Source organism: Eulemur rufifrons, chromosome 29 (genome assembly GCF_041146395.1).
Source record: "Eulemur rufifrons isolate Redbay chromosome 29, OSU_ERuf_1, whole genome shotgun sequence".
Lineage (NCBI taxonomy): Eukaryota > Metazoa > Chordata > Mammalia > Primates > Lemuridae > Eulemur > Eulemur rufifrons.
In genome coordinates, this window is record NC_091011.1 from 44,421,636 (window position 1) to 44,491,505 (window position 69,870).

The 69,870-nt window shown below is 38.5% G+C and overlaps 1 protein-coding gene across 2 annotated transcripts; it reads left to right on the forward strand.

Moving 5' to 3' along the window:
* Positions 1–32,798: 32,798 nt before the first annotated feature.
* PON2 (paraoxonase 2) lies at positions 32,799–60,748 on the forward strand. 2 transcript variants are annotated; one of them, XM_069461590.1, is made up of 9 exons: positions 32,799–32,943; positions 41,380–41,450; positions 47,734–47,789; positions 52,567–52,732; positions 53,270–53,387; positions 55,206–55,406; positions 57,938–58,019; positions 58,761–58,889; positions 59,517–60,748. In XM_069461590.1, exons 1-9 carry the CDS (start codon positions 32,870–32,872, stop codon positions 59,673–59,675), a joined length of 1,056 nt encoding a protein of 351 aa, XP_069317691.1. In that variant the 5' UTR covers positions 32,799–32,869; the 3' UTR covers positions 59,676–60,748. The 2 variants fall into 2 exon arrangements, with proteins under 2 accessions (XP_069317691.1, XP_069317692.1); XM_069461591.1 differs by having other exon boundaries at positions 53,261–53,387; positions 59,517–60,747.
* The last annotated feature ends 9,122 nt before the right edge of the window (positions 60,749–69,870 follow it).

Genomic DNA, 69,870 nt, shown 5'->3' on the forward strand with positions numbered 1-69,870 from the left:
TTTCTGTAGCCAGAGGATGAGGAAAAGGGTGGCCTAAAAGACAGAAACCTTTATCTGCCTGTTCCTAGGTGAACACCAAGAAAAACACTACACCTCTCCCCCACCACAGTGACACTGTGGTGGCAGAACCAGTGGGTAGAGCCTTGTCTTCCACCCTCCCCTCCATGGTAACAAGAAGGTGTTTCTTCCCACAAACCCTGGGGGCAGAACTCTGACTTTCACATGCCCCTTCAAGCAATATGCAGCATTCCTCCCTGCAGAGATTATGCGCAGAACTTTGATTTTCACTGTTTCCCTGCAGTAACAGGAAAATGTTCCTTGCCCAAAGATCCTGAGTATAGAACTCTAACTTATAATTCCCCCTTCAGTAATGCAGAGGTGACCCCCCCACCAGGATCTTAAAACAATATTCAAAATGTTCAGAATACAGTACAAAATTATTGGTCATTCCAAGAAACTAGGAAAATCTAAATTCAAAAGAGAAAAGATGATCAACAGATGATAATGCCAAGATGACACAATGTAATTGTCTGAAAGTGATTTTCAAGAAGCCAGAAAATGTTTTAATGAGGAATTATGAACAAATAAAAAATATAGAAAATATTAGCAAAGAAATAGAATATGTAAAGGAGGTCAAAATAAAAATTCTAGAATTGAAAAATACAGAACCTAAATTAAAAAATACTCACTGTATGGGCTCAATAGCAGAATAGAGATGGCAAGGAAAAAGTCAGGGAATTTTAAGTTATGTTAATAGAAATTTATCTAAAAAACAGAAAGAAAATAACTTTTTTAAAATAAATTGAGACTGGGCACAGTGGCTCATACCTGTAGTCCTAGCACTCTGGGAGGCCAAGGTGGGAGGATTGCTTGAGCTCAGGAGTTCGAGACTAGCCTGAGCAAGAGCAAGACCCCGTCTCTACTAAAAAGAGAAAAATTTAGCCAGGCATGGTGGCAGGAACCTGTAGTCCCAGCTATTCAGGAGACTGAGGCAGGAGGATCACTTGAGCCCAGGAGTTTGAGGTTGCTGTGAGCGAGGCTGACACCACAGCACTTTATGTAGGGCGACTCTGTCTCAAAAACATAAATAAGTAAATAAATATAAATAAAAATAAATCGAGCCCTAGGCAACAGTAGGATAATAACAAAAGATCTAAAATCTGTGTCATCAAAGTTCTAGAGGAGAAAAAAGAACGCAGGACTGAAAAATATTTGACAAAACAATGGCTAAGAACTTCCCAAATTTGATGAATGACACAAAACCTACAAATTCAAGAAGCTGAGAAAACCCCAAAAACAATAAAGTCAAAGAAATCAACACCCAAATACATCATGGTAAAAATTCAATATAACATTTTGAATTACCAGTTACATTTTTTTAAGTGATGAAAAAAAAGAATTTTCAGCCCAGAATTCTATATCCGGTGAAAATATCCTTCAGGAATAAGAAGAATCAATACATTTGAACATTAAAAAAAATACCTCGGAGAGTTTATCACTGGTAGAATAAGAGAATAACTGAAGGAAATTCTTCCTACAGAAAATAAATGATAACAGAAGGCAACTAAGAACATTGGAAATGAAGAAAGAACAATTTAAAGGGTAAATATAAAGGTAAGTCTAATAGACTATTTTTCCCTTGTGATTTTTAAAAATTGTTAATAGTTAAAAGAAAAACTTATAACAATGCTGATATGATTCTCAATGTATGTATAAGTAATATTTTATTTATTTTATTTTATTTTTTTGAGGTAAGATTTCATTCTGTGGACCAGGCTAGGGTGCAATGTCATGATCATAACTCACCACAGCCTCAAATTCCTGTGTTCAAGTGATCTTCCTGCATCAGCCTCGTGAGTAGCTGAGAATATAAGTGTGTGCCACCATACCTGCCTAATATTTTTCTTACTTTTTGTAGAGATGGGATCTCACTATGGTGTCCAGACTGGTCTTGAACTCTCAGCTTCAAGCAATCCTCCCATTTTGGTCTCCCAAAGTGCTGGGATTATAGGTGTGAGCCAATGCACCCAGCCAGAAGTAATATTTTAAGACAACTATGTTACAAAGAGAGAGACTAAAGTGTCCTAAATTGTGGTGATGTATCCATAGTCCACTTGAAGTGGTAAAATCCTGGTAATAGTGGACTACAATAAGCTACATATACTTATGGTAACCCCTAGAACAATCACTTTTTAAAAAAACTGTGTGAAGAGACACACTCAAGAGTTATGCTGTAGATAAATCAAAATAGAATACTAAAATAAACGTTCAAGTAGCTCACGGGAAGACAGGAAATGATAAACAGAGAAATAAAAAACAGAGGAAACAAGCAAAACAATTAAGAAAATCACAGACATAAATTCTCAAATATCAATAATTACCTTAAATCTAAGTGGTCCAAGCACACCAATGGAAAGCCAATAATTGACAGAAAGGATTTAAAAAAAAAAAAAAAACCACATGACCAATGAAATGGTGGCTACCAAACTCACTTCAAATGTAGTGATATATAGGTAAGTTAAAGGTAAACTAAAGGTAAGAGGATAGAAAAAGATATGCCATGCAAAGACTAATCAAAAGAAAGTTGGAGAGACTGTGTTAATGCTAGATGAAGTAGACTTCAGAACAAGGGAAAACTATAAGGAACAAAATGTGACATTATATAATGATAAAAGAATCAACTCACCAAGAAGATATTACAATCTTAAACACGTATGTATGAAACAACAGGGCTGCAAAAATATTACTATATGAATCAAAAGCTGACATAAATGAAAGAAGAAATAGACAAATCCATAATTAAATTATAGTTGAGGATTTCAACACTCCTTTACTAGAAATTGATAGAAACTAGACAAAATATCAGCAAGGACTTAAAAGAATTGAACAATAACATCAATCAACGAAATGTAATTGATATTCATAAGAACGCTTCACCCACCAATAGCAGAATACACGTTCTTTGGAAGTGTGCATGAGACATTCACAAGAGACCATATCATAGGTTGTAAAATAAACCTTAACAAATGTAAAAGAATTGAGATCATAAAAAGCATGTTCTCTAATCATAGTCAAATCAAACTAGAATTCAACAACAGAAATTCTATTCAAAGGAAAGTTTGGATAGAAAAATATCCAAATGTTTGGATATCAAACAACCCACTTCTAAATGGTTCATGTGTCCCAGAGAAAGAGGTTAGGGAGAAAGAGGATGAGAGGAAAGTAGGTGTGGTTACAAAAGGGCAACTTGAGGGATATTTGTAGTGTGGATATTCTATATCTTGACTGTGGTGGTGGATACATGAACCTACAAAGACAATAAAATCATTTTTAGTACTTAATACACACATGCACATACAAGCCCACATACAAATGAATATAAGTAAAACTAGGAAAATCTGAATAAAATCAATGTTTTTTATGTCAATATCCTGGTTGTGATATTATACTATACTTTGTAAAATATTATCATCGAGGGAAATGGGGCAAAGTGTACAAAGGATCTCTCTGTATTATTTCTTACCACTGCATCTAAATCTGTGGGATATAGCTAAAATGGTGCTTAGGGGAAATTTTTAGCAATAAAAAACTCATCCTTCAGCCCAAGTTGCCAGTAATTTTTGCTCAGAAAGCCCTGATTGTGCAAAAGCATGGAAAATATTAGTTGCATGCTAGCCAAATAGACAATTGATTTAAATGCAACATGTAAAACTATAAAATTTTAGAATTAGGAAACATAGGAGACATAGGAGAAAATCTTTGCCATCTTGGGTTAGGTGGAGAGTTAGCTATGACACCAAAAGCATGAGTCATAAAAACAATACTCAATGAATTGTAGTCCATCAAAATTTAAAATGTTTGCCCTGCAAATATGCTATTAAAAGGATGAAAAGACAAGCCAAAAAGACTGGAAGAAAATCTTTGCAAATCATGTATCTAATAAAACACTCAAATCCAGAATATATAAAGAAATTTCTAAACTCAGCAGTGACCCAATCAAGTCAATCAGTAATGGGTAAAGGCTTTGAATGGACACTTTACTATGGGTGGCAAATAAGTACATTAAAAGATAATCAAGAGCATTGGTGTGGTAGCCAGAACAATGTGCCCCAAAAGACATCCACCTTCTGATCTCTGGGCTCTGTGAATATGTTATCTTACTTGGCAAAAGGGACTTTGCAGATGCTTAAGGTTAAGGACCTTGCGATGGGGAGATTATCCTGGATTAATCAGGTGGGCTCAGCCTAATCATGAGTCCTTAAAAGGTGAAACCTTTGTACCCCCACAATATGCTGAAATAAGAATAAAAAAAAATTTTTTTTAAAAGGTGATAACTTTTCTTGGCTACAGTCAGAGATATGTGACAATAGAGGAGTCAGAGAGATGTGATGTTACTGGCTTTAAAGGTGCAAGAAGGGGGCCAGCAAGCAAGGAACGCTTATAGATTCTAGAAGCTAAAAAAGGCAAAGAAACATTTTCCTATAGATCATCGAGACAGAAACATAACCTTGCCTGCACCATGATTGCAGCCCAGTGTGACCTATGTCAGACTTTTGACCTATAGAACTGTGAAATAATAAATCTGCCTTGTTTTAAGCTGCCACAGTCGTAGTAATTTGTTATGGTAGCAACCAAAAAGTATATAATTAGTCCTTACAGAAATGCACATAAAACAACGATGAGATACCTCTACCTGCCATTAGAATAGTTAAAATAAAAATTAATGACAGTACCAAACACTGGTAGAGGATGCAGAGGAACTGGATCTTCATAAATTGCTAGTGAGAATGTAAAATGATGGGGTTATAGGAAACAGTTTTTCAGTTTCTTAAAAAACTAAACATGCAATAATCACATAACCCAGCAATTACACTTGGCATTTATGCCAGAGAAATGAAAACTAATGTTTACACAAACACCTGTAAAAGAATGTTTATAGCAGCTTCATTTGTAATAGCCCCAAACTGAAAAACAATCCAAATGTCCTTCAGTGGATAAATAAACTGTGGTACATGCATACTATGAACTACTTCTCAGCAGTAAATAGAAACAAAATATAGATAACATGCAACAATTTGCGTAGATCTCAAGAGCATGATTCTGAATGAAAAAAGGCAATCTCAAAGAAATTAAAGACTGTACAATTCCATTTTCATAATATTCTCAATGTGACAAACTATACTGATGGAGAACAGATCAGTGGGTGCCAGGGTTGAGTGCAGAAAAGTGTGTGACTATTAAGGGATAGCATGAGGGACTTTGTTATGATGAAACAGCTCTGTATCCTAGTTGTGGTGATAGTTCTTTTAATCTATATGATAAAATTCTATGGACCTTCCCCCTGATAAAAGTATATCCAGCATATACATAGAAGCCAAAAGGTGGAAATAATCCAAATGTCCATGAACTGATAAATGGTTACCCAAAGTGTGGTGTATCAATGCAACGAGATCTTATTTGGCAATAAAAAGGAATGAAGGACCTGGCACGGTGGCTCATGCCTGTAATCCTAGCATGCTGGGAGGCCGAGGCGGGAGGATTGCTTGAGGTCAGGAGTTCGAGACCAGCCTGAGCAAGAGTGAGACCCCGTCTCTACTAAAAATAGAAAGAAATAATCTGGACAACTAAAAATCTATATAGATAAAAATTAGCCGGGCATGGTGGCACATGCCTGTAGTCCCAGCTACTTGGGAGGCTGAGGCAAAGAATTGCTTAAGCCCAGGAGTCTGAGGTTGCTGTGAGCTAGGCTGACGCCACAGCACTCTAGCCTAGGCAACAGAGTGGTACAAAAAAACAAAATCAAAGGTACAAAAAAAACAAAATCAAGGAATGAAGTATTGATACATACTACAACATACAGAAAAGTATCAGGCAAATCTATAGAGACGCAAGGGAAACTAGCAATTGCCTAGGGCTGGATGGAGGATAATCAAGACTAACCACTAATGAGTACTAGTCTTTTCTGAGCTGATGAAAATATTCTAAGATCAAATAGTATTGACGGTTGCACAACTCTGTGAATATACTAAATATTATTGAATTGTACACTTGAAATGGGTGAATTCTGTGGTATATGGATTGCATGCCATGTGGCATGTGAGTCACATCTCAGTAAAGCTGAACTTTTAAAAAAAGGAGTGTATATAAAAACTGGCAGAAGCTGAATAAGGTCTGTACCTGAGGTAATAGTATTGTACCAACGTGACTTTCCTGGAGAGTACGTGGGCGGGCATTCTCTGTACTATTTTGAACATTCTCGTGACTCTTAAATTATGTCAAAATGAAAATGTTATCTTTAAGAAAAGTGTGATGCTCCATGCACACAAATGAAAGACACATGAAGTAGGAGGGTGCCCGAGGGCAAGGAACAGAAAGATAACATGGTTCTACAAAAGGAACAGCGAAGGAGGTCAAACATGTCACACTCCCCTCTGTGCACAGCGACAAGCAAGAGTGGTACCTGCCTACATGTGGCAATAAATGTAGGGACCTTGATTGGAAAGGAAGAGTGACGGCCTTAGAATAATGGTCCGAGTTAGGACAAATGAGAAGTGTCCAGCCCAGAGACTTACCACAGGAACACCACAACCAGCAGCCTATTCTGCCTCTCCCCCAAAGTGCCAGGAGGCACTCTGCTAGCAGGTCCACTCCCAGCCTCACTTGAAGACTTTCCTCCGTAAGCAGACTGGAATAAACAGGTCGAGCTTTCACAGGATGGCCTGACAAAGCATCACACGTATAAAAATGCACATACATCCTATCGAGGTAAGCCAGCATCATGACAGGGGGACACCAACTATGAAAGAATGCACAGATAGAGGAATAGTTAATAGAGGAGGTAGAACTGGACTTTTAAAACACCACCATTACTCCATTTAACAAATATTTCTTGCACTTCTCCGGTATGTACCAGCTACTCCTTTAACTTTTGGAGGTATTGCTTCGGATGAGGTGGTTAAAGAATATCTCTAATGAGGAGATGACCATTGAACAGGGGCCTGAATAACATGCAGGGACAAGGCTTCTACCACCCAGGGGAAGAACAGGGCAAGCAAGGGCGGGGAACAAGTGTATGTGCTTGAAGGGTCTGAAATGTTGACAATAGCAGAGAGACCAGATGGGCTTGGGAAGGGAGCGCAGGGTTCAGAGAATCCACAGGGGGCCTGGTCGTATAGGGCATTCTAGGCCATTATGGAGACTTTGGGTTTTATTCTACGTTTAATTAATACAAGAAAAGCAAGAGAATAGTCTCACCAGCAATTCTTTTAAACGAATCAACCAGCGATCACGTAAATTAAAGGTTTCATTTTTGAAATGAATCATTCAATAGATGAATAGAATAGCAGATAGCACACAAAAAAGAACAAATTAGTGAGCTGGAGGAGAAAACAAATATTTTTTCCCAGAATTCAGGGCACACACAATAAAAAGATGTGAAGTAAAGAAAAAAAAAAAAAGAAGACAATGATCCATCCAGAGGATCCAAATTTTCTGTAATACAAGTGTTAAAAGAGACTCCTAGAAAAGTCCTTTTAGAAAAAAAGAAGACGTGGGAACAGTCTTCATTTAAATACAAATATATACTTCAATATAAATCAAATATATACTTGAATAATTCCATTTAAAATCTTCAATTTATAAGAAACAGAAAACTCTATACCTAATGAAGATATAAATACTTATCAGATAACCATAGACCATAACAAAATTTGATCATATACGATACTACAAAAGAAGTCTCAAAAATTCCAAAGAATAGCCATGATACAGATCATGTTCTCTGCTCATATTGCAATAATATTTAAAAAATTAAATCAATTGCTTTGTAAAATTCCATGAATCCATAAATTTTAAAAAATTCCAAATAGTTTATGAGTTAGCAAAATCAGATACTGTTTCATATCCACCAAACTGCAAGAGGAAAAAATATAAGACAATACCAAGTATTAAGGTGTGTGGAAGGCAACGTGAATTCCCATAAGCTGCTAATGGGACTGTAAATTGGCACAGCCATTTTGGAGTGCAAGTTAAGTTTATCTAGTAAAATTAGAGATGACTACACCCTTATGTTACCAGTGGTTGATGTGACCACTTTGGTTCTTGTTTCCTCACGATTGAAGAATAAAAGCAAGGGACACAAAACTTTAAATCAGAGAGCAAAGAAGTTTATTAGTAAGCAATAGCATACTCCTAAGGGGGTAGGAATGGGCACACATTCAAACAAACAGTGGCCCCGGGATTTCTGTGTCATGCCTTTTTCTCCTGTCTGGCCTTTCCTCTTTTGTGAGAATGTCTCTTTCCCCTTTTTTCTTGACCAATGGGCATGTTGTCACCTCCCTGCTGCCAGGCGCAGGATGGAGCAAGACAGTGAGAGATTTCATCACCTGCTCAGCACAGCACTCAATTTAAAACTTCTAAGTTATTTCTGGAATTTTCCATTTAATGCTTTTGGACTTTGGCTGACCATGGGTAACTGAAATCATGGGAAGTGAAACTGTGGATAAGGGGAGACTGTTGTAATCACCACCATTACCATGCAACTGGTCTCCTCTCTGCCTGGGACATGGACAAAACAAAAAACATAAAAACACAAATGTCTTGAAGGACATTTAGCCCAGTTTGTATGCCTAAAATTAGTTTTAAATCTTCATAGGTTAAAATGAAGATCACAGGAGAAATTATAAAATGTTTAGAATTATAGGACATCTGAAGCAATTATATATCAAAATTTCAAGGATGCAGCTAAAGCCATGTTTATAAAATTTAAAACATAAGAAACTGAAAATTTCTGAAATTAATTAATTTCATTCATGAATAAAGGTTCAATTCAAAAAATAGAGAAAAGAGCAGAATAAAGCCAAAGAAAATAGAAGGGACTATTAAAGCTAACAGGAAAATTTAATGACATAATAAAAGAGAGCAAGATATGATCAACAAGGAAAAGTTGATTATTTGAAAAATCTTTTTTTTTTTTTTTTTTTTTTTTTTGAGACAGAGTCTCACTCTGTTGGCCAGGCTAGAGTGAGTGCCGTGGCACTAGCCTAGCTCACAGCAACCTCAAACTCCTGAGCTCAAGCGATCCTCCTGTCTCAGCCTCCCGAGTAGCTGGGACTACAGGCATGCACCACCATGCCCGGCTAATTTTTTCTATATATATATTTTTAGCTGTCCATATAATTTCTTTCTATTTTTAGTAGAGATGGGGTCTCGCTCTTGCTCAGGCTGGTCTCGAACTTCTGAGCTCAAACGATCCGCCCACCTCGGCCTCCCAGAGTGCTAGGATTACAGGCGTGAGCCACCGCGCCCGGCCTAAAAAAATCTTTTAAAATACATAAATCTTTGGTCAGACTGGTGAAGAGAGAAGACAAAAGTAAATAGTATCAGCCAAAAAATGGAATAAAACTGTAGACACAGTGAGCAGTTTTAAAAATTAGAAAATAACATAAGCAATTTCAAACCAATAAACTTTAAAACCTAGACAAAATTTGACAATTTTCCAGAAAATATATTATTGTTGTTTTCCAAAAAAGAAGTAAAAACCAGGATAAATAAGTAACCATTAAAGAAAATCAAGCCATGACCAAATCCCCATCTAACACAATATCAGGTTCAGATATGCAAAGAACATTACATGCAAATTTTCCCACAAATTTAAAAGAGAAGGAAGATACACAGTTATTTTATAAAACCAATATAATCTCAAAAGAGAAACAAGGCAAATACTGCCCACGAAATAAAATTAAGAGGTCAATATCACTTAAGAACATAAAGGTAGATTTTTAAATAAATATTAGCAAATAAAATCTAGCAGTGTATTTTAAAAAAATACATGACCAAGTAGAGTTTATCTCTGCTGTTAAGATTGTTCACTATTTTAAGAGTCTGTGTGTGTAATTTACCATGTTAGGTTAAAGACGAAGCAATATGATCATGCCAAAAAATATAACTAAAGCTTTGGGTAGAATTCAATATTCATTTATATTTTTAAAATTTTTTTAGGTAAAATAAAGACATTTATTAAGGAAGGGCACCCAGGAGATGCCAGCAAGTGAATGGGAGAAGGAAAAGGGAAGAAGGTGAGCAAGTGTGTGATTTCATGGAAAGTCCCAGCTCAGCCTGATCCTAGCAGGCTCTGGAGCATAAACTACTCCTAAGAGCATCTTCTTCCTTGAGGTAAGGAAGCTGGGCCTTTGGACACCTAGTAAGTCTCTGGCCTCAGACATTGCAGGGTGAGTTGGAGGTGGGGTGGCCACAGGGGACGAAGAACTCCCAGACCCTGCTGGCTCTCCACAGGGGCTGGATTGGCTTCAGCACCAGGACAGATGCCATCTTTTAACTGCAAAGCACTTGGCTGGGGGCTGGGCACAGACAGCTGGCAGAAGGGACCTGTAGGGATCTGGGTGGCCCACCAACAGCTTCAACCACAAGTGGCTCCTCCAATATTCCCTGCTCTCACCGCTAGGCATGAGTTTTGGGTCTTTTGTCATGTTCTGTTGCAAGAGGAAATGAATAATATCTTATGAAGTTCTGAAGATAGCTTTCCATTGAGAGACACACTTTTTTCTCCCAGTGGGTAGAGGTGGGTGTTCCTGGAATGCCTCTGTAAGACTGGCAATCGTCCTGCTGGAAGAAGACTGGTGCCCGCTTGAAAGCTGCACAGGGCCTACTTTGGGCTTCCCTGGCTCTTTAATTCAGTGATTTCCTGAGACAAGCACCAGCTGACAGATGCAGAGAGCAGATTTCTAGAGGCTGCCTATAGATGGCCAAACATTTCATAGAATCTATCTATGGATTTCTTTCTTTTTTTTTTTATTTTATTTTATTAGTCCAACACCCAGACTACAGTACAGTGGAAAGATCATAGCTTACTGTAGCCCCAAACTTCTAGGCTCAAGCCATCCTCCTGCCTCAGCCTTCCTAGTAGCTACAGGTATACACCAACACACCTAGATGATTTTTCCATTTTTTGTAGAGACAGGGTCCCACTATGTTGCCCAGTCTGGTCTCGAGCTCCTGGCCTCAAGCAACCCTCCGGCCTCAGCTTCCCAAAGTGCTGGATTACAGACGTGAGCCACCAAGCTCGGCCTATCTAGGGATTTCTGAAGTCCATCATCCTCTTCCTTGGTTTCTAGCTGGCTTTTCACAGAAAGGTTAAGCCAGAAGTTCTCAAGAAGTCCAGAAATCATTTTGTCCAGTATTTGGCTTACTGGTGTCTTCATTTATTTAAACTCTAATGCTCTTGGTTTCTTTATGTAGATCTAAGTTTCTGACCTATTGCATTTTTCTTCTCTCTAAGGTACATCTTTTAACATTTCCTACAAGGTAGGTCTACTGGCAACAAATTCCCTCATTTTTATCTGAGAAAGTCTTTATTTCTTCTTCACTTTTGAAGGATAATTTTGCAAGGTACAGAATTCTAGGTTGGTGAATACTTTAAATATTTCACTCCACTCTATTCTTGCTTGCATGCTTTCTGAGGAAAAGTCAGAAGTTATTCTTATTTCTGTTCTTCTATAGTTAAGGTATTTTTGTTCCCCTAGCTTCTCTCACGATTCTTTTTATCTTTGATTTTCTCAAGTTTACTTATGACATGCCTAGGTGTATTTTGAGGGTTGTTTATCCTGCTTGGTGTTCTCTGAGCTTCCTGAATCTGTGGTTTGGTGTCTGACATTAATTTGGTGAAATTCTCAGTCATTATTGCTTCAAATATTGCTTCTGTACCTTTCTCTCTTCTGATATTACCATTATGCATATGTTACATCTTTTGTAGTTGTACCACAATTCTTGGATATTCTATTCTGAGTCTTTGCCAGTTTTGTTTTTCTCTTTGCATTTTCAGTTTTGATAGTTTTTACTGTCATGTCCTCATGCTCAGAGATTTTTTTTCCTTAGCTGTGTCCAGGCTACTAATGAGCTCATCAAAGGCATTCTTCATTTCTGTTGCAGTGTTTTTGATCTCTGGCATTTCTTTTTGGTCCTTTCTTACCATTTCTGTCTCTCTGCTTACATTACCCATCTGTTCTTGTGTGTGTTCTACTTTTCCCACTAAAGCCCTTAGTGTATTAATCATAGTTTTAAAAAATTCCTGGCCTGATAATTCCAACATTCCTGCCATATCTGACTTCAGTTCTGATGCTTGTTCAGTCCCTCCAAACTGTGTTTTCTGCCTTTTTGTGTGCCTTGTAATTTTTTGTTGAAAGGTATACATGATGTACTGGTAAAAGGAATGGTGGCAATTTGGCTATTAGTGAACTAATGGTAAGGTGTAGGGGGAGGGGGAGAGTTCTCTAGTTCTGTGATTAAGCTCTGTCTTTTGGAGAGCCTGGCCCTCTAGACTGTGAACTTCACCAGTGCTTCTCAGCTTTTCCCCCACTTACGTGGGACAGGATGGCTAGAGTGGGCTGTAGTTGTATACTTCGCTTCCCTCAAGTAGGTTAAGCTCTAATGAAACCCCAGCAGGTGAGCTTTGGATAAATAGTTTCTCCTGAGGGCAGGCCTTGGTAAGACTAGAATGCAATGAAGTATTTCAAAATAGTTTCTTTCTCCCTCTCCCTGCCAGAAGCATGAGGGGATTTTTCTCTTATATTCACTGTGAGGACGTGTCATATCTCCTGGAGGTAAAATTCACAAAAAAGTGTGGGGGTCCCCCCTATAGCTGGCTTCCCCCAGAATTTTTAACTACCAGACTTTTCCACTTTGAGCCTCCAGCAATTACAATTCAGGTTTTCTTACCCTGGCACTGGATCCCATGGAGATTTCTGCTCTTGGGTCTCTGGTCTAGTAAGTTGTGATGGTCTATATTCTCCTGTCTGTCTCTCCAATTTTGGAGGTGTTGGGTTGGCCTGTGACCTCACTTCTCTGAAGGACCTAAGAAGAGTGGTTGATTTTTCAGGTTCTGTAGATTTTTGCTTGTTGTTAAGATAGAGTGGTGACTTCTAAGCTTACATGCCCTACACTTTGTTTTTTTAATGGTCTTTGCATATTAGGTATATAAGGGAGCCTCTTTCATTTGCAAAAAGGTGCCTATCAAAAATCTAAACTATATTTAATGATAGAATTTCAGAAACATTCCAGTTAAAGTCATTTCTTCTCTTTTTACTAATATTCAATGTATCTTGCAGGGCTTAGATAATGCTAAAAAAGGGCATATAGATATAAATACTGGAAAAGGAGAGAGAAAACTCTATTTATAGAAAATAATTATTTTCTACTAGAACATCCAAAGCAATAAACTAACAACAAACTCTTAGAAGTACAAAGAGAGTTCAGTTCAGTAAGGCAGTTTTAATAATACTATTTTTATATATTAGCAAAAACACAGATGTTATTCCCAAATGTGTTATTCCCAAATGTGCACTCAGGGAAACCAGTTTGGGAATAACACCAATTTGGTATCGGACAGAGGTGGGGGCTGGAGGGAAGGGATGGGTGTATACCTACTTGATGAGTGCGATGCGCACTGCCTGGGGAATGGACACGCTTGAAGTTCTGAGTGGGGGGGATGGGGTGGGGGAGGGGAGGGGTGCACACCTACATGATGAGTGCGATGTGCACTGTCTAGGGAATGGACACAATTGAAGCTCAGACTCGGGGGGATGGGGAGGCATGGGCAATATATATAGCCTGAACTTTTGTACCCCCATAATGAGCTGAAAAACAAAAACAAAAACAAACAAAAAAAAAAAAACACAAAGAAGAAAATACAAAATTTCCCTTTCATATAAGCAACACAATCATAAAGTATTTAGAAATAAATTGATTTAAAATATATGTGTAAGACCTTTGTGGAGAAACTATGAAACTCTATTGAAAGACATACAAGAAGACTTGAATATGGGGTTGTTTACAAAATTTTATTAGAAGTCCTAACCAATGAAAAGAAATAGAGAAAACAAAGTGTAAATGGTGGAAAGAAAGATGTAAAATTGGTCTTTTACAGTCAATAATATTGATTGCTTGGAAAATTAAATTGAATCCAAGAACACACTGGTAAGACGTTTTCTTAGATTTCCAGCAAGAGAGCCTAGATATATAGTTTACATGCAAAAGTTAATCTTTTCTATATCCAGTTAGTAACCAATTATTAATAGAATATGTGTGTTGATTAGTACCCCCCTAAAAGTCACATCTCCCTGGAACTTCAAAATGTAACTTTGCTGGGAAGGAGAGTTTTTGTGGATATGTTAGTTAAAGATCTCCAGATGAAATCATCCTGGATTTAGGAGGAGTCCTAAATTCAATGACTGGTATCTTTTAGGAGAAAGGAGAGGGAGATTTTGGAGGCACAGGGAAGAAGGCCATGCATGTGAAGATGGAGCAGAGGTTGGACTGGTGCTGCCACAAGCCAAGGGCTGCAAGGAGCCACCAGAAGCTGGAAAAGTCAGGGCAGGACACTTTCCTAGAGCCTTCAGAGGGAGCATGGCCCTACGCACAGCTTGATATCAAACTTCCAGCATCCCAAACTATGACAGAATAAATTTCTGTTTTTTTAAGTCACTGAGTTTGTGTTAATTTTCTGTGGCAGCCCTAGGAAACTAGTTTACCATGATATCACAAAAAAAAAAACACAAAACAAAAAACAAAAAACAAAACAAAACAAAACAAAAAACCTATAAATTACCTAGGAATAAATCCAATTATAAATATGCACAATCCACATTAAAAAATCATATATTTTTACAGAAAGACAAAAAAAAGACCTAAATAAATGGGTAAATAACAAGTTGATGGACAAGAAGATTCACCACTTTAAAGATGTCAATTCTCGAAGAATTAGTCTATAAATTCAGTGTACCCCATGTCTAAGATCAAAGTGATTTTTCACACTTTTCCATGCTGATTATAAAATTTATATGGAAGTATAAATTTTCAAGAATAACTAAGAGACTTTGTTATCACACGTTCAGAGATATAACTTAAATATTTAGAAGAGTTTCTGAGGGTGGAATAAACATAAACAGGATTTTTCCTTTGCTCTCACACCACACTACAATCAACACAGAAGACTTCTGTGACCAAACGTGCAGGGAGTTTTCCCCACACACCAAGCAATGGACACCAGCTGGGTGTCCTCTAATTCAATTCAATTCTGATGCTATCTACCTGGAGATAGTGACAGGTCACCGGTTTGGGGCTCCCCGGCTTGCACACACCAGTCTCAAGCCTAGGCCTCTGAAACTTCTGACCCACTGGCTTCAAGGTCTTAATTTGCTAGAGCAGCTCACAGAACTCTGGAAAACACTTATGTTTACCAGTTTATTATAAGGGATATTACCAGGGTTCAGATGAAGAGATATGCAGGGCGAGGCATGGGGGAAGGGGCGCAGAGCTTCCATGCCCTCCCCGGGCCCCCCCACCCTCCACGAACTGTGTGTGTGGCTAGCCCACTCCTGAGATCAGTGCAAAATCATCATTGTCACAGTGATTCAATCATTTAACAGTCTCTATCTGTTTGTTAGGAAATATCAAGCAAAGAAAGCAACCCCAAAATTATATAGCAAAATAATCTCAAAAATTATATGAGATCACATAATTTTCTTTAGTAAATATCTTTCAACTCCAAGAAAATTTGAAATTAAGTATATAGATATCAAGACAAACAAATCTATTTTATTAACAAGTTAGTGTTGAGAATTTTGCACATATTTATAGTCTAGGTACCTGTGATAATTAGTAGAATAATAGCTTATTTGAACAAGTCTTGTGATTCCAATTTTAAATGTATTATTAAGTTATTTATTTAGACTTGTCATTTTAATTTAATATCTTTGCTTGATAAACATTAATGGAACATTAAGAAAACTTAGGAATCACCTATTTGTAAGTATAATTGATTTGCTATATGAGTTATTTGCATACTCAGGATAATCTTGTTAAATCAGACAATATAGAATTTAAAAAGGAAATAGAATATATTAGCTTTGTGAGTACAGCTTGACATAATGAAGTCTAGATAACTATGTTTATAAATTAGGCTTAACATAATCAAAAACCTCTTACAAGTGATTGTTAAAATCTGGTTTCATAGCATGTAACTTTAATAAAGTATTAATTTTTAAAACCAAATATAATCTATGAAGAGTATTTTTCTACGGCAAAAAGTATCATGCTCAAAGCACTAAAAAGATTAATTGACTACATATTTTTATATATATATATATTTTTTTTTTTGAGACCCTGTCAGCTAGTTGACAATGTTGTTTGGCAAACATACACACACAATAATACCATATGTTTCTACAGGTACAGATATAAGAAAATAATAGCTATGAAAATAAAATAATAGGCCAGACACGGTGGCTCATGCCTTTAATCCCAACACTTGGGAGGGAGGATGAGGTGGGAGGATCACTTGAGTCCAGAAGTTTGAGATCAGCCTGGGCAACATAGCAAGACCCCCATCTCTACCAAAAAAGAATTTAAAAAAGAAATATAAAAAGAAAATAAGATAAGAAAATGGTAATAAGGAAGAAAACAAGGTGATAAGTTAAAAAAAAAATAGGTAAAAAAAGAATACATATGAAACTAAGAATAGTGTTTTCCCCTGGAAAAAAGTCAAGGAGACTTTAATTTTATCAGTAATCTTTGGATATTTTACAATGTGAAAGCATTTATGTATTGCTCATGTAAGGAAAAATAAAGAAAATCCTTTGTCAAGTTATGTGTACCCATTTTGGGTTCAATAATCAGGGTCAACATACTTCCAACTATCTTGTCTGAGACCAAGTCTGTGTCCAGGGAGTTAACCTTGCTTGTTTTAATGGAAAGCCATTCTCCTAGTACTATCATTTCCAACCACGTTTGGGGTGGAGGGGCTTTATATAATGGGTAAAACTAAAAAAATCCAAACAAGATTCAGATGTATTAATAATTTGGGCACTACTCTTGAGAGTTTAGTTTAGTTTAGTTTTATTTGACAATATGACTGTGGCAAGGGGTCAAATATAATGACTTAAGGCTGCAGTCAACTCCCCAGGCAGACTGGTTGCAGGCTCTGCCACGTCCCCCCCTCCCGTCAGTGGAAAATTACCTTCTGTGAACCTTAGGAAGGTGGCGGGGGGGGGGGGTCACAGTAGGAGGTGAGCAATGGGCTAGTGAGCTTCATCTGTATTTATAGCCACTCCCCATCACTCACATCACCTCCCCCCACCCCAACCCCTGTCCGTGGAAAAATTGTCTTCCGTGAAACTGGTCCCTGGTGCCAAAAAGGTTGAGGATCGCTGGTTTAGGGAATATCAATGAGAGAAGAAAGCATGCTTGAAAAGAGACACTGGGGTGGGGACCTACTGTCATTGGAGAGCAAGACCATGTTTTCCAAGTATGGCCAGGAAAAGACAACTTGGTATTTTCAAAGAACTAAAGGTAGAATTCTTTTTGAGGAGTTAAGACTCTTGTTTGTTTACTAGCAAAAGAACCTGCAGCCAGGTTGGGTGTTCAGTGATAGGTTTTGAGCATAGTCTAGAACAGAAAGCAGGCCAAAGGGAAGGCTGAAATACTTATCATAAAGATTTCCCAGGGCAAAATTGGGAGGATCCTGATATTGAAGCTGAATGTTCTTGGATCAAGATACATTTAAACTTATACTCGGCCTGGTGTGGTGGTTCACTCCTGTAATCCTAACACTCTGAAAGGTCAAGGTGGGAGAATCATTTGAGGTTAGGAGTTCCAGACCAGCCTGACCAAGAGTGAGATCTGGTCTCTACTAAAAAGAGAAAAATTGTCCAGGCATTATGTAGTCCCAGCCACTAAGGAGGCTGAGGCAGGAGGATGGCTTAAGCCCAGGAATTTGAGGTAGCAGTGAGCTATGATGATGCCACTGCAGTCTAGCTGGGGACAGAGCGAGACTCCGTCTCCAAAAATAAAAATAAAAAAAAGAAAAAAAAACGAAGAACATTTAAACTTATCTTCTTTGATTCTGTCTTGAAGAATTAAGTAGGCAAATTAAAGTGCACTACTGGGCTTGTATACAAAGGTTTGTGGAAGATGGGATATTTAATTAAAACTACTGCTACCTGTTGAAAGTTTGTGCTTAGAAAATTTTATTAGGTTATGAAACTTTTTTGTCTTGTATTCTTATTTTATTTCAGAGTATTACTGGAGTACAAATGTTTTGGTTACATAAACTGCTTTTGTGCGGTTTCAGTCAGATAATGTGCCTTGTACCTACTGCATGTGAATTTACCCATCCTCATCACCTGCTTCGTAGAACGAGTCGGGGAGGATTCCTTCCTTGGGGTTTTTCTTAAAAAATGGATTAGTGATGTACATTGTCTTCCTGATAAGGCTTTAGCAATATCTGATAGGATTATGAAACTCCTTGCTGAAACTCTGTGGAAAACTTGCCCAGCATGGGACACAGCCCACTCTGACAGGAAACCAGAGCCTGCAGTCTGAGTGGCTGTTGCTGTCCCCCTCGCCCACTGTCCCCCTCATCTCCTTCTCCTGTGTGCTCCCCACTGTTTCCTCCATCCAGTTTCCTCCACCTGGAACTTTCCATCATCCCCCTGGCCTCCCTGGACATACTGCTGTGGTTTCACATGGCTTATGGGCCACCATGCAGTGCCCCATGTTGCTAGAACTGGCCTCATTTTCCACTCTCAAGACACTCAAATAACTTCAATTTCTTCTTATAGCTAAGGAGTCATAAGACTTACTTTTTTTTTTTTTTTTTTTGAGACAGAGTCTCACTCTGTTGCCTGGGCTCGAGTGCCATGGCGTCAACCTAACTCACAGCAACCTCAAACTCCTGGGCTTAAGCGATCCTACTGCCTCAGCCTCCCAAGTAGCTGGGACTACAGTCATGCGCCACCAGGCCCGGCTAATTTTTTCAATATATATTTTTAGTTGGCCAGATCATTTCTTTCTATTTTTAGTAGAGACGGGGGTCCCGCTCTTGCTCAGGCTGGTCTCGAACTCCTGACATTGAGCAATCCACCCGCCTCGGCCTCCCACAGTGCTAGGATTACAGACGTGAGCCACCGCGCCCGGCCAAGACTTACTTTTTAAGATAGTTTTTTTTTAATATATATCAGTGTCAAGGAATGTAAAAGATTTTATTGAAAATGAAACATAAAGCAACAGAATACTGAGGGCTTAATTTAGCATCCTTTCATCTCTGCAATTAATCATACTTCCTGTAAACAGCCATTATGTTTTTAAATTATAAAGTATCAAGTCAACCTAGCTGAAAAGCACTATCTGTGTTTGGAATAAGAAATAGGCCTGCACCTAACTGTCATTCCGAAAATGAGCTCACCTCCCCCCTAAGGCACCTGGGCAAATTCAAGCTCTATAGCTTCTGTGAAATATAAGATAGTGAAAAAAAAAATGGGTGCAATTTTAAAAAGAAATAATAACAATAAAACACTGCTTTCAGGAAAAATATATGAAAGGTAGAAAATGAAATAGGTCTCCAAAAGTAATTTCTTAAAGGTTCTCATGACTATTCTCTTAAAATAATGCATAATAATGCATATAAAATAACATCTAAACTCCTCCTGCTTCTCTGTGCTGTACATACACAGCTCATTAGCAAAGGGGGTGGGTTACTGGAAAGGGGAGCATTAACTGAATGAGAAGTTTCCAGGTCTTTAGAATGTCTTCCCTACAGAGATAGTTCCTGACCTCTCCCACTGGCCATCACTGGCTCTTCTCTGACCTTAGCACTCGTGAAAATGCTGGCCTGTCTTCCCCGGCTGCAGCCAGGCTCAGACTGTCCCTGTCAATGTCAAGGACTAGCTCTGGTCCCTGCCAATCTGCCGGTCTTTACCTCTGTTCCTCAGTTGTTTTCCTGAATGGGTTTTGAGCCTCTCCTCTAAACTTGCAATCCACGGTGATGCTCTTCCTTTGTTTCCTGCGGCAGGCCCAGCTCTATCCCTTGCACTCCTTTTGCCTCTAAGAGCCAAAGCTCTTCATCAGAACAAAGATTAAATGGCAGGAAAGGGTACTCAAAGGAGGAAATAATGCATTTTTCAGAACACTTACCTACTTGAAGAAATTACCAGAATAGTTTCTCACTAACTTTTACTAGATAAGAGTACATGGTAGCCCTCAGAACTTACGAAAGATATATATACTTAGAGTGTACTATGCTGGATATAAAATCTCCAGCTTTTACCATTTCAGTGAAAACCCACATTATAAAGAATCAGCACTGTACAAAGTGGGATAAAATGGAGCGTGTGTGTAGTGAGAGGAAATAGTTCTTAAAAGAAGTCAGCTATCAAAGCAGGGTCAAAGAATTTCAAAAGTGGAGTCCCAGAGGGAATAGCTAAAGAGATAAGAGGTGAAGATGGGAAAATGGGATCTTAAAATTGAGATTTTGGGGGGCATTATCATTACTGGTAATGGCAAAGTCTTAAAGTATAACCACAGAAGTAGGCAGCAAAGGAGGCTAGAGACAAGGTCATTGGAGGAAAGGAAGTCCTGGAACCGAAAAGTTAGCACAGAAAGGTTACATAGCGGGATACTAAAATCACCAGGAATTTTGACAGAGTGGTATAAAAGGAAATGACTGTGAACCAGGAGCTCGAACCTTCTTGAACAGGTGGAAAAGCATCCCAGCATTGGGGGTCAGTAGATATCACAAAAAACTGAAGAGCCTGTTTAGAGAGGTTGACAATATAGGAGATTTTGTTAATGATTATCAGTTCCTGAGGACACAAGGAAAGAGTTTGGGGAAGTGGGGGTGAATTGGGAGGCAGGGAAAAGTACCCAACTATATGCGGAAGAGAGTCTAGAGGGTGAGGGGAACCTGGGTGTCTTTTGGTGGCTGCAGAAATAGGGATAAAGGGGCAAATGAGGTGCCACAGATATCGGACGTGAGACAGTAAGTGTTGAAGAAGAGAGAAGTCTTGCCAGAAGCATGCTCCAGGGCTCTCTTGCCACTCCTGCTGCTGGAGTATAGAGGCCACAAGAGGGGGTGTCCTGTGCCAAGCACGAGTAACTGGAGCTTTCTCTCCAACCCTCCCCCCCCCACTCTCCCCTTCCATATGGTTCCCAGTCTTAGCAGAGAATAGCAAACAAGTTTATTCTCCATGGACAGGGAGTGACTGCTTGTGCACCTTGGTATGAAGAATTTTAAGGCCACACATCCAGGTTCAGGGTAGAGGAAAAAGCGTAGCTCCATGCCAGCGTCTGCTTTCCCTGGTTTAAGATGATCCCTAAAGCTCAATTCAATTCCTAATTCTCCATTCCACGTCCCACCTTTCACCCTGCCTCCTAGCCACTTACACACCTATAAAAGACTTTTGTAAATACCACTTCACTTTAGGCTCTAACATCAAACTTTCCTGAAGGTTGTCTCAGCTTGCTGCACTCTGTGGGTTAATGATTCCCAAGTCTCCAGATAAGAGCTCACTTCTGAGTGCCAGAAACTTGTCTGCAATTATCTCCTGAGCTTAGGGCACATCAAATGTGCTGTGTTGCAAGCTGTACTCATTACCTTGCCCTGTCCCTGCCACCCCAATCTATTCCTCTCCCATCCCAGTTAATGTGCCCCATTCACCCATTCGAGCAACCCAAGGCATCATTATCTCCTCCTTTCCCCTGTATTTCGTTGGTCACCCATTTCTATCGATTCAATCTCTGCAATTCCTTCAATCTGCTCCTCTCCTCCGACCCCAGCCTCAGCCTTGTCCGCATCTGTGTCTTCTCTCAAACAGGCTTGGGAGGTAGGCTCTAGCCCACCTTCCCCACAGCCACCAGAGTCAAACACAAATGTGTCCCCCTGCCTTAAAAGTCTTCAGTGGCTTTACATCACATACAGGATAGAGGTCGAAGTTCCTAGCCCCTGACACACGACACTGCATGTTTGTTCAGCTGCGTCTCCCTCTCACTAGACTCTGACCGCCACCGAGGCAGGCAATGTCTGCTTCTTTTATCTTTGAAGTCCCAGTGACTGCTTGGAAATACAGAACATAAGAAATGGCAAGTGGATTAAGGCAAGTAGGCAGAGGAAAAGTATAAAAAGGCACTTGGTTTTAAACTTTCTGTCATGCAAGTTTACATGGGATCATTTTCTACAATTCTCACTACCAGCTCATTCATCTCTGCCCTTACCATGGATTGTGAAGAAACGGAAATGTTTTCATTTGACACTTAGCAAAGACATATCAAGGATGGGAAGGGGGTGTGAGAATAAATTCTCTTATATTGGGTCCTGCCTTAACATTTCCAGGTGTGTAACCCTCCCTGGGCAAGATACTTAAGTTCTGGCCTTAGTATCATCACTCACAAATTGGGGAAAGTAATAGTACGTATTGAAATGGTTGTTAAAATAGGTAGCGTGTGGTATAGGAGGTGCTCGGTCAATAATAGCTGTGCTTGTTACTTCAGCTGACACCCCCACCAAGCTTTCTTCATTACGGCTTCTCAAAGGAGTCGTACATATGTTTCATTATTAGATAACTACTTTCAATCTAAAGGAAAAAACTGAGGCAAACTCAATGTAAGTAGAAAGTTTAATTAGGCCAAGTTTAAGGACTGCAACCTGAAAGCTTAGATTCGAGTTGCGCAGAACATATCTGAACATACACTCTGATTACCAACAGTTACAAGTAAGTTTATAAAAGGAAAAGAAGAGGCAATTCCTAAACTGTTTACCAAGAATCTACGTTCAAATAACATAAGTTATTGATTGGCTATATGCTGTTCTTTGTATCCCAAATTCCAGGAACGTGAAGATAACGGATAAGGCAGCTAGTCAGGGACAAAATGCCTTTAGACAATTGCCCACAGGCGTGGGTTGGGGTAGGCCTGACTGAAGTCCGTACTCACCTCTCCCAGGGCCTAGTAAATTTTGCATATCTCACATATGAGATATTTTTCTTTTCTCACTACAATTTGCTTTAGACAATGAAAAACATGCATACATTTTCTAGATGAGGATGAAATATATCTTTACTTTTTCCATAGAGTTCAGGCCATCCCAAGTCAGCCTTAGATGGAGGTTGGGGTATTTTTGTCTCTTTCTCTCCCACCCTCCCTTTTCTCCTCTCAGTGTTTTCTACCCCTCTGTCCTCTCCCCTAGGATCCAGTGGATCCCAGAAGAGAGGCAGCAAAGCCTATAGCTTTCTGTAGACATAGACTTGAGTCTCGTGGGCACAGCAGGCCATTTGGCCTAGACTTCAAGTTCACAAAGAGCCCTAACAACTGACTTTCAACATTATCTCAGAATTCATTTATTCATACATCATAAAGATGCATTGACACAACTGAAAAAAAAAAACTCATTCATTTTAAATCTGAGTTCTATGACTGGAATAAATACAAATATTTTTTTATGGATGGCATAATTACTTTGCGACTAGTATACTACATTGTATTTTATATTTGTGTATGATTTTAACCTCTAGATATAAGTTCATATCATTCAACCTAATATTTGGAGATATTGATTTGTTGAATATAAATATTTTAAAATATATACAACCATCTTTATGTTTTTTGTTATGGCATATCTTCACTTTTTAATATATTGGAATTCTCATGTTAACCAAAAAAGTATAAAGAGGTTCACAATTTGGAAAGGCAAATTTTATTTCTCATAAAGGGTTTCAGCCTGTGGGTGGCCACTCCAGCAAGCTGGAAAGCAGGGTCCCAGGCCACAAGCCAGGAACACGTGCTGGAGGCAGGGACAATGGGAACAGGAATTTATACTGAGCAGCATGGCCAAATGTACATATTTGACAAGCTATAGAAGTTATGAATGTTTATGAAAGGAGAAACATGCACCTGTGCAATGGAACTTTCTCCCCTTTTATGGGGTCCATGTTCAGAAATGGCTGCCCTCTATGTCAAAAGTCTGGAGAGTCCGGAGGCTGTAAATCTAACTCTGACCACAGACAGTTGTGGAACCAACCAGTTATTGTTCAGAAAAAATGGTCCCTCCCCAAACTTCCATCCAAATCTCCTATGAAACCCACCGCTCTCCCCTTCCTGGTGTGGACTTTCTTTCCAGAGAGATTTTTATTGGCCTTATAAAGTTAACCCTATTTCTTGAAGCAGTCTGGGCATATCTGAAAATATGCCATTCTAGTCAAAGCCTCGGTAAAATAACCAGTGTCTTCCATTGTGTCCTGTAACAAAAGAAAACAGATGCTTATTGAACTTATGCAAATAACTATATTGCCATAAAATAAGAATACTTACAAATAGTTTCCAAGTTCTCAAGAAATTCAGCAGAGGGAAGAATAAATGTTTTCAAATTGCTCACAAAAATATACTTTACCAATTTGTTGTAGGCTGTAAATCCCTCAAAAGAAAGGAAAAAAGTTTTCTTGACTTTTGGAAAACATAATACAAAAAGAAACAGTAATGTTTTAAACGAAAGTCATAAAAGAAATTAGTTTAGTCTCATGGAATTAATTTTTGTTTTGTTTGAGATTGACTTAGCAATCCTTATGAATGCATCAGCTTTTTAATTAGAGTCTTGGAAGTTTTCTAAGTTCAAATATTTGATCTCCAAATTTATCAGCTGCACTTTTATATAAAAGTTAACTGTCAAAGTCTTTTTACAAGTTTTCTCAAATAAGCAAATTTTGGACTATAATCAGTTAAAAACTATTTTTTGATAAGAATCAAAGTACAACAATAATTGTGGATGACAAAAGTCTTAGAATAGTCATGATTAAGGAGACAATTGACAAAGAAATTTGGTTAACTTTTTTGGCACACAACAACTTAACATAATCATAATTATTACTGATAACATACACCAAGACATATCAGAATTTTAGGAATCTCATACAATTTTGGAATACATAATTAAAAACATTTTTTTTAATTTTTTTTTTTTTTTTTCCTGAGACAGAGTCTGGCTCTGTTGTCTGGGCTAGAGTGCCATCAGCCTATCTCACAGCAACCTCAAACTCCTGGGCTCAAGCAATCCTTCTGCCTCAGCCTCTCGAGTAGCTAGGACTACAGGCATGCGCCACCATGCCTGGCTAATTTTTTCTATATATTTTTAGTTGTCCGGTTAATCGCTTTCTATTTTTTAGTGGAGATGGGGTCTCACTCTTGCTCAGGCTGGTCTCAAACTCCTGACCTGCAGCCATCCTCCTGCCTTGGCCTCCCAGACTGGTAGGATTACAGGCGTGAGCCATCGCCCGGTCCTAATGACATGTTTATACAAACATAATGCCAAGAAAGTTAAACACCATTTTTTATTTGACAATGCTTCCTGTATAGTGTTAACACACCAAATAAGCCAAATGTGTTTCGCTTGGACTTTCAGTGGCTCTAACATTTAAAAAAAAAAAAAAAGAAAAGAAAAGAAAAAACTGGTTTGAGATTAAAAAGACTGAATTTAGATTTTTGATTTTGGAAAGTTTGTCAAATATAGAAGGTCTAAAACACTTGTTCTCATAAAACGGGATCACAGATTACTATGAAATAATAGTCATTTATTTAGCCAAAATGATAATTCAAAGATTTTTAAGGATGTAAACTTTACTCTTTAATAAAGAGGAGACTCAGATTCCCAAATAGTAAGACCTAATAAAGACAAACAAGAAAAAAACAAGCTAGTAAAGAGGCAAAACAAATCTGTCTTTCTCTCCTCCAACCTCTTTTTTTTTTTTTTTGCTGTGTAATCAAAAGGTGAAAAAAATCTTTTACTATCTTTATTTATATTACATGAAATCTTGTTTAGAAGAGAAAACCAAGTTTTATCTTTACATTAGTATATTAAATGTTAAAGTTAATTTTAATAAAACTTTATAAACAAATCTATCTAATCTTAATCGATTTGCCCATAAGGTGAAATTTCTATAAATCTTTTAAAAAATTTTACCGTTTAGAAAAATTTTTGTATCTGAAGTTTTATGTATCATTTTTACTCATTTAATTTAAAACAATTTTTAAAACCTTTAAATTGGACAAAAATTTTTTTTAACAAAAACCACTTTTTTTATGCCTTTTCATAACCCTTTTTAGTAAAAACAAATCTTATTTTCCTTATATACTTTGTATATACAATTGTTTCATTTATATCTAGTAGGTTTTTCTTTATGTTTTGTTTTGAAACAGGGCTCTGTCATCCAGGCTGGAGTGTAATGGTGTCATCATAGCTGCATCTAGTAGGTTTAATTACATGTATTAACTACAATGTTAACTCTTAGTAACTCTAATTTTAGTGAAAAACCTAGGAAATAAGTAATTTGACCTTAAAATATGAAGCAGAGATTCCTGACCAACAGGTTCATGGGAAAATATCTAAATTACATTTTGGAGATATTTTTATTTAATTTTATGAATGATTTTAAAATTACCTTTATTCATTAAAGATTACTAAAGTCATGTGAACTTCAACAGCCTTGGGCTAGTTTTTTTTCATTTATAAGCACTCCTTATACGTTAATTTGGTACCATAGACAATAGACAAATACACATGTACATGTAAAGATACAAATAAACATAAATGAAGATTTTATAGTTATGATTTTAAAACTCTAGCCATGAGCTTAGCAAAACTCACCAATCCAAAAGGATAGATGGATTTAAACCATGTGTTTGAAGACAGAACGAGTTAGAATTTACTTATTTTACATATGGCCCAAGCCCTTACTGGGCTTCAGAGAAAACTGGGTAGCAGTCTATGTTTCAAAGCACAGAGAAAGAGAGAGAGAAAAATTCAAGCTCTTTTAAAAAGGAGTTTGGGTGTGTTAGAAGGAAGACCAAAATGGATGTTAAGGCAACATGAAATCATGGGATTTATCATAGGATAAATATAAGGAGCCCGACTTCATTTAGATAGGTAACACTGAATTTGGGGCCCCCAAAGAGACACAGATCTTGGGACTGCCATGGGACTGGCAGAACAATGCCTCTATAGTGTACTCTGTCTCAAAGATATTTCTCTAATAATTTTTTTCTTTCTGACTACACATAACTCAGACATATTTCTTAAGTGTTTAAACAGCACCCTTCCTATCTAGATGCGAATAGAAAACAAGCAGTCCTCTGTAGTAACAACTATCCATCTTAAATAACCATCGTTAATTACCTCTAAAGCTGTGCAGCCTTATTGGCGACAGTCATCTCCAGCTCTCCCAGTGGACCAGACTTGAGTATAAGAAATGTTCCCAAAATGTCCCTGGAGCAGCTACACTGCAACTCCAAAGGTCCAGCAGACAAGTCTTGTTGGAGTTTAATCGTTCATGGTAGTTCCCTTTAACATGCCCGGAGCACCCACAAAAGAAGCAGATGTCCTTGACTCTCCTGGACTAAGGAGCTGGTTGGCTTCAAGGGGTTCTAGAGGCCTGTCCAAAGCTGCGGAAACGATAGCACCAGCATGCGGGCAGCCCCTTCCCCCAGCCATCCAGCCCAGTGGCCAGCCGATCCCGCAACCTGGCAAAGGGTTTCTGTGGCCCAGTTGGGGCCATGTTGCCTGACCAAGGCACCAACAGTTTTATGTAATCCCAGATGATAGAGATCCAGGCTTGTAGGTGGTAATTAGGTTAGACTGGCTGGCAAAGTTGGTTTAATCAAGGACTGGGAAAGTTCTTTGTGAAAGCCAGAAATTCATATTTCCACCCAGGTAACAAACTCTGACCTTGTAGCACTGAATCTACAAAAGGGAATAGAGTTTTATACCTGAGAGGAATCTGTTTATGACTTTTAGACTCTGTAAGGAAAACAGAAGACCCCCAAAAGCAGTGAGCGGTGCCTTTTTTCTGAGTTCCTTGACGGGTCCAAGTCGTTAGGTATTTCCTCTAGGTTTTTTTTTTTTTTTTTTTTTTTTTCATGTGGTACCAAAGACCAAAAAAATGAAGGAGTAGGGGGAAGCAATTGGAGCAGACTTAGTGCAACAAACAGCTGATATTTTTGGCTTTTGAACTTTTTAAGCACAGGTACCCTTTTTAGAAAAACTAATAAGCCTTAACGAAGGTTATTACTTAACCAAGGATGCACATAGTATCAGTTTTTACAAGATCTAGAAATGCCACACACACACACACACACACACACACACACAAACTCGCTCAAAGAAAAGAAAGTCTCATCAGCTATAAACCAGGTGTAACTCACATTTTTGTCTGGCCATATTCTCTAGGGTTTCTGCTTCTTAGCGGGCCATTTTCCTACAAAAGCCCAAAAGCCACATGTGCCCCTTATAGGCAGAAGAAAACAGGACATTAAATATTGTTTATGGCTTGAAAGCAGAAAAATAGATCTTGGAAGGGAGAGAGAAAGAAACTTGACTAGTTATCAAAAGGTGATCTTATTATGTAAATGAAGCTCTAGAGAGAATAGATGATAAATGTTTCTTTTCAGACCTTTAAAGGTGTCAGATTCTTAAAAAGTTAATCTTTTTTAGATCAGGAAAGGATAGACCTAGCTGCATTTTCTATAGATGTAGAAACAGATGTCTCAGGTTACCTTTATTCAGTATTCCAAATATTTACGAGAATCTTTCCATAGTTCTTAAACATGGTTAGCCACTGAAGTCCCTGATGATAGTGGATCAGAGACTATATCCTTAGAATGAAGTTTTTTTCATATCATCCCTTAGTTTTCAACACTATCCGATTAGAACTAAGGTTTTCCATAACTAGTTACCTTGTGAAAGTGTCCCTTCAATACTCTTAACATAAGTCTCCTCACAAAACTTCATGGACAAGCTGAGTCTACCTTGGTCCCCCGCAAACCCAGGACCAGCAAAGATATTCCCTCTGGAGTCTGGATGGAGGGAACTGGAACTGGGGAGAAATGAAGGGAAGGGGTGGAGAGAAATAAAGTCTCTAAGATCTTCATCCTAAAAGTGAGAGAGAGATCTTATTAGATCCAGGGGAGCTTCCCATAATTTCTCCCAGCCAGGTTAGGAAGACAAGTGAGCTATCAATGGGCTCCTGAAGACATCGGTGCATTGACTTCCGACCACACTGAGGGAAACTGGGGGTCTCCCTGGGTCCCTTCATGGTCACAAACTTGTTAACTGAAAGACTATAATGAGATTCATAATTTGGAAAGGGGAGATTTATTTCTCATAAAGAGTTGCAGCCTGTGGATGGGCATTCTGGCAAGCTGGAAAGCAGGGCCGCAGGCCACAAGCCAGGACATCGTGCCTCGAGGCAGGGACAATGGGAATATGGTTTTATACTGAGCAGGGTGGCCAAATATATGTATTTAACAAGCTATAGCAGAAGTCATGAATATTTATGAAAGGAGAAACCTGCACCTGTGCAATGCAACTTTCTGCGCTTTTATGGGGTCCATGTTCAGAAATGGCCAGCCTCTACGTCAACAAGATGAAACAAGGACACAAAAACCCTCTCTGGCATGCTCTGTAGACTGTTTAAAACCACTTCATGGTTGGTTGTGTTTTATCAGGAAAGAATGCTGGTCTGGCCCTTAGGAAAAAGCCTGATGGCCATTAGCAAGGTGTGGGGTAAAATGATGTGTGTCTGACCTCCCATCCTCTTATGGCTAGGAACTCAGTTTTGAGGTTCCCCTGGGCTCCCCTTGGCCGAGAGGGGGTCTGTTCAGTTAGTGGGAGCTGGGGGGGGTGTTAGGATTTTATTTTAGTTCATGCTCACAAAATGACCTGGCTAGAAGGAAGTCTCCTTTATCCTCCAAGAAGCCCTGGAGTGAAATATCTACAAGGCAAATCTTTCTCTTGCTGATAATAACCATCTTTGATAACATCTGTTCAATGCATTTTTGTGTTAAAAGATCTGCCCCCTTTTTCAAACGGAGGTAAGAAGGGGAAGGAATAAAAGGGATATGGAGGACCCAACTCCTGTCACATATTATGTAAAATTATAATAATCATGAGTAACCTATTTCAGAAATTACCATGAACATTACACGTGATAATATACTGCAAAGAAACTGTAAAGAGCTAAAAGTCCAATCACGAAAGGCAGTGTGCTCCAAGGACCGTTCCTAATCTGTGAACTCTTTGTTTCTGGTCCATGGTGACATAAGTATGAAAAATTGAGAGTCAGCATTTAGAAACTGTTATAGAAATTTGACAAAGTAATTTTATGTCTGTTGAATCAAAAAATAAAAGATTTGGGCTTGTATTTTGTATGTCTGATTTTTTTATTTCATCTTCCCGTAATTCATTTTCATTGTGTTTTACAAAGGCAGAGAAAAACCTGTCCTTCACTGCTCATAGTTGGAGAAGGCTTAATAAAAAGGTTTTATTATTTCTGAAATTTTGCTAAGGAACCACTAAATGTCTAATTACAAACTAGTCACAAGTCATTATTTAAGAAACACTATTTCGTACGTATGAGGAGTTGACAGCATACAAGTAAGTTCCAGAACAAGTTTGTTTTGTATAGAGTAACTCACTTATTTGGTTGGTAGTCAGAAACCACTTTTCCCATGAAACAACATAAACCGGGATGTTACATTCTTGGTGTAGCTTATAAATCTTAGATATCTCAAAAGATAGCTAAACTATACTATAAAATGTAATAACCAGTGTGATATTCTTACAATGGAGAAGATAGGTTTCTGACTTTCAAATCAGAAAATATCTCTCATCCCCATCCCCACCTAGCTTGGTGCTGGGGATGGGGTAACAATGGGGCTATTTCTGCAGAAGGTGCTTCAACAGCAACATTCAGAGGAAGAGGAAGAGTACGGAGGTACAGTGTTCTTCACAGAGTAACGCGGGAACTCTCTCGTGGTGTTAACAAAATTAAAATGAGGTTTCTGTTTGTCTAAGACTCTCTGAGAGTGCATTAGGAAGGTTTTGTTGGACGTGAAAGCCCTGGTTCTTTACAGCAAATGCTTCCATGCTAAGCCCCAGAAGTTTGTTTCCCTTGACCACTGGGCATCAGGATAAGTGGCCTTCATCCTGGACTGAAATCTGTCGGTGGCTGGTGCTAGAATTCTTATTTTCCTTTTGTTGTTATTGTCGTTGTTTGAAAAGATTGCAAGGACAAGTCTGGGCTTGGTGACAAACGTTGCCAAAATCAATTAATGACATCTGCCATGGGCAAGGAAAGAAAGGTAAGTCAGCACAAGAGCTATTTTTTTTTTTTTTTTTTGCTATCCTGAGTCCAGCCTAAAAGATGCAGACCTCCAACCCTTTAATTTCAGCTGAGACCAGGCTGAATTATTTACAGCATGACTTTTTTTTTTAAAGCTTAGGAATAGCAAAAGTGAAACAGCTGTAGAGAATGGCACTCAGCTAGGAAACCTTATTTGCCATCTGTGTTTTCCTTATGTTTTTGACACCTGTGGCAAAGCACTGTAGCCTGGCTCCTGACTAAGAGTCCATGAGCATAGTTTTATGGATTTCTCACTACCCAGGAATCCTTGGAACAAGACTCAGACCTAAGAGAGAAGCCCAGGCAATAGTTTCACACTCTCTCTTTCAGGTCCTCCTTCCAATTCTGATTTTATATGTGAGGCTCTTCTCTTCTGCCACGATTGACACAAAGAATGTCCCTTTATGAGAAAGAGGATATCCCACCCTCATCTACACGGTCATAGCCTGACTCTATGTTGGCGAGTTCTTAACCCAAGTGGTCCATTGATAACTTAAGGTGATTAATGATCTTGGATGATAAAAATAAACATTGATTTCAAATAGAATTTAGTATTTTCTTCAATTACAAAAGTAGGAAACAAACCTCAGATGCGTTCACGGTACTTTAGAGTTTGTTATTAACGGAAGTAACAGTTATTTTTATTACTTCATTATAATTGTTGGAGGTATCTTGAAATAACACTTACATTCATCATTATTTGAAAGAATGTTGCTAGGTTTTGATATTCAATGTGTTAAATAATGTTGCACATATTACATTACTATATTACTACAGCATGAACATTTTAATATATTTTTGGAATTGCATTTCAAAGTTATTGGTTTCCTTTGCATTCCTATGCATTTGATTGTGCCCACTTATAAACATTCTGAGAAGGTATTTATAGAGTCACCACTGCCAGATCAGGACACAAAAAAGGCAAGGCCTCTGCCCTTTCATAGGACAAGTATTTGGCTCTCTACCTACCATCCGGTATCCGTTGGTACTGAAACAGAGATACACACAGACACACAGGGGTCTCTCCCAGCCTTTTTGGTGAGGGTGTGTGTGTGTGTGAAAAATTGGTATCTGCTGTTATTTACTGGTTGTTTATAAAACTGATGTTTGTTGAAAACTGGCAGTTGTAACCATTTCTGCCTACATATTGTAGAGTGGCAGTTAAACACTGAAAACCATTAGAAGGTTATTTCAGATGTACTCATTTATTGCAACAGTCCCAATTTTAATGGGTACATTTCTCTCTTATACTTTTTTTATAGTTTTTTTGGAGGGCGGAAGGAAATGTACTCTTATTCCCATAAATTGAGGAGCTTGGATCAAAGAGAAGTGTCTATGTCCTCAGGTCTCTATTCTAGATGAAGTATTACTAGAAACAGGACATTTCATTTCTCCTCTTATAAAAAGTAGTGATTCCAACGTGAAAAGTTTACAAGACACATCCCAGTACCTTTACCCCCAATAAAAAAGAATCTGTAACACTTCACTCTAGAAGATTCTTACTGGGTTAGCGAATAGGAATGTCTGTGAAGACTAGTGAAACGAGAAGGGTACGCAAGTTGCTCGAGGTATTTGTGGGGGTTGTTTTGGCAAGGAGGTAAAGGAATGCAAAGTTTCGCGCCCTTAGTCTAAACTGGGGCGTGGGAGTGGGAGGACGGGTGCCGGTCCCAGGAAGGCCACTCGGAAAGAAGGATTGTGGGGACGAAGGTCAGGCCCAGGCCCAGGGCGGAGCCTCGGCGCCCGGCGCAGCGGCCCTGCCCAGGGAGGACGGGGCGGGGCGCGGCCCGCTAAGCCGGGAAGCCGGCACCGCCCAGGGCGCAGCCGGCCAGGCCCGAGCGAGGCGGCGGTCCGGCTCCCGCGCCATGGGGCGGCTGGTGGGTCTGAGCGTGCTGGGCATAGCGCTGGCGCTGCTGGGCGAGAGGTTCCTGGCGCTCAGGTAGGTGCGGCTCCCGCGCGCCCCTGCTCGCCTGTCCGCGGGCGGAGGGTGGCCGCGGGCTGCGGGCGAGGGCGCAGGCCGGTGGAGGGCTTCTCGGGGGCCGGGGACCGCGGCCGGGGATGAAGGACTTTCGATTGCTCTCTGTTCCCCAGCTGCTTGAACCCCCATCACCTCCACCCTCGGCTTCTAGTAAAAACCAGCAACGTTTGCAGTGAATCGTGACACTTTCTTGAAAGTTTGTAAGGAGCAAAAGCTGATAAAGAGAACTTTGCTGCTGACAAAGTTCTCTTCTGCCTAGGTTGACAAGCAAGTGGACGAGCGCGTGCTTTGCAATGACTCACTCAAGGGGCCAGCCCAACGCTTTAACTCGAAAACGAAAACAAGACTATTACTCATGCATCAAAAGTTTAATTATAAAGATTTATTTCAGGTCATTGGTGCTGCTTCTCTTTGTTGGCCAAACCAGCTCTTCGCCCTGCCCTAATAAAGTTCTTTCCTTCCTTCCCATCCTTCCTGCATAGTTAGAAAATCTCTTCAGCTTTCTAATCTTGGCGCTGTAGATCAAAGACAATTGAAATATTCAGCGTCTGTGCTTACATCACGTCCTTATTTATTTGTTCACCAGGGAACCCTGAAGCCAGAATACCAAACAGTACAGCAGTACTCCATCTCACAGTTTAGTTATAATGAAAAATCGCTGGTGGGTTGACATCGGAGTTTTTAAATTACCAACTCCAATTTTATAAGCCTCATGCAAAAGAGTTCAGAAATAATTGAGCACCTACTATGTATGATGTGCTCTCTTAGGCTTTTGTAGTAGAGTAAGACACTTATAGAGTTTACCCTATTATAAGAGAGGAGAGAAGTAAAATAACAGTATATGTATGAATTAGGGTGTTCTAAGGACAGGTACAAAGGAACCCCTATAGGCTTCAAGAGGAAAGATTACATCCCGGAAGGTGAAGTTCCAGAGGGAGGACAAGACGTTTGACATTGGCCTGGAAGCCGGGGGTGCAGCATGTGGAGACGAAGGAGCTATCCCAGGTAGAGCATGAGTAGCGTCAGCAAAGGGGCCAAGGTGGGGCAGTTTGGAGACTGGCAAATGGACCAATCTGCGGGAAACATAAAGTCAAGCGATGAGAATAGTAGGGTTGGAGGAAGGATAGGTTTTGAGACTGTTAAATATAGATTGAAAAATTGAACCCTACTTTCATAGGCCTAATACTTCCCCCAAAGCAATGTATTGCTGGTTTTTTGTTTTGTTTTTTCAACAAGAACCTGATATAACTGGTTCTGCTCTACAGAGATGAACCTGGAAGAGTGGACTGAAGTAGAGTAATGGTTCTCTGCACATTAGGATATCCTGAAGGGCCAATGTCTGGTGGCACCCCCAGCAATCCTGATTCAGTTGGTCTGGGTGGCCCCAGGCATTGGCATTTTTTATTTTTAAAACTTTTCCTGATAATTCTAATGTGCAGTCAGGGTTGAGAACTATTAGAATAGAGAGTAGATGCGGGGAAACTAGTTAAGGTAATCCAGTAGTTTGGAAAGGATAACAGGAACCCAAACTCTGGAACTCCAGGGACAAGAGGGAAGTTAAAGGTGATACCAGAGTTTGCATGACAGCTCCCCTGTCCCATACCTGTAGCTTCATCTGCCCATAAAGCAATGCAAGGAGGAACAGTGTGGTGGTGGTGGTGGGGACAGAGTTGAGGAAAGAACACTTATGGGTAGGAAATGGACATTGACTTAATCTTCATATTATGTAAATGCCCATCCTGCTGTGTAGAACATTCATGAGTTGGATGATTTTGTATGATCTATCCAGCTCTCAGTTTCAAAGGCAAGACCACCAAAATTCACAAATTCATTACGTTGTCACTAATGTTTAAACCACCAGTGTTTCCACAAGTTGAAGTTTTCTCAATTAACAACCAATTTTTTTCCTCTTCTTACTAATCATAAGGTTTTATATTTAAGTCTCTTTGAATGGTAAAGGTTATAGATGCAAACCTAAGAAAAAGTAAATAAGACTTAATGACATAGGATGCAACCAATAGTTAACTTACAGTTAGGTGCAACGTTTCTTTACAAAGACTTGATTGTGATAAACTCCGTTGGGCAGTGACTTTATAGGGTAGTACTTTATTGGATAATTGAAGCCCCCAATGGGTTGATGTGAGAATGTTGGGGTAGGTGGTGGGTGGCTAGACTTAGCAAATAAAAATGCAGGCTGCCCAGTGAAGTTTGAATTTCAGATAGACAATGAGTCATTTTTTCATATAAGCATGGAATATTTATACTATACTTTTGGTGTAAGTATGGAAAGTGAAAAAAATTATACTAAAATACCATTCATTGTTTATCTGAAATTAAAATTTAACTGGGCACCCTGTATTTTATCTGGTGATCATATGAGTGAAGAATACGAGTGCCTTCCATTTACAGAGTTTGTAGAGTACTCAAATGTATAACTTTTCTTTCAGACCCTTAGAGTCTATTTCAAAAGCAGTATGTTCTCACCTTTTCAGAGGAAGGTGAAGGGACACAGGCTTTATGTTAGATTTCTGCTTAACTTGATGCCTGCTATTTAATTATTCATTTTTTAGAGATGGTACTTTGGCAATCAAGTTATTTCTCTCCCCCAAGATTCCCACTTAAATTTCAACTTGATTTTCAGGTAAACAATGGATAATTTTTAGTGTAAGTATATCCCAGATGGATAAATGTCCAGATAGACATCTTTGATATGTCTTTTTTTCTTCTGAACTGTGCCTGGCTAAGGTTCCCAGAGGAGGATGGCATTCTACAGCTAACTTTTCCACACTTCCCTAGTTGAGCAATGAAAGAGAAAATAGAAATATACAAACGTTCCCAGGCCATTTGTTCCCTGTTGCAAGGAACACAGCCTTGGATGAATCGTGAGACTCGAGTGCATCAGAGACCTAAGAGCAGGATCCCCCAAAGCATCTTCATGTTCTGCTTGATGCTGACACCTGTTATGACAGCTCCAACAAGTAGCTATACAGTCTGTCTTGGAACACCTCTGGAGGTGCAGTCTTTTTTTTTTTTTTTTTTACCACCATCTTCCTTACCATGTATTGTGTGACTAGTGCGTGCTGATCACTGTGTCAAAAGTGTGAAAAGTTCTTTATATTAAACCAAAATGCACATTTACTGACATTTGGAAAGAAAGCCCTTTTACTTTTATGCCTTCATTCAGTCTTCGTATATATCTTCCTTTCTGTATTATACATGTAAATACAGAGGTTTGAGAGGTTAACTAATTAGGTCAGCAGGTAATTAATTAGTGCTGAGCCTGCACAGTCAGCCAGGTCTTCTGATTCCAAATACCCTTGTTTCTCTGCAGGTGGAGCAAATTTTCCCCAGGTTTATATGCCTAAGCACAAATTCTTAGTTACTGAGTGCAAGCATGGCAGGGGCCTAAGGGGTGAATTCCAAAGGGCTTTTACATTTCTGTATATAAAAGATAAAGTCCCTATTTGTATCTAAGTCTGAACATAGACGATAAAGCCCTATCAGTTGTTCACAAACTGAAAGGCAGTGAGATGTGGCACAAAGTAACTCCTGAGAGTAACACTGTGCCTCCCTTGCTCAGGACACGTTGGCACCATAGCATGGTGCACCGTTATGCTACTCACCATGAGGCAAGATAGTAGCTAACAGCCCCCTGCTTCACTCCACTCTGGATGGGTACTGCTGTTTCCTGAATGGAAGAAATTGAGACTGACTTTATGCTAATGATTGTTGGTTAAAAGTTCATGTTTTGTGGCCCGAATTCACAAATAGCTCCACTATTTACCTGAGACCTTGTACTAGTTATTTCACGTTTTCTGTGCCTCAGTGTCCTAATCTGTAAGATGGGCACTGCCTGCTTCCTAGTGGGACTATGAGAAATAAATGAATTCATTCGTGTAAGGCAGCAGTCCTCACCCTTTTTAGCACCAGGGACCGCTTTCACGGAAGACAGTTTTTTCATGGATGGGATCTTGGGGCGGGGGCGGGCAGAACTCAGGCAGTGACTCGAGCAAGGGGGAGTAGTAAAGCTTCCTCACCTCCTGCTGTGTGCGCCTCTGCCCCTTCCTAAGTTTCGTGGAAGACAATTTTTCACAGACGGGGTGGGGTGGGGCTGGCAGAGCTTTCCAAACCAGCCTGGGGGTTGCGGACCACAGGAAGTGCTAGAATAATGCCAGACACATAGTTAGCTCAGTAAAAGTTATTGATAGTAACAGTGATGCTCCAACAAGTTCTCTCAGGCTTTTGTGCTGTAAATTTCCTGGCAATTTGGTAAAGCCTTGATTGCTTCTCACCGTTATGTTTTTATCATTTTTTATTAAATATTTTTAGTTATGATGAGTACATAATAGTTGTATATCTTTATAGGGTACCTGTGATGTTCTGATGCAGGCATACAGTGCGAATTAATCAAATCAGGGTAATTGGGGTATCCATAACCTCAAGGATTTAACATTTCTTTATGTTAGGAACGTTCTAGTTCTACTCTTTTAGTTGTTTTTAAAGTATACATTAACTTATTGCTGACTGTAGTCACTTAGTTGTCCTATCAAATATTGTTCATTCTAACTATAGGCTGTAGCAAAAGTAAAATGATTTTCCTCCTTTCATATCGTAACTTATTTGCATTTATACCATTTATCTTATACTTTTTTTTGCATGAATACTTTTAGGCTAATTGATCTGCTAATCCAAAAGTGTTGGTGTAGCTTTCTCTTGTAAATTTCTCAAAGTTTTAGAATCTGTTATCAGTTAGGAATGCTTTCAGCTGCAAGTAACATGTCAAATTAATGGTAGTTTATTTAAATAGGGATTTATATTTCTCAGATGATGAAAACTCTGTAGGTGAGCCAGTCAAGAACTTGTTCATTGAATCAGTGATCTTATCAAGGAACTGGATTCTTCCTATATTTTCATTCTTTGATCCTTCACTATTGATTTTACAGTCTCATTCTTATCAAGGATGCAGAATGGCTACTGCAGTTTCACGTACTGTATGTGTTCAAATCGTGAAGAAGAGAGAATCAGTGATGCCAGCTAGCTCTCTTCTTGTGTCTGCCCTTTCTCTCAGGAATAAAAATATCTCTCCCCAAAACCTGGGTCATGTGATTACATCTCAATGCAAAGGAGGCTGGGAAAGCAAATATTTGCCTTGCCCCCACCTCTGCAATGGGAGGAACAAGGGAGAAAGGGGTGAGAATGCCTTCTGCTGCCTGGAATATAGAAGTCCACTAATGAGGAGTGAACTGATAGTTCTGCCAGGGAAGAAGTCTAGCAGTTTTCCACTGAGGGAATTTGGAAGTCTTGATGGGCCACAAAGGATTGAAGGAAAATTCCTCTTTTTCTTTTATCCTGAAGGAAAGCCAAGAAAAAATTATTTGAATAAGTAGAAGTCATGCACAGCCCTTATGTAACTCTTCAGTTTTAATAGCAGGTAGTCTGCATATCTAAAAGGTGATATTGTTCATCTAAACTAGTTAATGAAAATTGCTCTATTTAGCAAAATGTAATCATTAATCATTTATGCAAACCCAAGTTGACTTTGAAACAAATACCCTATATCAAACTTTTCAAACACATTGAATGTGTTACTTTGAACAGATTCTATTTAATCTATGTGATTTATCTTTGAATAAGATAGATGGTAATTATCATTATCCCTATTTTTGTATAGTCAAATAGGCATAACAGTAGATTGTATAAAATCAACACTCAAACCAATGTATGACACAGCAACTTGCTGTAGAAACTGCAGCTGTGACCTACTGCTTTGTATTTTGAACTAAAATAAAAATATTTTGAACTAAAATTTTAAGGCTCACCCCCCCCACCACCGGTTGACTAAATGGACCCCCTCATGGCCAAAAGGAATATCCTAAAACTAAATTGCCTGCCAGGAGGAAGGAGGTCAGACATATCATGCCCCCTCCCTTCTTGGGGACATCCTGAGACAAACCTACAGGTCCTCAATTTACACAACAAATATATGTCCGAAGGTGAATCTCTGATGAACAGCAACTATGTTAAAACATTCCAAGCCGTTAGACAAAACTTCATGTCTTTAGCCAATTACAAGCCAGAAAATCTTTAAACCCACCTATAACCTGTAAGCCTCCCCCCCCCCCCCCCGCCTCCAGATGGCCCACCTCTTTGGCCCAAACCAATATATGCCTCCCACGTATTGATTTATGACTTTGCCTATAACCCCTGTCTCCCTGAAATGTATAAAACCAAACTGTAACCCAGCCACAGTGAGTCCACTTGCTCAAGGCCCCTTGGACGTGACCCCGGGTCATGATCCTCAAATTTGGCTCAAAATAAATGTCTTTAAATTATTTTACAGAGTTTGACTTTTTTTCCGTTGACAGTATCTGTATCTGTTTCTGGAGTCATATAACATTGGTAGAATCTTGAAGGTCTACTAGGTTCATCTTTATTTTATCCATAAAGAAGACTGAGGCCTATAGAGATTAACCGACCTGCCAAGGTCGTGGCAGTCTTACTGGTAAGACAAGAACACAACACTCTTCACTCCTTTCTGAGAGGAGTACAGTGAATGAGAGCAAACCTCTGGGGAGTACCTAGTTCCAGCACTTGCTTGCTAAATTGAACCTTGGGAAAATCACTTTGTCTTTGTCTCTCCAAATCAGTTTCCTCATCTTTAAAATAGGGATAATGGTACCTTATTCATAGGATTTTTTAAAAAAGAATTAAATGAATTCATTGAGCTACATCACTTAGAAGAGTGGTTTTATTATTTATTTCCTTTGACCACCTATTATTTTCATCAGCATCATCCTCTTCATCTTTATTACTGCTCCTACTATATTAAGCCATATAAATTTTTTTCCCCTTTTAAGTCACTCCTAGGAAATGTAGGAGTGAGATTTATTGTATTTTTTTATTGCTTTATTTTTATAATTTATTATTTTATATATTCAATGCACCTTTTTTTTTCATTAAAAAACTTTTTTTATGACTTTTTTTTTGGAGACAGGGTCTCATTCTGTTGCCCAGGATGGAGTGCAGTGGCGTGATCATAGCTCACAGCAACCTCAATCCCCTGGGCTCAAGCAATCAATCCTCCTGCTTCAGCCTCCTGAGTAGCTGGGAGTACAGGTGTGTGCCACCATGCCCAGCTAATTTTTCTATTTTATTTTATTTTATTTTTTGCAGAGACAGGGTCTTGCTGTGTTGCTCAGGCTAGTTTTATTACATTTATATATTTATTTTTTATTGATTTATTTACAGTTTTTGTTTTACTGCTATATTGTTCCAAGAAATTTGATACTATTTGAGTTATGTGATTTCACTTACATACTGATTAACACTTTAATCAGAAACTTTACACGAATTGCCAAAATATACAGTTGGCACAACCTATCAGGAGTTCTGGGTTATCTAGGCATAGGTTTTCTTCCATTTTGCTGAGAAATCAGTAGCCTTCCCCATATTCTAGAAGCCTTCCTCAGTGTCTAGAAGCCAGAAGCTGTTAGGTTTAGAAATAGGAGAGGGACACGAGGCAAATTGCTATTTTGTCTCTTAAATGTGTGGCATATAGGAACCGCTTTGAAAAATGTAAAAGTTCTCTGCAAGCACTATTGTTATTATTTATGGCTCTAGAGAACAGAGAAGGTGAGAAAATGGAAGAGGAGAGGAAAAGCCAATAGTATGTGGCCTTCAAAACTATAGTCCCATATGTATTGGCCCAAACTGCTGTATGGCCCTCTAGGGTGGAAAGGCAGCAGGAATATACCCTATGAGAGTTCAAATTCTCTCATTATTTCTTCTTTTTAGTTTTCTTGAAACAACAATAGCAGGTATTATAGTTTTGCTAAAGTAATTGCAAAAGAAGTTGGTCCTCTCCAACTTTCCCACTCCAATAATTGTTGTCATGGGGATGGGGTCTTCTCCTCTCATTTCTTAGTAACTATTTGTGTGTGGTCTTCTGAGTGCCGGGCACTGAAGAATGCCATGTTCTCTGAGCCGCCTTTCAGTGACTGAGGCCTACGGTCACTTTTTTTACTGTTTGGCTCTTCAGAAGGAAGACAGGGTTTTGGGTTGTGCATCTGGAACTTTCTTCCCACAACACCAGAGCTGTGAGAAATGTAATCTGGTGCTGTGTTTATATTTGCATAGGAACTTGCATTACAGGTTATATTTGTTGAGTTACTAGCTTCTCTTACAACCCACATTACTATATAGAACTTTCTGATATGCATTTTTGTTTTAACTTCATTTCGAGTGCTGTTTTATGTTCCTACCCTTGTTTTTCTATCTTCTCTTTCGTTTGCTTTAGATTTACGCTATGTTTTATGTATTGCTATAAGCCTCTTTAAACCTTTTCTGAAACAAAGCAGGGACTACATAAACAAATAGGTTTTGTTTTGTTTTTAATAGAAATCGACTTAAAGCCTCCAGAGAAGTAGAATTCACAGATGTCCCAAACTGCCACCTGATTAAAGGAATTGGTATGTATGTGAAAATGTTTGTTGAACACATTACATTGTTTGACCACCAACTGTTGTTAAATTATCCATGAACAATAAAAATACTGGCTTTTCTTAGAGATGGTTCATGGTATTATTAGAAACAAAAAGAGTTAGAAGTCAAAACACCTAGTTTCTAGTTCTGATTCTACCACAAACTTGCAATGTGACCCTAGGCAAAGTTGGCCTTTGTAGTTTTCACTTGTAAGGATGAGTTTGTAATTAGATGGAAGATTTTTATACTTTAAAAAATCTTGGACCATTTGTTTACAATCTTACTCGAGAGCCACAGTGTGGAAGTAACTAGATTATCACTGTGTCTCTTCTAGTCCTTTGTAGCAACATTCTTCTCTAGAGGTGGGAGAGACAATTTAATGTTTTATTTCGTCTTTAAGAAATTAAAATCCAGGTTTTATGGAAGTGTCCTACTCCTCTCCTAGAAAGCAACATTGTTAAACAAATTTTGAGTGTCGTTTCCTACTTTTTCTGTCTACTTATAAATAGCCTCCCATATATAATTTTTAAAAACATAAGTGGGGTAAAATTGTACATAATATTTCAGAACCAGCTTTTTGCATTTAATGCTATGTTGTGGAAACTTATGTTAGTCCACAGAGATCCTTTTTTAACAACTGCACAGTATTTTTCTGTGCAAAACAGTATATTTCAAACAATATAGAAAGATATAAAATAGAAAATAAAAATCTCTCAGCAAACTCTCCAACCCTCCACAGAAATAACTCCAGAGATAAAGTTTCTTTTTTGCCCTTGGTGATCATTTCAGTGCATATGCAAACAAATGTATGCATGTACATACATGCCGTTTTTTCCCCCATAAATGGCATCTTAGTACAAATATTCCACAACCCGCTTCATTCCACATCAGCACATGTAGATTTACCTCACTTTTTTTTTTTTTTTTTTTACTATTTTTCCTTTCCATGATTTAAGCAATCCCCTTTTAATGCACATTTGGGTTGTTGCAGTTTTTTGCAACTACAAACAAATCAGTGAACATCGTTGCTCTTGTATTTGTGAATCTGTAGAATATATCTTTAACACTGGGATTGTTATTCAGTTAGGATACATGTTTAAAATTTTGATAGTCATCGCTAGATTGCCCTCAAGTTGTCAACACTAATAGACTCAGCACTTCATAGTTGTAGCCACATTCACTCTAGACAGGATTCACAGCAACAAACCATCAGTCAGTAGAGCAACCTTTTCCGCTTTCAAAGTTTTTGTACAAATCTGTTGCTTGCCTTTCATTCGTGAGAGCTCTGTTACCTATGTGTTCTTTTTCTTTTTCTCCTTGTTACTCTTGTGTTTTCCCAGTCCCAGCTCCCCTTACCTAGAACGGTTTACTCTCCTGGGGTTTCTCCTCTGTCTTTTAGTTCCCCAAACCGTCAGCAGGAGAATGTAAACTCAGTGTCAAGCAGCAGATTGACTAGATCTGTGCTGGATCATACAGATGGTTCTAGAACTAAAGTTCTTCTGGAGTCCCGAGTAACTCAGCAACTTCATCCTGCCTTCTGGCTGCATTAGGGAAGAGCCCCCTGAGAACTGGTCACCGAGCACAGACCAGATGGCATCTGTAAGGGATGTTGGACAAGGTTGGGAGGCGGGTCAGTGATCTCTTAGGTTACTTTTGCTGCTGAGTTAATAATCGTCACATTATTAAACAGCCCTTAGCCCTGCGAAGCTCACCTTCTGTGAATTCAAGTCTCAGAGTAGGCAACAGGGCACAACCAGACACATTACAGAACAAACAGCCAAGTGTATCCCTGTTACGACTCACCGGGATGGAGCGCTCCTCAGAGAAAAACAAGCCCAGCAACATTTGTATTCTGAACAGGCATCTGTCTGTGTTTGTGACCTTTATGTTGTGATGTGTGTGAGCTGCTGTCTGGAATTGGAAAGAATGAGGAAATATGTCACCTATGGCCTCTCTTGTGAAGTGTTTAATGCCTCTGAGGCACTTCAGAAGGCAGCAGAGCAGAGAGGAGGAGTGATTAGAAGCACATTTGGGATACGTTTTTAGATCTAATTAGAACTGTGTGTGTGTTTTTTTTTTACCTTTCTTTTTTGCTTTTGCCCTGTGGTTAGCACACACCATATGAACATTTGTTGAATGCTATGTTAGTGGTGCATAATGGTTAATAATAACTTGTGGTTCTATATTTCTAACAATGGTTGCTTATTCAATGGTCTTTGATTATAAGGAATAACAGTGTGCTGGACTTACATTCCCATGTAGGCAAAGGCAACTTCTTGTTGTAGACAGCAATGGTAAAGAGGATCATTTTTTATTTTCTGTTTTGAAAACAGTCATAGCCGTGCACTTGAGGCCAGCTAATCCATCCAAGAGGTGAGACCCCTTCCCCTTTTCCCTCTATCCCCACCAAAGCATGTATACACATACACGCTTACACATACATGCTGCAATTCTACATTCATCATCAATGGAAATGAGCTATTTGCAACTCTTAGGTGCTTTATACATATGATATCATATCATACCTTTCTGTTTTAATAAATCATAGTTATTGACTACATATCAAATAGGGTGTGTGCCTTCTGTGGGGCACACAGTATAGTGAATAGTGAAAGTAAGTACACTATTTATTCCGTTTTTTTTATTCCTTCCCAGTCTATTTTACAGACAGAAACTAAGCTTTTACATACCCAAGATTTGGCATAAAATCAACATATACATAATAAAAATTATAATGACAAGAGCTAGCTATGGGCACAAAGAGATGTAAAGGACATTGGAAACCAAGAAAGGGGGAAGGTACGAGGAGGGTGAGGGATAAGAACTTACCTATTGGGTATGATGAACACTGTTCTGGTGACAGGCACACACTAAAAGCCCTGTCTTAAGCATTATACGAGGTATCTGTGTAAAGTACACTCTTAATATTTTGATATTAAAAAAAAAAGGTAGTTAACTTTATGTGAGGCTTAAATGTTAAAAAAAAAAAAAATCGTATTTTCAAAATGGCCTTCCGAGTCTGGACTAAAACAAAATTTTGAATGGACTGTCTCTCTCGAGTTAACTAACAGTTCTACGCATTTGGCAGCTGAGACCTTTACAATAACTGCTGCTTGGGAGATTGAGGGAAAAAAAGCATTAAAATCTGTTGCCCTTGTTATCAAGTACTTTGCAATCTAACTATGGGGGAAAAAAAGGAAAACAAAACAAAACCAAAAAAAAAAAAAAAACAATGTAAGATATAAATACAGTTTTTTCTTTTTATAAGAGTTAAGGACCTGAGGCTCAGAGGGCTAAAGTAACTTTTACAAATTCTCTTTCCAATATAGTATCTTTTGGCAGAGTGATTAATATACCTGACTAGTGAACCAAAAAAAGTGGAAAATAATATGCTACATTACATATTGGTACTCTGTTGAGTATGGTAAAAGCTGATTTGTTGTTATAAAGTTATAGTAGCTTAGAGAAGAGAGAAGTTTATTTTTATTTTTCTCTCATATCAGTGCTAATGTAAGCTAGTGGCCCAGGGTGATTAGATGACTGTGCTGTGTGTGGTCATTCGGTGCGAAGACTAATGAAGCAACACAACAATCTTCAACCTATTGCTTCAGTCTTTGTCCAACACTAGAACTCCGGTTGTTACCATTTCCCAGCAGGAAGGTGTAGAAAGAAAATCTACATGGATATTATGTGTATTTTATTTTATTCAGTAGTTGCATACATCTTGTATTCTCACATCTTATTTACCCAGACTTAGATGCGTGGCCACATCTATCAGCAAGAAAGGGTGGGAAATGTTGTCTGTGGCTATGTTACCACATGCATGTTGGTAAAAGGGAAGGAGAATAGGGATACTAGTGAACACCTGGCCATCTCTGACACAGATAACAAAGTAATAAGAAGGGATCAAAATTAGATGTGCTAAGCTAGAAGATTTTCTAAAGAAAGGGTCTTGAAAGAGGTTTTAAAGAATAATGCAGGATATAGATTGGTAAAGATCTTGGTGGGAAGCATGGAAGCAAAACTTTTAGGAGAAAAGCCAACATAGGGAATTGAATTTACAAAGTGAAGTGTCTTTAGAGAGAGGAACCAGGGGATGGTTCTGACAGAGGAAATTCATTAAATGCTAGCTTGAATGTTTTCTGTGTGCTTTCAAGTTAGAACAAAGGATTTGAGTTCCAGCTTCCCAATTTGTGACCTCAAGCACTTTGCTTAACCTTTCAAAGACTCTATATTCTCAACTCTAAAATAAGGGTTAATAGTATTGCCTCTCAGTATTATGAAATTATATGAGATATTATATACAAGGTATTTACAAAAAGCCTGGTATAGTACTTGGTAAACACTTAATGTACGTTAGTACCAATTATTATTATTATTGAATTAGAGTAGAAAAAATTTCTCTCGCATTGACTGATCTTCCAATAATCACACCAAAGAGGTGATGTGAGATGTAAAAGCCTATTGCAGCAGTGGCTGTAGAAATGGAGATTGGGGAATAGTTCTAGAAAATATTCCAAAGAAGGTCAGAGGTAAGACTCATTTTTTTCCATTGGAATTAGGCAATGGAATTAAACAGAAAGAAGTTACAGTGGGGTTGAAATAAAAGTATCTTTTTAAAAGATTGTTCTTTTCCTGATTATTAAAACAATGCTATTATTTATAGAAAATTTTAAACAAAGTATAAAGAAAATAAAAATCACTTATAGTCCTACCACCCCAAGAATCATTATTAATTTTTTTCTCTATATCCTTTTTTTTCTAGGTGTGTAAGCATGTATACATTATAATTAAATTTTCTTAAATAATTTTTCAGGAAAAACAACTCTTAATTCATTGAACTTCTACTAAATGGGTCCAAAAAGCAAAACTTGGACTAGAATTCCGTGTGTGTGTGTGTGTGTGTGTGTGTGTGTATGTAGTGTAGAGTTCCCCTGATTTCTGCTCATTCCCAGTGGAGAACCACTGTGGGACTAAAGTCTAGTGGTTCTTAACCTTTTTGGGGAAAATTGTATACCCTTTTTTGAATCTGCTGAAAGTCAAGGACCCTTTTTACAGAAAAGTTCTTATCTGTACATACATGAGACATTGTGCATTGCATAGAATTTCAGAAGGTTCATATATTCTTTGAAGCCCATTTGTGGCTCTTTAGGGATCCACAGAGTCCAGGTTGAGAACCCCTCCACTCTACCATGCATAAGCTTATTTAGATATATCTTCCTCCTGAGGAACAGGCAGACGGGTCATCTTTAAAAAGTGAAGTTCTTGGCATTTTTATTTGGTTTTGCTTTTCTCACTGTGATAGAGCAAGCAAAACTGGGGGCAACTGGCTAAATGTAACCTCATGAATCAAAACCAAAATGGTTGGATAGATAGATGGTGTTTGGTTTTGACAACTTAGAAATAATCTTAGAGAAATCCTTTGGAGAAGTCTAAAAGGGGAAGATTGGATTTTGTGGACTCAAAGAATGTGTCATGATTTGGCTTAATCTAAGCCATTTTTATTCCTCTTTTCTTGTGTTTGGGTCTATTATCTGTCTGCGGAATTTATACAGTGAGACCGCTGGGAAGGTCTTATATCTAATTTGCTGTGCTGTGTGGAGTGTACCACATTCAATCAATAAACAATCAATAGTAATTGTAGCTTGCCTCACAGATGGGAGTTAGAAGCTTCAACTTGGCTTAGATGCGTGGTATTTTTCATTAATTTTCTTTTGCTAGTTTTTTTTCTGTAATTTAAAGCCTAAATTTAAAGATTAAATGGAAAACTTATGAGAACAAGTAGACACTGTTTTTTAAAGAGGGAATACATAATCCCAGGTGTTTTATCTCCGTTAATGAGAGAAATGTCTGTTTGCTTCAGATTGAATGAGCAGAGAAGAGGACAAGGATATTTGCATGGTTAAATGACTATGAGCCCTTCCTACTGAAAGTATATTCCCCTGATGTCAATTACTTTTATACAGACATCTGGATGTTTATCATAAGAGTATACAGATGTCAACTTTTTCTGTATTGTAGCTGGAGATGTGGTGATAACTTGACTTTGATTTGAGTAAAGACAAAATAGCTAACATTTAAAGTCAGAAGTTCACTTCAGGAAGGGGTTTAAACTGACGTTTATTAAAAAGAATCGTTCCTTGGAAAAAAATTTGGAACCATCCCTAAAGATACAGACACTCTGATAAAGTAAACAAAGTCCCAGTTTATGCTCTATCTAACAAATAACAGAATTTGAACATGACATTTATCTATTCCTTGAACTTACAGAAGCTGGCGCTGGAGATATTGACATACTTCCCAATGGTCTGGCTTTCTTTAGTGTGGTGAGTGTCTCCTTCCTTCCCCAAATTCAGTAGAGGAGGTATAAGGGCATACGATTAGGCCTGTGGAACAGTAACTTGCCTTTAACATTCCTTATTTTCCAAAATATGTTCTGAAAGAAACATAGGTCAAAGAGGATCTTGGAAAACTTCTCCTCAAGCCTTTCTAAATGTAGAGATGAAGGCTCTTTGCCAATTGATATGTTGCTGTTTATTTCTCTACTACATTGCCATAAAATATTCCATTTCAATCTGTGTTTTAAAAGTATGTTATTAAAAAGGATATTTGAGGTATTATTATGGATATTCGATACTACCATATACTATTTTAAATACAGCATCTACCCTTCTTTCCAATACATATTCAATTTTAAGCAAATATTCTTGCCGTTATTATTTATTTTCAAACAATATACCACCTTTGCCAAACCAAGGCTGATGCTTTTTCTTTTTCTCTTTTGCCCCCCTGAATAACCTGTCATAAGTGGAAAGTCATTAACTGAGTTTCTTTATACCCTTCACTTTGCCTTAATTCTTACTGTAGAAAAAGTAATATCCTTTCTGGGCATACAATAGAAATACTTTAAAATTGATCTGCTTGTGTGATGCTGGCTTGCTACAATACCCATTCTGATTGGACATCCAGATGAGGGGGCAGATGAGGAGATTCTGACCACCTGCCTCTCTGGCGTGGGCGGAGGTAAGAGTCCTTGGCCCCTCATGGGTCCAGTTGTTCTGGAGGAACAAGTCAGCCAACTCTAAACTCTGCCTGTAATTATTCTGTTCCATTTCAACATCCATTATTTTCAAGCCCTGAGACTCAGGAGGGATGCGAAAAACTTGGAGAAACTTTAGAAGAGAGTCACCACACTAATAAAATAGTTGTCAGACTTATGAGAAAGGTGAGAGAACTCAGCTTGGAGGAGAATGAAGTCAGAACACTCATCAGGTTCCTGATGGTTTTTATACAAAGAACTGTGAGCAGTAGGTTATTACCATTGAGGGAAAAAAGAAATACTATGGGCTTTAAGCAGAAACACCAATACTTATATTTAATGTTAAAACATAAGGTTTTAAGAGAAAAGTTTCATGTAATTGCCTACACAGAATGAATAAAGTGCTATTTATAGCAGAAATCTAGGTTTGTTTAGAAGCACATGCTTCTATAGGCTTAGGAAAAAACACTGGAACTACTGGTCGAAATCATTCATTTATAGAGATGCAAAAATTCTGAATAAAGTAGAAAGCAGTTGCAAACACATCTTTTGTTTGTTTGTTTTTTGCAAGGATGTGTTCTTGGAGATTTGTGTGACCTAGAATTCATCTATATCAAGATTTCCTCACAACCCTCCCCTCCAGAAAAGAATCTGAAGTCGGAGGGATGAGGTCTCTAAGCACATAAATCTACATCATTTTAGCTTAGGGGCATATTACAGTTGCAAAGATCTACCATGTCAATAGCATTTTTTCTGCTTTTTCCTGTTATCCTTCCTTGGTTATTTGACCTTTTTTTTTTTTTCTTTTGCAAATTTAGAAACATTCCCACTTTACTGCTGTTTTTCACTTTTCACTTACTCGGCCTTGTCTCTAACATTTCCCGGAGCGCAGAAGCCAGTACATCATGGGGTTGTTTATTCTTCCTAGCATTTTGGCTCATCTAACTCATTCTATTCCACAGTTATGGGTTTGAGAGTAACCTCAAAACTAACATCACACTTGATGAGGGATTGGATGACATAGAATAAAATATTTAAAAATTTAAACAACAGTGTGAACTTAACACTATTGAACTGTTCACTTAAAAATGGTGAAGATGGTGAATTTTATGGTATGTATATTTTACTACAATTAAAAATAAATTTTTAAAAAAAGAAAAAAAAAAGATTACACAATAGGGAGCATTAAAATAACCATGAATAGTGATCACCATCTGATAGAGCTTCCTGTGCATATAAACCATGCTATTGTTTTAGGACACTGATAAAAAATGGGCATTATTAACAACTGAAGTAGCAGTGCCGTGTAGCAAGAGCATAATTCCATTTTGTTCTACTTACTGGGCTTGCCAGCTATGACATTGTGCAATTGCAGATAGATATTTTTAAATTGGAAGATTTCCTATTATGTCCAATTTTGTGCATAAAATAAGACTTTATTTTTTTATTGTGTCCTTAAATTTGCATAAAATATGACTGCATTATATTAGTAAACTGAATAAAGTAGTGCAAGTAAAATTTATTTTCACCAAGAAGAATTTTAAGAATGTAAGGATGAATCAGCATTTTATAGATAGATAAATAATTTATTACTTAACTGATTTAAAAGAGAAAAGACTAAGATCATCTCAGTGAATGCTGAAAAAGCATTTAGCAAAATTCAATACTCATTCCTGATTAAAAGCTCCAAGCAAATTAGAAAGAGAAGGAAAATTCCCAGAAACCTACAGCCAACATCATTCTTAATGGTGAAACATTAGTCGAATTCCCATTTGATGTTTAGATTAGGAAGAAAATGCCCAACACCACAACTGTCAATAATCTACTAGAGTTCTTAATAACCCAAGAAAACAAGAAAAAGAAATGTAAGATAGGAAAAAAAGGACAAAGCTGCCATTGTTTTTAGATAATGTGATTACCTATTTTTCAAACAAGCCAAGAGATTCAACTATGAGAACTAAGAGGAGAGTTCAGTGAAATGTTTGGATTCAAAAATATATAAAATGACTTCCACCTGAAATCCCAGCACTCTGGGAGGCCGAGGCGGGAGGATTGCTCGAGGTCAGTAGTTCGAGACCAGCATGAGCAAGAGTGAGACCCCATCTCTATTAAAAAATAGAAAGAAATTAACCGGAAAACTAATAATATATAGAAAAAGTTAGCCGGGCATGGTGGCGCATGCCTGTAGTCCCAGATACTTGGGAGGCTGAGGCAGGAGGATTGCTTGAGGCCAGGAGTTTGAGGTTGCTGTGAGCTAGGCTGACACCACAGCACTCTAGCCCAGGCAACAGAGTGAGACTCTGTCTCAAAAAAAAAAAAAAAAAAAAAAAAAAAAAAAAATGACTTCCCAATGTACTAGAAAAAAAAATGTAATAATAATAAATGTTCCATTCAGAACAACAATTTAATCTCCCATATATATCTATGTCTATATCTTACATATAAAGCTGTAATAATTTAAAAAGTGGTATACTGGCACAGAAATAAGCATGAGCAATCAGAAGAACAAAACAGAGTCCCCAAATAGACCAATGTGTAAATGGGGATCTAGTACATGACAAAGGTGACACTTGGAGTCAGTGGGGAAAGGATGGATGTATGCCAGGCACTGTCCCAGGAACTGGGATCTAGCAGTGAACAAACAAGGCAGAGTCCCAGCCTGTGTTTTAACGGAGCTTGTGAATATGTGTCAGATGGTGACAGTGCTTTAACAAAACATAAAGTAAGGTGGGACAGTGGAGCGTGACAGCTGTGGTGAGGATGGCATCATGCTGCCATTTTAGCGTGAGTGCAGATGAGGTCTCTCTGATAAGTGACATTTACCCAGAGATTAGATGGAAGGGGAGGCATGAATCTTACAGATGTGGGGGAAGAGCCTTGCAGGCAGAAAGAAGAGCAGCACAAAGGCCTGGGGAGGAGCTGCACAGCTGTGCGCCAGGAACAACAGTGATCTCCTCATTAGCCTTTCTGTTTCTGCCCTTCGCTCCCTAAATACCCAGTATTTATGTAAGCATGAATATGTATGTATGTCAAATGGCAATAAAGGCAAAGGAGAAAAGTAAACCAGGGTAAGGAGAACAGGATATGCCAGGGCAAGGGGATATTTTGGACAGGGATGGCCTCATTGAGAAGGTGACATTTGGCCCAGATATGCAGAAATGGAGGAAAAGAGCCCGAGATGTCTGGGGGAAGACATTCCTAGGCAGAGTGAACAGTGTATAAAAGCCCTGAGGCAAAAATGTGCTTGGTTTGTTGAAGAACATCAGGGAGGAAGAGCATCCTGGGAGATGAAGGCAGAGAGATAGGGGTCTTGGGTGGGATGGAGGAGAAGGGCTGATCACACAGGGCCTTTGGGCCGCTAGAAGAATTTTTGCTTTTAATTGGGAGGGTGATGGGAAGCTGTGATCAGAGGTATGACCTGGTCTGATGTCATCTGGATGCTGAGGTGCGAGTGGACAGTAGGGAGTTAAGGACAGAGGCAGAAGGCCAGTTAGGAGGCAGTTGCCATCGTCATGGTGGGGCTTTGGAGCAGGGCAGCCAGCAGTGGTGAGACTGTTGACATCCTCATGAAAGGAAATATTTTCAAAGTGAAGTCAACAGGATTTGCTGGTGGATTGGAGATGAGGTGTGAGGCCAGGAGGGGGTCCTGACTGTGGCCGCTGACCAACACGTCTGGCGTTGTGGAAGCAGCGTGCAGGCTCAGGGCTTGAGAGTTACACAGTCAGGCTGTAAATGTTAACTTGTCTCCGTCCTCAACTCTGCCTGGAATTTCCTGGCCCACCAACCTTCTGGTTACTCTCTGAAGAGAATAAAGCCTGATCTGCTGTCTCAACTCAACAAAATCAGCTATTATTCAGCTTTCAGCTTTCAGCTTTCCAGCTCCTAATTAATATTTTTTCTATTATCTCCTCTCTGTTTTGTGTGCGTGTGTGTTTGTGTGCGCTTGTGGCTTTATGCCACCACCTTTAACCACATTCTCTCTTTATCATTCATGTATAGTTCCCACTTTAATACATAAAAATACATAAGCCTTTTTATCTAACTTTTTTCACTGTTTTGGAAAGGGTCTAAAATTTCCAGGACTCCACAGCTTTGCACCAGATAAGCCTGGGGGAATACTAATGATGGATCTGAAAGAAGAAAAACCGAGGGCACTGGAATTAAGAATCAGCCGTGGGTTTAATTTGGCTTCATTTAATCCACATGGCATCAGCACTTTCATAGACAATGGTAAGTGCCAATGAGCTACCAATGTTTAGAAACGTACAATGGTTCAGAAATGACTGTAGAAGATAGATTTGGATCGTATTGATAGGAAGAGAACAATGAACTCATGAATTATTTCTGCACTCTTCATACAAACAAGTTGTTCATTTGCTTCTTCAGCTAGCAATAAGCTATGCTACATTTTGAAATGTCTAACAGCTAACACCTGAAAGAATGTTTAGATTTCATAACCTTTTCATATACCTATGATCATTGTATTTAAAAGAGCTGTATTTCTGAATTAAACTATAAACAGATTATGTATGAATTCTGTATATGGTGCAGGAAACACTTTCTTAAAGGTCAGGGGACCAGTGATCAGAAATAACACCAGACAGTGACGGGAAAGATGGGGAAGAAGAATGATCGGTTAGGTCTTCTACCAGCTTACACATTCAACCTTTCCTTGCCCGTGGTATTTAAATGTCAGTGTCTGCCCAGAGGTCCTGTGGTTATGTCTTGTAAATTAACTCTGTTCTTTCAATTCTTTAGATGACACAGTTTATCTCTTTGTTGTAAACCACCTGGAATTCAAGAATACAGTGGAAATTTTTAAATTTGAAGAAGAAGAAAATTCTCTGTTGCATCTGAAAACAATCAAACATGAGCTTCTTCCAAGGTACTTTTTCATTTTATTCATTCTCTAATTTATCTCTAGCATTTTCAAATATTCCCCATGTGGTGGGTGGTTCTCTCACTTTTTATGAGAGCTAATATATATGTGTGTGTATATATAAGCTAATATATGTGTATAAACATATAAGCTAATATATGTATATATGTATAAATATATAAGCTAATATATGTATAAATATATAAACTAATATATAAATATATATGCTAATATACGTGTATATAAATATAGGCTAATATATGTATAATACACATATTAATAAAAATATGTGTATTATTTAATACACATAATAATTTAATACACATAATAAAAATAATACACATATATTAACTCTTATAAAAAAGTGAGAGAACCACCCACCATGGGTAATATAAAAATATATATGTTAATATATATACCATGTACTATTTGTTATATATATATATAAAATTTCCCTTGTAAATCAGGGAGCATATAGCATATGAAAGTTGATGTCACTCATTACAATAATCAGTGCTATATGAAGACTCCCTTGAGAAATGATGAAATGCCCGACTATAGGGGGATACTCTCCAGGCCCATCTTGAGAGTAGAGGACAAACCCTACCTATCATTTTTTCCTGCTGTCACCCTTTATCTTAGATGACTCGTTACCCAAATAATAATAATACCTGTCCTTCTAAGGAAGAGTAGCCTGTTTTATATGTGGTTTGTGTGCTTTGTATGGGACTTTATACAGAATGCTTTCACAGGTTTATCAGTGGCTGGGGGCCAGTGGCCCCACGGAATTGGAGGCATTCAAGTTGGAAGTGGTTCACTGCTACTTCAAGAACATAATAATTGATAATGTGGCCAAAAGAGAATCATGTGTACCCTCCTAGCCCAGCTTGCATTAGCCTACTGCTTCTTTTAGTTTAAACTTGATGAATATTTTTAATTCCTGCTTCCCTATTCCAGGGTATAAGCATGTAACTTCCAATCATTCCTTCCAAATGCATTTCATAAAAAATACGAGCATAAATATCATTCAGGCAGCCTCTGCATTATGGAGATCTTTCAGAAAAAGGAGACCCACCTTCCCTGTAGCTCTCTATTTTTCATTTAACAAAGAATAAAGCAGCTCTTTCAGAAATTTTTGCATAGGATAATTGGAATTTAAATTTAATAACACCCTTGCCTAACTGGTTTTAAAAATGTAATTGTTTTTAGCATATAAATCTCTCACCTGAAGCATTGTACTATGGCAGTTTCATCATCCATCTCTCTACAAGTGTTTATTGAGTGCCTGTTCATTTTCGGCATGTCGACTTTGTGAGGCAGGTAGAAATTGAACAGTCAACCGTAGTTTGACTAATAACTAAGCAAGGGAACTCAGGGAGATCCAGCAACTGAGTAAATGGAAGCTAGGTAAATGTTATTGATGGCCTGAGCATCTCTCCAGCCAATCAGCCTCTCTCCAGTTCTATACTGTGGACATCTCTGTCCTTACAAATAATTGTTAAACCCTACATTTCTTGCTGTCAAAAAAAAAAAAAAAAATGCCTTGATGGTACCAACTTCTCTCTTCTTTCATAATCATCAGCCATAATGGCTAAATGACCTGTCTTCAAATTACCTGGTGCCATACAAAATTGTTCTCTGTTAAATGATATTACAGTATATTGCATGCAACTATAGTTATGTGATTTCAACTCATCTCTTCCAGGAAAACCTCTTACCAAAGATTTAAAGCACATGTTATGTAAACCTTATGGATACTTAATCTTTAATATGGAGACTAACACGCCTTTTTATTTGCTCTCACCTGTTCTTTTTCTCTTTCAGCATGAATGATATCACGGCTGTTGGACCTGCACATTTCTATGCCACCAATGACCACTACTTCTCTGATCCTTTCTTAAAGTATTTGGAAACATACTTGAACTTACACTGGTCAAATGTTATTTACTACAGTCCAAGTGAAGTTAAAGTGGTAGCAGAGGGATTTGATTCAGCAAATGGCATCCACATTTCACCTGATAATAAGTACGACCCCTTATGGAACATCATATAATCTTTCCTCGGTCATAGTGCTGGCCAAATTCTTTACTTTGCTTTTTTTTTTCTTTTCAGTGTGAAAATAGCTTTCTTGACATTTTCTGTATACTTTTTATATATATACTATAATGATATATATTTTGAAGATGTATTTATATGCTATATATCTATATGTATTTACATATAATATATAACTTTTGGTATATAATTATCAAATTTAATTTTATAAATACAAATTTTAAAGTGTGATCATATTTATGCATACATATTAAAGCATCAGGTAGGTGTTTCCTTTTAAATTAATAAATCATTGTTTTTATTGGCTACATATTATTCCATTACAAGGAATAATTCCTGAACTAATTTAACCAATCCTCTATTGATGGTTATATTTTTTTCTGTATAAAAACCATTTTAGGAACACACCTTTGTGTTCCTAAACAAAGACTTCTTCTTTCCCCTGCCCCTGTCAAAAAAAAAAAAAAAATTTATACTTCTCATTTACCACTGAAACTTATCCAAGTAGTTTTTAAAGAAAAACTCCGTAAGAGAGCATCACAGCATAATAGTTAAACTTGCAGATTTTGGACTCATATGGCCCTGGGTTCAGATCCCAGCTAGGGCACTGGCTAGATGGTATTATGAGGCCCTCTGCACATCTATACAAGTATTTCTGTAGAACAAACCCTTAGAATTACAACTGCTTGCTCAGTGTGAATCCTTTATATGTTAACTTCAACAGATATTGGCAAATTGTCCTCCGAAATTACCTCACTGTTTTTATATGCACAACCACAACCTCTAAGAAAGGATATTAAATTCTTTATTAGCTTTCTCTTCTACTGCCTTAGCACACTGAACAATTTAAACTACTACAAATATAACGTAAATTTGGCATCCCTTGACAACTCACTGTCCTTATTTTCGTGATGCAGTTTCTCCCCCTTTCTTGTTGATTACAGAAAATGAATGTAGAATCATTTAATTTAAACCGTCTCTGACTGACCTGATCCAACCTCTCCAGTCAAATCTGTTTTTCTCCTCAGCTCTCATATTTCCATTATGAGAGTTAAACTTTCCAGTCACTCAAGCTAAAAAGATAATAATGATGATGAAAAGAGGGATTCAGCTTTAACTCATTGTCTTTCACCATTCCCATCCACCCTGGGAGCAAGACACGTTGGTACTGCCTGCCCCTCCTTTGCCCACAGAGACCTGACTGGCTTAGGTTCTCCTCCTCTCCGGCTAGAGTCGGAGACTTTCTTCCAGTTCGTTTTCTATCCATTTCCATTTTTTACACTCTTGCCAACTTTGTCCTTCTGTATTCCATTAGCTTTTAAGGGCTCCGCAGCAGGGAGCTATCTTCCTCCTCTTTGACTTGTCGGGCTAAGCACGGGGGTCAGGCACAAAGCAAATGCTCAGTCATTGTTGAACAGAGCTGACCATTTGTTAGCCACTTTGTTATTCTAAAAACTAAGTGGAATCCGATTGCTTGTCAAATCAAGTCAGGCTCTAAGGGGTTGGGCTTTATTTGATAAACCAGTTCCAACTTCCCTTTTCTACTGTTTCCATACTTTCTACGCTTTAGACAAAGAACTCCTGATTTTGCAAACATTCCTCCCTCATTCTTGCTCTTGTGCCTTGCTTGAGTGTTTTCTTCTGCCCTGAAAGGTGCTTCATCCTCACATCCTTGAATCTAATCTCTACTTCCATAGCCCCTGCAAATGCTGCCTCCATGGTGAGCCTTTCTGTGTACCCGGAAGTTAGATATTTCTCCAGTCTCCAGACCTCAACTGTTTCTCATGGTACCAATCATGCTGTGTTAGGTATTGAATGTGTATACAAGCCAATCTGATCATCCCAACACATTATAAACTTTGGAGGAGAGAAGCTGTGTCTTCTTCATGTTCATATCTGCCCAACCCTGAGTTCATGCCTTTTTACACATGATAATTGCTCAATGGAACAGTCAATTCAATGAGTAAAATTGCCTTAAAGTAGTCCATTAATCAACCCTCCTTGGACATAGATTATTCTGAATAAATACTTATTTCTTACTCTTAAAATTCTCCATGTACTAATACATATTTTGTTTAATAAGTATTAGTAAATATTTTAATAAAATGTGTTCTATACCACATATTTCTATAGGTAAATGAAACTTAGAAATATGAAATTACATTGTGCAATGTAAAAGCTTTTCTTATGTAGCCAAACATTTGTTTTATTATCATTTCAATGGCAAATATCGTGGACTTTATATTCAAAATGATGTCCTATATGACTTTTTTGTTACAAGCCTTTTGAAAAATAATTTAATAATTCCATGATTGTTGTAGCACCACTGAATTGATTTTGAAAGCTTACTTTTTAAATAAAAATTGACCTTTATCAAGCATTCCTCAAGGGCCTGTCTTTGATTAACTTCTTGGCAGGTTATTAAGACTTACTCTTTCATACTGTATTAATGAAGCTTTATATTGGCATGGAGCTCTAACCAGTGTGTCCTTTCTGCAAAGGTATATCTATGTTGCTGACACATTGGCTCATGAAATTCATGTTTTGGAAAAACATCCCAATATGAATTTAACTCAATTGAAGGTAAAATATTTCTTTTTTAAATATATGTAGATATGAATCTTTTATACTTTGCAATTACATAGTTACACTGTATCATAGCCATACCACACAGAGAACAGTATAGATTCTAGTGTAGTTATTCTGGGTTTTTAAATATTACCTCTCTACCCCTGGAGAAAGCTCCTGTTCCCAGTGATCACAAGGACCCCCCGTGATTACATGCTGCAGCAGGTTGAGAGTGATATCTGCGTCAGATTTAGGGCCCATTCCATGAAGTATTGATAGCAACCAGTGAATTCCAATAAGAATTTCCACAATTGAAAAGACTAATAGACGAATTCTCAAATGAAGATTTATGCACGTTGTCAGTTCTTTCAATAATAAATGAAGGTAGAAATTGGGTTCCACACCATTATTATTTTCTTCCTGCTCGACAACACATATTTTAGGTTGATTAAGAATTTCCTATCTTGCTTTGATTGAGTTCCTTGAGCTAACTGATCCTTGTGCATCTTTTAAGAGAGAAGGAGTTCATTTTTTAGAGAGATTGATTATTACCCTAACTTTCTTAATATCAGTGAAGATGAAAAGTGGCTCCAAACCAGTTTATTAAATTTATTTTAAGCAATATTAGTGTTAGAGGGTGGAAGCAGGGAGATGTGTATAATTTTCCCACCTGCATAGAGGCAGGAAAGGTTAGCTCTAAATTATTTAATCATGCTTCTCGTGTCATTTAGATATTGACATTTTCTCATTTGGAAGGTACTCAAGTTGGATACACTGGTGGATAATTTATCCATTGATCCTTCCTCGGGGGACATCTGGGTAGGCTGTCATCCCAACGGTCAGAAGCTCTTCGTGTATGACCCGAACAATCCTCCCTTGTCAGAGGTTTTTATATTTTCAGTTTTTCAACCTTAATTATTCAAGTCCTTTTGAACTAATAATACAATAAACTGTCACAGGGATGATTTGTTTAGTTCTTTTAAACCGATAATACAATAAACTTATGTAGTGGTTTTGTAATTGCTTTAAGCCAGTAATTGGCAGAATGTTACATTGTTCAAATACTTTACGAAAGGTAATCTTTTGATGTGTTCAATTATGGTGGAAACTAGTTAAAAAGCGTTTTTTATACAGGCGTGCCCTTCTTGGGTGGTATACTGGCAATTTTTAAATATCTGGTTTATTGTCAGCTCACCACATGACGTGAGTTTTGTTCATGTCGAAGTAGTGGGAAAGTGGGCGCATTAATGTAAAAGTATTTCTATTAATGCTGAATTGCTATAATAACACTAAATCCCGTGTTGGCATGAAGTAACTAGATGGTTTCAGAAAGTACTTTCTTTGAAGGTTTGAGAAAGTGCTTTAATTTAGACATTAAAAAGATTAGTAACTGCGGTTTTCAACAGCATGTCCTCCTAATCAGCATGTCATTGTGGAAGACAGGGCTTACTGGTGACTGAGTGACAGGAGTGTATGGTGGTTTTATATTAATACTTTGTATCTTCTGAATAGGTTCTTCGCATCCAGAACATTCTGTCTGAGAAGCCTACAGTGACTACAGTTTATGCCAACAACGGATCTGTTCTCCAAGGAAGTTCTATGGCCTCAGTATATGACGGGAAGCTGCTTATAGGCACTTTATTCCACAAAGCCTTGTACTGTAAACTCTAAATTGTATTGTGCATCTGAGAGTGTGATAACTTCTCTTAATTAATTTTCTATGAATTGCTAATTCTGAGGGAATTTAACCAGCAACATTGACCCAGAAATGTGTGGCATGTATAGTTAATTTTATTTCAGTTAGGAAAGGCCCCTTCAGTTCTCATAGCACTTTTAGCGTAAAAGGAAAATGAATAGTTTTTTAAAATGCCAAGCAAGGGAGAGAGAAGATAGCTACTTTGCAGTAAAGTGAATACACTTTGCACAAAATAAGGCTCACCTTTGCCTTTCAACTGCCGGAACATAGATTCCACTGAAACAGGGTGAATTACATTTCTTTAAAATATGAGTGACCTCAGTTCCAACCTTGTGACAATATGACCGTTAAGAACTACTGACAGATAACATCCTTTGATGTTTCGTACTTACATCTTTGTTTACTATTAAAAAGTTCGAATTATATTGAAGACTAACCAAAATCCAAGTTTTGTCTGTGTTTAATTCTCAAGCCACGTCCTCAGGGGGAATGGGAAGACAGCTGCTTCCTTGTGGGGTTTCTTTGGGATAGGCAGGCAAAGCCATGTTCATTTTTCTCACTGAAAGCTGAATGTGAATGGTCTCTTTATTCGAAAAAATTAAAATTAAAAAAATCAACAAAATACTGCAACTCAAATTTTCTAGGGAGTGTTCCATCAGCTCTCTTCCTTAATGGGAGCCCCCCTTGGACACAAAGAGGAGATAAAAGGTCGGAGCTGGAAGCTCATGCCACCTCCTCTGCGAAAAGAACTGTGAACTGTGAAGCCAGGAGAGATGAAGTCAGTTGTCCAAGACCACATGGTTAAGCAGCAGCGATGCGAGGATCAGCGCCAAGGGTGCCTAACTCACAGAGGGAGAGTTTTTTTCTGCTCACGGTATCTCCTATAAAATAATCTTAAGCCCCAGAAAGAGACTTTCATGTGTTTCCCCCCACCATGATAACTTACCAAAACACTTTACTTCTTATGCTGTTTTCCCATCTTCATCACCGCCATCAAAATATCTGTCAGTTAATTATAATGTGCCTAACACTGCAATAAAAATGTTACATTCATTATTGCATTTAATCCTAATTGCGGCCTTGAGGGAGTAGGTATTGACATTAAATCACTGTTAACATTTCACAGTTATTCAAGGTGATACACCAAGTAAGGGCTGGATGTCAATCTATTTTTGATGCCAGTGCCTGTATCCTTAACCACTACATGATGCTTCTGCCATAGAACAAATGAGTATTTTGTTACTCACTCTTTTTCCTAATGTACATAGTTTCTTCCGATTTTTTTAAATTTTTTTTAATTTCAGCATATTATGGGGGTACAAAAGTTTAGGTTACGTATATTGCCCTTGCCCCCTCACCCCCGCGAATCAGAGCTTCAAGCGTGTCCATCCCCTAGACAGTGTGCATCGCACTCATTATGTATGTATACACCCATCCCCTCCCCCCCAACATCTGCCCGACACCCGATTAATGTTATTCCTAAATGTGCTCTTACGTGATGATCAGTGACACCAATTTGATGGTGTGTACATGTGGTGCTTATTTTTCCATTCTTAGTAGAAGAATGGAAAACACTTCACTTAGTAGAAGTGTTCCAGCTTCTATCCTATTCTAGAAGGGTTCCAGCTCTATCCAGGAAAATACAAGAGGTACTAGATCAGCGTTGTTTCTTATAGCTGAGTAATACCCCATGGTATACATACACCACATTTTATTAATCCACTCATGTATTGATGGGCACTTAGGTTGTTTCCACATCTTTGCAATTGTGAATTGTGCTACTCTGATTTTTTTAAGATATCAATTTGAGTTCTGCTTTCAGATGAATCATTTAATGGCATTTTTTTTTTTTTTTTTTTTCTGAGACAGCATTTCACTCTGTCACTCCGGCTAGAGAGCAGTGGCATCATCATAGTTCACTGCAACCTTAAACTCCTCGGCTCAAGCAGCCCTCCTGCCTGAGCCTCACGAGTGTTCCCCAGTGGCTAGGACTAAAGGTGCATGCCATCATGCTTGGCTAATTTTTATATTTTTGGTAGTGACTCAGATTGGTCCCCAACTCCTGACTTCAAGTGGTCCTCCAGCCTCTGCCTCCCAGAGTGCTAGGATTATAGGCCTGAGCCACCATGCCCGGCTCATTTAATGGCTTTTAAGTATAAATTGCAGAAGTATTCTTAAACTTAGCATCTGTCCATTTGGCCTATGTTTTTATTTACATTTTTATATAGCCTGTTAATAATGTATTAGATATATTTCATGCTAAAATAATTACTTGTTTTTGCTGTTTATATTATCCATGGGAAAAATATTAAGTCACAAGGTGAATAAAGCAAGATTAAATATTGTTCACCTAGGCATCCAAAACCAGGAAGTGGATGTTTTAGATTTTAGATTATAACAATGACTATCTAGAAAGTTACATTTATAGAAACTTTTCAAAAGAAGACAGACTAATGGCCAAAAAAATATGAAAAAAAGTTTAACATCTCTAATCATCCAGGAAATGCAAATCAAAACCACAATGACATATCGCTTATCTCCACTGAGAATGGCTTTTATCAAAATGTCCCCAAACAATAAATGTTGGTGCGGTTGTGGAGAGATAGGAACACTCATACACTGCTGGTGGGACTGCAAACTAGTACAACCTCTGTGGAAAGCAATATGGAGATATCTTAAAGAGCTACAAGTAGAACTACCATTTGATCCAGCAATCCCATTACTGGGCATCTACTCAAAGAAAAAAAAAGACATTCTATAAAGAAGACATCGGCACTAGGATGTTTGTGGCAGCACAATTCACAATTGCAAAGATGTGGAAACAACCCAAGTGCCCATCAATACATGAATGGATTAATAAAATGTGGTATATGTACACCATGGAGTTCTACTCAGCCACAAAAAACAATGGTGATCTAGCACCTCTTGTATTATCCTGGATAGACCTAGAGCCCATTCTGCTAAGTGAAGTATCACAAGAATGGAAAAACAAGCACCACATATACTCACCACCAAACTGGTATTAACTGATCAACACATATGTGCACATTACGGAAGTAACATTCATCGGGTGTCAGGCAGGTAGGAGGGGGGAGGAGGGGATGAGTATATTCAACCTAATGGATGCAGTGCACACCGTCTCGGGAATGGACACGCTTGAAGCTCTGACTCGGGTGGGGCAAAGGCAATATATGTAACCTAAACATTTGTACCCCCATAATATGCTGAAATAAAAAATCAATAAACAAAAATAAAGTGTTAATACAAATAAATAAATAAATAAAAAGCACCAGAATACAGTGGGCATAAAAACAGACTTGTTTTCTATTATATTTGTTAAAAATTTTATTTGGACAAAAATAGATATAAATTAATAAGTACATGTATTATTTGTCTTAGAAATAGAAAAGAAATTTAGATAACTCTACTTTTTGGCCCTTACGGGCATGAGAGAGATTCTATTGTACCTAACCATAAGTATATTGTGCATTTATTTATGGTGATCTTTCTGTGATCACATATTGAATTGAACAATTTGGTCATTAAGAGGTTGTCATTCAAAACAACTGACACAACAACTGGGCCGGACGCGGTGGCTCACTCCTGTAATCCTAGCACTCTGGGAGGCCAAGGCGGGTGGATCATTTGAGCTCAAGAGTTCGAGACCAGCCTGAGCAAGAGCGAGACCTCATCTCTACTAAAAATAGAAAGAAATTAGCTGGACAACTAAAAATATATATAGAAAAAATTAGCTGGGCATGGTGGCACATGCCTGTAGTCCCAGCTACTCGGGTGGCTGAGGCAGGAGGATCGCTTGAGCCCAGGAGTTTGAGATTACTGTGAGCTAGGCTGATGCCACGGCACTCTAGCCCGGGCAACAGAGTAAGACTCTGTCTCAAAAAAAAAAAAAAAAAAGAAAGAAAGAAAAAAGAAACAGCAATTGGGTTATGCCACTATGAGTTGGATATAGGTCTTACAGGTGTGTGTGTGCATGCATGTGTGTTTTAATTCTTTTTAATCCAAGATTCTGATCAATGAAAATAAATATCCTTGTGGTTTTTTATAAAACCTCAGTTCTTTTATAACAGTTAAATATGAACATGAATACTTAATACAGAGAGCAGGAAAAATGTAAGGTTATAATACACTATTTTTTTCACTTTGCCTATGGATTAATGAGAATTAATCTAAGGCTGATTCTTTCTCCAGACTTTGATTTGCTCAATCTGACTCTTATCTTGGAGTCACAGCCTATGTAGGCTGGTGAACGTCTACTCGACAAAACAATGAAGAATGAACAGCACTCACCTCTACACCACCCACTTCTACCTTTATCTGGTGACTTGCAGTTTTCATGACTCACATGGCTTTCCACGGAAGGACTTCCAGGTGTGAAAGAAGGAGGGCAATTCCAGTTGCTCTCTCTTAGCTTTCTGCTCCTACTTTTCAAAATTTTTCTTCCAGTGTGTATAATTTTCATTCTTATTATAAGTGATTTTAAACACACTTTCAGATATTTAGGAAATTTGTATTTATTTTTCTGTGAACTTTGTCTTTTTTTCCCCCTTTGAGGAAATTGGTCTTTTTCTTAAGAATTTCTAGGAGTTCCTCATGTGTAAAGAATGGAATTGTTTTTCCAGCTCATCACTGTAAGTCATCAGTTCTGCAATTCGTGATAGGGCTTGAAAGCACAAGGAAATGGTGTTTCTCATTAGAGCAGAAAGCAGTGCAGAAGGCTTCAAGCCTGCAGTGTCATGGAATCCAGCTGTCCTGTCACTTGCAGTATCGAGTGCAGGAGACACTACTCAGAATTTTTTAAAGAAAGAACTAATGTGACAAGAAATAAATGTATTGCATAAACTTGATTCAGAGCCTGAAAGTGATGATCATAATAAACATAACTTTTGTCACTCCTCCTTGAAGAAAACTTAAAATTTCTCCTATGATATCAATGGAAATCACAGCTTTAAATGGATTCCATTTTTCTATCCATATTGCTTCCTCTCTCTGGTCCCCATATCCATAAACACAGCAGATTCTCCAAGCCTAGACACCTTCCTTCATTTCTCTCTCTTCCTCACCACCCCTTTGCCCACATCCAACTATTGCCAGTATTGGCAGGCTTCCCACCTAAATATTTCTCAACTCCATACGATTCTAAGGACACTGAGAAACAATCCCCACAGCTTCTCCAATCACCATCACACATCTTACCCAGATTACAATAAGGTCTCCAACTCTCTCCCACTCTCCAGAATAGGCAAACTCTCCACCCACTCCTTAATCTGCTCTCGCCATTGCTGAGTGATGCTTCTAAAACATCTACTGGGGCATATCACTTCCAGTTGTTTCCCAACGCCCTTTAAGATAAAATTTAAGTTCCTTAACTTGGCTTACAAGGCCACCCTGCCTACCTCTCTAGATTCAATTCTCACCATCTTCCTCCCAATCCTTTATGCTCAGTGGTTCTCAAAGTGTGGTCCTGGACCAGCAGCATCTGCATCACCTGCCAACTTGTTAGAGATGCAGATTCTCGGCCCCCATCCCAAATCTAACAAATCAGAACCTTTGGGTGTAGGAACAGCACTCTGTGTCTTAAAAAGCCCTCCAGGTGATTTTTATGCCTGCTGTAGTTTGAGAACCACTGCTATATTGGTGCTGGACTGACTTCATTTCTGTTCCAGTTCCCCTGCCCTCTTTCTGTGAGCCCTTTCTTCTGCCTAACTCCCACTTTTCCTGGTCATACAGTGTGGTGAGTTCATGTTGAATCAAATAATGTATAACGTTGGATCCACCTTGAGGTGTGATCCAAACTAGAGTCACTGAAGGGCTATGAAATATTAATGAAGGATCCTCCAAAGAGAGTTAAAGTGGAAGATAAATCTGGAAAGGCCCTTTCTGGTGAAGTGTGACCTGACCCCTTGAGACACCCTCCATTCACTTGGTACTTACATAGTGAAACACAAGCCTGGTGGGGCCCTGGTAGTTCCCGCTGCTAAATGCACTCAGCACAGGCGACTCCCAGCACAGCATAGGCTGCTCCTGAAGTCCTGAGTGGGGGCGAACCTTCCCCATGGTGGGTTGCAGGAAGTAACTGAATGATGTATCAGACTTTTACCACGAGGCTTCATTACTAGGTGTATCCTCAGAGTGAAATTGAGAATTTTATTTAAATTCAAGTATACCTAAATAAATATAAATTTAAAATAACTTTTCTAAATAATGTAAATAATTTCCTAGAATAATACAAGTCTGTAGTTCTCTGACTTTGTTTCTCTCCCAAGCAGCACAAGACACATATCAATGACTTGCAGTTGTTTCTACCCAGGTTTTAAACATTGGTTTCTATGGCTTAGGACAATGTTTCCTAATATTCCAAAATCCATATTCTTTTCTTTAAAAATAGCTTTATTTGGTGATATAATCCTGTTCTCTTCTGATTTGTTGCTCTTTCCTTCTATCACAACCTCTTTTTCTGGGCAAGATTCACTGCTACAAATGACCTTTTTAAATTAAAAATGTAATGATTATAAACATGATCGAGACACATGGTTTAAAAATTTCCCAAATCACAGAACGTCATACAGCGAAAGCAAAGCCTCCTTTCATGGTCACCAACATCCCCACTCTCTGGGACTCCAATCTTCTGCTCTTGAAGTAACTACTCTTCAGTTTGTGTCTGGACTGCTTTTATGTACATACATGCATGCATGTAATAGATAATCCCCCTATTTTTTATATAATAGAATTATACCATACGTACATCCTGCAGCCCCCTGAATGACATTTTGATTATCAATGGTGCTGGACTCACTAGACCTACATACAGTATTGCACTGCTTATTGTTTAGACATAAACTATTTCATTTGGTCCATATTAGCCCTTTGAAAAGCACCACTTACATGTAAGAAAGACTCAGAGGTGATAGGTGATTTCTAAAGATTACAGGGCCAGTTGCAAGTGGGACTGGAACTTGAATTGAGGACTTTTGAGTTCATTTGACTTGATCTTTCAATAACAATCCCTTTTTATGACACTGGTGTAGTCTGTGACCTCTTGATCAAGCCAATTTGGCCTATTGCCAGGGTGTGTGTGCTGCCTGACAATGGGTAGTCTTCAAAGATTAGATATGGATGAAGCTATAGGTCCCCTTCCCATAATCTCACTGCCAGGTAGTGTGGTCCAATCAACACAGGGCTCAAACTCAAATCTGTTGCACATGAATGTCTATTAACAAGCAGGCATGAAAACCATTCTGTGACCTGTTATTCTGCAAACTCTATGGAGTCCCATCTCTGGTATTTCAACAAGTCCCTAACAAAAATGTTCAGCTTGAGACAAGTTCTAAAAGCAGGATTCAACTCACTTCAGATCAGAAAGTAGAATCTTGTGGACATAGCTAGCTCTCAGCAGTGTTCTAGAGCCCAGATCCTATTCCGGAGGTATGAGGATGCTGGCCTCCTGGTTTTTGTTCTTACTCTGTGCAGAGCTAGAGCTGCATATACAATATTTCTCACTAATCCACATATTTTGAACAAAATTGGCTCTACCATGAATAATTATTTCTATTATCTCTTGTGCTAATGAGTAAAAACTCTCCATGTGCAGATTTAAATGGTGGTACTTGATGTGGTGGCCTCCAAAATTAGGAATTCTTTAATGCTAATTTACCATACTGGGGATTTGCATTACTGATTCTAGTATGCAAATAAAAACTAACCACTTCTAAAGTTTAAAGTTCATGTATACATACTCTGGTTTCTCTTCAGATCATATAAATATTTTGCCTTAATACATTAAAGTTAATGTATACACACACAGAGAGACATATTCCCCTGCCTAAAGTGGAGAATTTTTAAACAAATTATAGATAACTCAGCACCCTTAATCAATTGCCCAAGAATATGCTTCTTTCCCTACCCCCTTTTCCATGCTATGCTGCAAGGCAGCAAACACAGTGATAAGGAACATGAACGCTAGCGTCACTTGACCTGAGTCCAAACGGAGGATCTGGCATTTTAGTTATGTAACCTCAAGTGAGTTATTACTTAACCTCTCTAAGCTTCACTTTCCTTCTTTGCAAAGTGAGGCTAACAAGAAGTAATGTGATAGGGCATGCAAACGCTTAGCTCATAGTATGATTATTACTATTTCATCATCTACTCCATTTATTTTTATTCTTTTAATTTTTCTTTCTCCCAAGTCCATATTTTGCATCCATGCATCTAACTGTATTGATTGAGCCACTATTAAGTACACATTTCTATGGAGGCACTGGAAGATACAATGATCAATAGGATGAGGTCTCGCCCCACAAGTGGCCTACAATCTCAACTGGAGGTTCAGGCTTAGTGAGTGGTTAAGCTTCACTGACTTTCTAAAATGTACCAAGCACAGTGCAGAGCACTTCTCACTCATTATCACATTTAATTTCAAGCTATCTATTAGGTGGCTGCTCTTTTACAGAGTAGGAATCTGTAGCTTAAGAAAGATGAGCATTTTATCCAAGCTGGATCCAAACCCAGGCAGCCTGACGCCCCAATCCAGTGTGCATGCCTGCATACACCTGGCCCCTCAGCTCAGTGAGCCCTCCTCCTCCTCCTCCTCCTGAGTCCTCATGGAAACAGCATTCAATTCCTCCTCTGCTTGAACTCTTTTAAAATTAATCATCTTGCTGAGGCGGGAAGATTGCTTGAGGCCAGGAGTTTGAGACCAGCCTGGGCAACATAGCAAGACCCACATCTCTACAAAAAATTTAAAAATTAGCTGGAGCATGGTGATATGCACCTGTAGTCTTAGCTACCTGGGAAGCTGAGACAGCAGGATTGCTTCAGCCCAGGAGTTGGAGGCTGCAGTGAGCTATGATGATGCCACTGCACTCCAGACTGGGTGACAGAGGAAGACCCCGTCTCTAAAAAAATAAATAAAATAAGTCATCTTAAATAGAACTGTCTTATCTATATAACTCTAGATGTTACAGTGTTCCTTTAGTACAATCCTTTGTCCATAGCTTTCATAGAAGCAGCATGGTAGACGCAGCACAGCTAAGGGCAAAGACTTTGGAGCCAGACTGTCTGACTGCTGCTTACCAGCTGTGTGACCTAGGGCAAGTCACACAACCACTCTGTGCCTCAGATTTTTTACCTATAAAATTGGGGTAATGTTACCTACCCTGAAGGTTGTTTTGAGATTTAAAGAATTGAAGAGTTAAAAGAGAATTAAAAGAGTTAACATAGGTAAAGTTCTAACCACAGGCAAAGCACATAGTGCTGCATAAGTAGTGGGCTTCATTATTCATCCCATAATTATGTGTTCATGCTATAATTATGTATCCTCTAGGTCAGGGACTACCTTTTCCTTTGTTAATATTCCTAGGTCTGCAAAATCTTGATCTCTCCACAGATAGTTAGTTGAAATCAAAAGGACTACTGTTTCCGTTGGTAAATAAAAATAGGTCATGCTTGAACATGCTACTTTGCCCAAACTCCTCAAGTCTTTCCTCATCCTCAGCTCCCTCCCTCAGTGAACCTGGTCTTCACCGTGAGAAGGGAAAGTGCATTCCTCCCTGGCAGGAACTGAAGACCCAGAAGAAAGAAGGACCAATCTTTTGAAAGCCTAACCTCCCAAGGAAACCACTTTTCCCCTTCCCCGTTCTGCCAATCTTACCTTTTCCTTCTGTTCTCTGGTTTTTCTTTATCCCATCAACTATAGGGGAAGATACTGATAGTCACTAATCCGTCTAGTCAACAAATTGAACTGGACACGCACCATGTCCAGCACCACGAGGTTGGGCATGTAGGTCGGGAGACCAGGGCCTGCGCGCCAAATCTTGGAGAAGGGTAAGTTAAAGCTCTCTGCTTCGATTACCTTCTCCCTTCCAGTGTCTCAGGAGCAAGTCTCTGTTTCATCTCAGGTCTTGTCTTCCAAAACCGAAGTTTCAGGCTCCGAACTCCAGCTTTTCCTGGTCTCTCCAACCCTTTCAATTTCCCCCGTACTCCATTTGAGGAGCTGAGCTAGAATTCCGCGGCTTTTAGGAGCAAACTCCCTCCACCGGGCCACCAACTGGGGTGCTCTTGCCAAAGCTGCCAAGTCAAGAGAACGGCAGACCTTTAGCAGCGGTCCCCGACTTCCACTCCGTAAGGTGAGCCTTGGGGGACAAAAGGAATTTT

Bases quoted from the DNA above. Each gene is read 5' to 3' on its own strand.
- PON2 (XM_069461591.1), top strand. From the start codon at position 32,870: ATGGGGCGGCTGGTGGGTCTGAGCGTGCTGGGCATAGCGCTGGCGCTG. The intron at 47,790-52,566 runs GTGAGTGTCTCC...TGTTTTGGAAAG, and splicing joins GTCTGGCTTTCTTTAGTGTG to GGTCTAAAATTTCCAGGACT. The intron at 58,890-59,516 runs GTTTTTATATTT...TCTTCTGAATAG, and splicing joins ACAATCCTCCCTTGTCAGAG to GTTCTTCGCATCCAGAACAT.